Source organism: Carettochelys insculpta, chromosome 10 (assembly GCF_033958435.1).
Source record: "Carettochelys insculpta isolate YL-2023 chromosome 10, ASM3395843v1, whole genome shotgun sequence".
Taxonomy (NCBI): Eukaryota; Metazoa; Chordata; order Testudines; family Carettochelyidae; genus Carettochelys; species Carettochelys insculpta.
This window is the reverse complement of record NC_134146.1, coordinates 18846632-18918720: the sequence shown is the minus strand read 5'-3', so window position 1 is coordinate 18918720 and position 72089 is coordinate 18846632. Positions and strand designations below refer to the sequence as shown.

The window sequence follows — 72089 nt, the reverse complement described above, 5'->3', positions numbered from 1 at the left end:
AGCAAGGACTGTCACTCTCGTGTGGGCCTTCACAGTCACAGTTGATGCTGCAAATGATGATTCCAAATGGAACTACGAAGGGCGCGATCCATAGTCTACGTAGACTGAAGGATGCTCCTACTACTACTACTACTGACCCCACCCCTCTGCTCTCTGATTTGCTTACCTTGATAATTTTTTTCTGATTTGTAAACCTTGATTACTATTTTTGGTTCTCTGTGCCTTAAATATTGAGTCTGTTCTGGTCTGGCTATGGTCTGAAGAAGTGGGTCTGTCCCACGAAAGCTCATCACCTAATAAATTATTTTGCTAGTCTTTAAAGTGCTACTTTACTGCTTTTTTGTTTTGATAGTATATAGACTAGCACGGCTCCCTCTCTGTTACTTTTTACTTGTGTTTTTATGGGTGTTTGAGTTTGTGTGCGTGCTCCTTCTTTTGAGATGGTTTAGTAGGTTTTATATCCTTTTCGAGTTTTGTATTTTTATATCTTTTTATATGTTTATTTTTAAAAAAAAATTGTAAGCCACCTTGAATACTTTAAATAGAGAGGTGGGATAAAAATATTTTAAATAAATAAAACTATTCTTTTTATTGAATTGAAATCACTCACTCCAGGTTCCAAGGTATCTAGCATATTTCTCCAGCTCAAATGTAGCTTTTTGGGAAGATCTGGAGACAGATTTGTTGGTAGCTTTGGACTTGGTATGTTGTAGTGGCTAATTCAAGGGGCTTTGGATTGCGCTATATGATATACTACTAATTATTTATTTCACCAAGATGGGCTAGGCAAGTGGAGAGAGAGAATTATTTTGTGTACTGCTTATTATGGTCCCTGTGCTGCAACTGACAATGCTGAGTGCAGGTATCATCTGGGATTTGGGGATGTCCAACTTCCATGATTGTGTTGCTAGTTTGCTGTATTTACCTTCTGTTCCAAAGAAATCTTTCTCTTTTTCCCTCTTGAAAATAAGAACTTAATTAATGAATGCAGCACTAGCTCAAAAGACAATCAATACACATTTAAAAACATCCCTGATTCTTCTCAGTACGTAATTAGTCAGAAATGTTAGCCCAGGTGGAAATCCTGAGTGAATTTTTTACATTTTCCATTTCTTGATGGTTTCCTATTTATAATTGCAAGAAGTCTGGCTGACTAAACATGTTGGCTATTTTTGGTTAGTTTTCCTTCTCTCTGAACAAATGAAATGGGTGTAAACTTTAAAATAAGGGAAAATATTTAGCTGTTTCTCAATATTCTAAGTATGTTGTCCATGATCTTGCTCCTCAAAGGACTTCTCAGTTGCTCTTGTGGTACAGAGTAATCGGCAGTTAGTGGATTTGACCACAACAGGAGATTTTCTGCTGCCATTCCTACAGAACTCCATCTCGGCTGCTGCAGCTGAAGGTGTGGCTGAAATCTGCTTGTGTCTTGGCTATCTTTGGCATTCAGAATAGCTCCTTGAGTAAATTGGCAGCCTGCATAAATTAAAGCAATGCTCAGGCAAAAGGTAGTGAAATCCGTGGAAATCTAACCTTATAAAGACTGTGAGATTTGCCTAATACCAGCTAAAGCAGCGTAATGTGCAAAGTCAGCTGCTTATAAAGAATGTATTAATAGAGTACTTAGTTTTATGCTCCACTCAAATCAAACCTTGATTTCTGAGGATTTGGCTTGGGATCCTGTGTGGGCTTTTCCACCTCTACATTCTGTGATTTGTAACTTGATTCAGGAGCCAGAAGTTTCTTGGCACTGTTTCAGCTGAGATTGGGATCAGGATTTTCCTGGTCCCCCAGCAGCTCCACTAGCAAGGGGCAAGAAGTCACGCCTTCTCCCCATGACCATATGTGGAAACAGGCACACAAAGCCGTTCAATTGACTCCAAGTCCAAACAGTTGTTTGTCCTAGGTTTAATGTGCAGGAATATGCTTGCTCCTACCAGGGTTAGGCTCTGTTTCACTTTTTACTTAAATTGGTTTTACACTGATTTTTGCAGTGGTTCCCCTCATTTGCTCCTATGTAACTGACAGGAGTGTCAGGCTCTGAACTCTTAAACATGATGGAAAAAATGTTGCCAGTCCCAAAGTGTAAGCGTTTTGGTCCACTCTGATCAAGCGGGGAGAGCAAGAGAGATTTGAGGTCTACAGTATATTAAAATCTCTACCCTTTTCTCTTCTCCATGGGAAGTTAATGTAGTCTGTGTTTCATAGTGTAGTGTGAGCCCATTCAGGCATGGGTGGACAGGCTGAGCTGTATGAGAACAGGTCAGTTGGAGGGGAGAGAGCTGTTTCAGGACTTGCTGCATACAAAAAAATGTGGAAAATATTGTTAAAAAGAAGTTTGTGAAAGTGAAAAGCTCAAGAATGAATAGCCACGCTCCCCTTGGTATGACAAACCCAATCAACCTCTTCCCTTGCCAGGGACCAAACTGCCAACAGTCCTCTCATTGTGCTCTCAGCTGCTAACTTTTTTTGTGTCCCATTTTTTATGAAAACACATACATGACCAAAAAGCACTGGGGCGGATAGTGCAGACGCTACCTGCAGGTTAATCCCTAATCATATCTGCTGCAAACTTCAGTTCTGTTTTAAAACAGAACCATTCATTTAGGGACACAAAGGCCTTTCTGGGTTGATAAAATCAGCTGGCTAGCCAAGCAATATGGTGTTTCCTTGGAGAGCCAACAGAAAAGAAGGGTAATAATACAACACCTCGCAAAGAATGAGTTAACCCGCAAAGGAAACACAAAGCTGTTGACTATTGTGACTGTGCCAGAGAGGTCCACACAGAGATGCTCAGTAACAAAGATAATTTATGAGGCTACCTTAAAAAGCAAAGAGGAGATACATGTAAGTTCTGAAGTGGTTATCCATGCGTTTTATTTAAAAAGTACTTGCTTAGCGTTAGAGATGGACTGACACAACAGGTTTGGGATCCAGATGTGGATTCAGGTATGAAAGTTTGGAGGACTTTGTGCTGTCTACAGGATTGGTTCATCTCATTATAAAAATGGACACCATTTATTACATTTTTACCTGGATTCAGAAGATGTCAAGTTCCCTTAAGCCTTTTGTTTTTGGATGTGGAGGGAGATTTTTCAGAAGCACAAATTCTCATTGACTAGCAATGTGTGTTAGGTGCCTAATTGCCACTTGTACCTTGGAAATCTTATCCCTGAGAATTTTGGTTTTGGCCCATTTCTATAGAAAATATGAGAAGCTGTTGTTTCTGGGGGGAAACTTGGAATTATAGAGCTCATGTTACAGAAAAAAAACACTTAATAGGTAGCCCCCTTCTGCAACCCTGATTAACATGGACTCACCCACCTAGCCCCATGGTCTGTAGGGAAGCTGGTCCAACAAGAGTAAGAACTATTCAACATGAACAAATGTTGCAGCACCAGGCCCTAGTGTTGCACAAAGCCACACTCCTGAAAAACTCTTATTTCCATTTAATCATTATTTCCCCTTTTCTTTGGGAGCAGCCTCCTTGCTATGTGACTCGAAAAGGGCCCGTTTTGTAGAAATACGACTCTCAGCGCAGTACAATGAACATAATCCAAGCATGAGCTTAACCTGATATTATATTTCCTTATCCCGCCATGTCAGTAGGGTAGAGGGATTCTCTCTAATAAATTGCATTAGTTTAATGTGAGGTATCTTCAAATCGCTGGAGACTTTGCTGCAGAAAGTACTTTGCAAAGCTGCATTTCCAAAATGGCTCCCCTCTGAAATTTGGAATTCAAATCTCATGGAACGTAAATGTATGGCAGTTGGTAGATACATCTTTTAATATGTAAGGATAAGTGGGAATGTGAGAGGATTGATTCTGGAATATTCATATAATGCATGTTAATTTATTGAAATATGAGTTCATATGAAAATAATGTTTTTCATGAATAGTTAGCACTGGTTCGGCATGTTGGACTATAAGGTTGCATGTTTTAATGTTTCCTCAAATACGAGGTGTAATTGGGCATATTTTATTTTTCTGTCAGTTCAGCAAAGTCTTAGTTCACCTGGCATTTTCAGAGGAGCTCAGTGTTGCCCAAAGTCTCTTCCAATGAATGTTAATAAGAAATACCTTCATGGGAATAGACTTAGCCAATCCTGAGTGATTTTTGAAAATCCCACTTTTAGTAATCTTACAGGGCCAAGGTTTTCAAATTGTAGGAGCTTAAAGTTAGGCTACTGGATACATGATTGTCAAAAATCCTATGTTAACATCTCCCTTTGATCATTTTTCAGAACTAGGCAGGTTCCTAAATACGGGTTTCAGACCCTGAATGTAGTTTCCTGTTTTCAAAAAGTCTAGCTTATGAATATTATTTGAAGACTCTACTACATTTACTCATACTCATGGTGGTGAGTTTTACTGTCCTTAAATGACACACTAAAGTGTTACCCAATGTGAGCAGGATCTGTCTGAATGTTATATCAAGGCAATGACTGACAATTATATTTAGCAACAATTGAGATTCTATCTTGGTTTCATAGAATCATAGAATACTAGGACTGGAAGGGACCTTGAGAGGCCATCGAGTCCAGCCCCCTGCCCTCATGGCAGAACCAAGTACTGTCTAAACCATCCCTGATAGACATCTATCTGACCTGTTCTTAAATATCTCCAGTGATGGAGATTCCGCAACCTCCCTTGGCAATTTGTTCCACTGTTAGACCACCCTGACAGATAAGAACTTTTTCCTAATGTCCAACCTAAACCTCCCTTGCTGCAGTTTAAGTCCATTGCCTCTTGTTCTATCCTCAGAGGCCAAAAAGAACAAGTTTTCTCCCTCGTCCTTATGACACCCTTTTAGATACTTGAAAACTGCTATCATGTCCCCCACTCAATCTTCTCTTTTCCAAACTAAACAAGCCAAATTCTTTCAGCCTTTCTTCATAGGTCACATTCTCTAGACCTTTAATCACTCTTGTCGCTCTTTTCTGGACCCTCTCTAATTTCTCCACATCTTTCTTGAACTGTGGTACCCAGACTGGACACAATACTCCAGTTGAAGCCTAACCAGTGCAGAGTAGAGTGGAAGAATGACTTCTTGTGTCTTGTTCACAACACACCTGTTAATGCATCCCAGAATCAAGTTTGCTTTTTCTGCAACAGCATCACACTGTTGACTCATATTTAGCTTGTGGTCCACTATAATCCCTAGATCCCTTTCTGCTGTAGTCATTCCTAGACAGTCTCTTCCCATTCTGTATGTGTGACACTGATTGTTCCTTCCCAAGTGGATCACTTTGCATTTGTCCTTATTAAACTTCATCCTGTTTACCTCAGTCCTTTTCCACAATTTATCCAGATCATTTTGAATTAAGACCCTGTCTTGCAAAGCAGTTGCAACCCCTCCCAGCTTGGTATCATCTGCAAACTTAATAAGCGTACTTTCTATGCCAATATCTAAATCGTTGATGAAGATATTGAACACAACCAGTCCTAAAACAGACCCTGCGGAACCCCACTTGTTATACTTTTCCAGCAGGATTGAGAATCATTAACAACTACTCCCTGAGTACAGTTATCCAGCCAGTTATGCACTCGCCTTATAGTGGCCTCATCTATGTTGTATTTGCCTAGTTTATTGATAAGAATATCACACGAGACCGTAACAAATGCTTTACTAAAGTCTAGGTATACCATATCCACCGCTTCTCCCCTATCTACAAGGCTTGTTATCCTATCAAAGAAAGCTATCAGATTGGTTTGACATGATTTGTTCTTTACAAATCCATGCTGGCTGTTCCCTATCACCTTACCACCTTCCAAGTGCTTGCAGATGATTTCTTTAATTACCTGCTCCATTATCTTTCCTGGCACAGAAGTTAAGCTGACTGGCCTGTAGTTTCCTGAGTTATTCTTATTCCCCTTTTTATAGATGGGCACTATATTTGCCCTTTTCCAGTCTTCTGGAATCTCTCCTGTCTCCCATGATTTTCCAAAAATGGTAGGTTTGAGAGGTTATTGATTCATCTGTGTGAGTGTTTTCCAGCGTGTACATTATAGACATGCTTCTTCTCAACGCAAGTCAGTCAGAGCAGGAGCAGGCACTACAAGTTTCCTTCAGAGGAACAAATTTCAAATCTGGGGGTAAAGAAAACAACTGAAGCATATCACTGTGAATAATATTTCTAAACATAACTGTGGGATTGGAAGCAGGTCATGTCAGAGATGGAGTGGCCTTAGGAAACCTGGGTCCTATTCCTGGCTTCGTTAGTGACCAGAGCAAGTCACTTCATCTGCACCCCGTTTACTCTTCTACGCTTACTTTGTCTTGTCCAGTTAGAATCTGAGTTCTCTAGCACAGGGGTTGTGTCAGGCTGTATCTGTATGGTGCCAGCACAATGGGGCCCCATCTTGGTTCCAACACTAGGTGTTAACGTAGTACACATAGTAATAAGATTACCATGGTTATTCTAGTTCATTCTGGTGCAACTCCATTTACTTTGGTCACTTACAATGGTGTCAGTGAGATCAGAATCTGTCTCCGTGTATTCAGACAAGGGCATTGGTGTGCTATATATGTTAAAAAAAAAATCAATAATAACGAAGAATCTGTTTGAGTTTTTGATGCAATCCTGGCACCATTTGGCATGTAACAGCTCTTTCTTTCCTCAGATTAAAACTGTTTCTGTGTAGAAATTGTAATTCACTGAATGAAAGCCACAATCTCTGTGAGAGGTTCTGTCACTGGGGTCTAACACCTCTTTTTGCAATTGGTACACTTGTAGGTATTCTCCTAGAAGGAGGTCGGGGTGATGTGTACTTGGAGACTAAGTTGTCCAAGATTCCCTGAAAGTAGAGGAGACTTTCCATTCATAGGGCTGTGTATAGGTGGGAATTCTGGCTGTGTGACATCATTGGATTTTTAAATTGAATATGGAAGCCATTTATGTGACCATTGTATATAGTGGCACCAAATCTTGCACCTGGGGGCTAAGTGAGATGTCCACAGAAAGCTGCTAATGCACTAAATCTGCTTATGTTACTTGTTTGTCTCTGACAGGGTTGTATGTGTAGTTTTAGATTTTTGTCTCTATAGCTGCATTAGAAACATTTTAGTGATGAACTTCACAATAGGAGCTGTGATTGTCTCCCTCAGCCTGGGTGATGGACTAAACAAAGGAACAGATTCCCAGACATCCAATACACATCTCAGGAATTTGGGACTCTCATCCAATGGCAGAGTACCAGAGCAGTCTAGCTAGGTCAGATGACCCTGACCCACAAAGGCTTGTGAGAAGAAGAAGGGACTTCCCTCCCTCCTGCCACTGGAAAAACTACAGGATGACCCTGGCGGTGACCATCTTGAGTCCAGTTCCAGAATTCAAGGATCCAAGGTTCTAGTGATCCAGTTCTCCAGACTATGTAAACTGGAATCATATCCCTCAAGGTGTGTACTTTCAGAGACTGAAGTCAGGCATAAGGGACTGGTGACAGAGGGGGGTTTAGCCAGCAGAGGCATGTCCACATGGCCTCTGCATTGCTGGCACTGAACTCTCACATGGCTATGGTAATGAGTTTTGGGAGTACACAAATAAGCAGCCATTTGCAATCCTGAGAAGCTCACTTTGCACAGCTCTGCTGGCAGCAGTGCTGAGCAGAGCTTCGTGTAGATCCAGCCTTAGATTTTAGACCAAAAGGATTGGCACTGTTGTGGTGATTTGGGTAAGAGCCACGTATATATTGTCCTGGGACTGTGGCTGGACCCTTTGGGGCCTGGAAGAATCTGTGTGGAATTGGTGAAATAGGTTTTAAGAACCTCTCACCTGAATAGGGGTTGTTGGTCTGGGCTTTTGTAGCAGCTAGGAAATCTGTACATTTGATTGTGTGGCTTTTGGCTGGCCATTGGGGCGGGCAGAGGTACTTTTGTGGCTGATTTGATTTGCCTTAGTGAGAAGGAAATTTCAGCTTGGGCTGCAAGTGGCCCAGTTTTAAGCAAAAGTACCCTGGGTTGATTTCCTTAGCTGTGCCCAGAAACCCCGTCATATTACAGGCTCACTGTAGCTGAGACAGCAGTTTGGCAACATTTCAAAGTTCAGGCCCACTGGAGGCAACTTTCTACAGACAGCTGGAGGCTGTGAGAGATCCTGAAAAGCCCCCACTTCTGATGTTCCTCAATTGCCAATGAATACGTTCATCGTGTTTGTAACAGTTTGGAGGTTGTCTTGTGCAGTACAGCTCACAACACTCTGTGAAAGCACTGACAATGCTACTAATAACTCTTCCTCTCAGCCTAGGGATTGTCACTAGACTGCCTGTATACATGTGGGTGCCACAGTATTACTCACATGTCAAGTATGAGCATAAATCTGTGCACGATCAGGCCTAAAGAGATTAGTAGCATAAGAATGAGTTATATTTTCCAGTTTGGATCTATTTCTGTATTGCTGTGTCTTCTGTACTACTTCATGAGCTAGGCTGTGTCTTTGTAACTGTTCCCAGAGGGCTTGAGAACTAGCCCTCTGGGCACTACCGGAATATCAGAAATCAATACAATCACTAATAATAATGGCAGGCTGCAAAGAAACAGACAGTGGGCTATAGCAAGGACAAACTGGGATCATCAGCTGCGCATATCAGTTTTCTTGTCTTGAAAAAGTCTCTAGAAAATATACGTGGGGCAAAATTCCACCTGTGTTGAGTGAGTGTGCAAGGGGCAGAACGATACAGAACATCCACCAGGCAAAAGGGCAGCATGATCTCTTGTATGAGGAGGACCAGTTATCACATTTGAAAATCCCACACAGGGGATTGACCAAGTGCCAGGTGCTCCCAGCCCACTCACACAATTGGAAACAGGCATGCTGGGAAAAGTGCACACTGTTTGTTTTCTGGCACAAAGCTGCTTAAATATGTTGCCTCCAGATTCCCTGAGCAGTCAAGAACTAGAAGGTTAACTCTCTAATCTCCTCAGGAGTAAAGTTGATTTGCTTTGCTCCCCACACTTCCCCCAGCTTTGTGCCTTTAGAGAGTTAGTTACCTGCTGGTATCGCAAGGGAATTCCCATTTTGTTATTCTTTGACAGCAACAGGACATGTACAAAATACACTGGAAAGCTCTTTGTGTTTGTAGAGTGCCCAGAATAATGGGGTCCTGGTTCATCACTGGGGACCCTAGCCATAAATAAGAGTAACAAAAATGGGCAGAGCCTTGTAGTGTTACAAAATTTGTATCTGCATCTCCAAAAAGGACCTGTGAATATTGGCAGCCCCATCTGCAGAGGCAGACACCTGTGCACTCAAAGTGGATATCTGCACATTTGCAGGGTTCTGGAAACAAAATTTTTATCTGCATCCGTATCTGCAAAAATGAGCCATGGATATCCGCATTCACATCCGCATATGTGGATACCCAGAGACGTAAAGTGGGTATCCACAGATTTTCAGGGTTTTAAAAATGGTAAGAAATAATGTGTCACAAATTTAGAGGGGTCCCTGAATACAACAGTGCATTTGAATGGAATCTGTTCCCACATTTAATATTTTGGCTCTGCTAATTGTTTACAATATGACACAGTTTAGTTGGGGCTCAATTCTGCAAGGTGCTGAGTGCCTGCAGGGCCACCAGGAGTTGCTCAGGGTTGAGCCCTTATTGCCTAACATTTTCCTTTTAATGAAACTGTAGATCTTCAATTTTTTGTGGAAGCAGCTTGGAGTTCTCCAAACTGGCAAACACTTTGGAAGAGATGTTACTGTCGGCTTTCACAACAGTCAGCACTTTGGAAACATTCCCCTTGAATAATGTCAAAAACAATTCCAGTTTCTATAATGTAACTCATCCGTATCATGAGCACCAATAAACTAAACCACTAGAGATTCCACACCCATGTCTTGCCAAGAGCTGGCATTATCTTCTGAGCCAAGTAACTCATTATAAAAATGAGTATTTCAGCCCCACAAGTTTGCACATTCTTGCAGGGTATGTGTGTATGTATCTAAGCAGGAGTTTTAGATCCTGGCATTCTGCATTATATCACTCAAAATAGCTACTAAAGATGAGGTCTTACAGAAAAACATGTATTTACTTGGGGTACAGCTGGGCGTGAACTATCAGAATGCATATAACAAAAAAGAGTTGGAGACCCAAGTCCATGAAACATTTAGGTCATGTCTAGATGACCTGTTAGCACAGCGCTGCTGCCAGTAGTGCTATGTTAATGACAGGTCACGAAATTTCAAATTGAGGACCATTCAGGCATAAGGGACTGGTGACAGAAGAGGGTTTAGTCGGCAGAGGCACGGCCACATGGCCTCTGTGCTGCCAGCACCCCCCCACCCGCCACAGTAAAGTCTTGTACTACTGTGCTAATCTGTTGCTCAAGTTTGCAAATGGTCCTCTATTTGCAATTTCGTGACCTCTCATTAGCTTAGTGCTGCCAGTAGCCGCACTGTGTTAAACAGGCATCTAGACGTGGCCATACTGTTTAACTTACAGGGTGTAAAATAATTAGGGTATCAGCAGTTAATGTATGTTCGTAGCCTCCCTTATGCACAGTGTCTTTGCAACCCTACTGTGGACCCTTAGAAAAGTCACTCTGTGATTTAACATGTAATGTTGAAGCTGGTAGGGAGTAGTGCATGGAGAGAAACTGAGATGTAAAGGAGGGACATTGGGTGGGAGGAAATGAGAGAGAAGGAATTGTAATGGGAGTGGGAAAAAAGATGGAAACTGAAATACTGTGGGCCACCATTTATTTTTAAAATTCCATCCATTCTGCCATATGTTCACAGCAGCTTTATCGCAACATGGGCCAGTCAGCCTGATATGCTAATGTTCTCCTTGTACTGACTCTGTCTAGGCTTTCAGGAGGAGCACAAATATAAATCAAATGTACCCCTTTATTGTCTCAATAATCATCTCATTCTGAGGCCACAGTTAGATTGAAAGCATAGTATTCCACACTACGGTGTGGTTTGTCACCAGCCAGGCTATTGGGGCTAAACCAATGTATATAGAGTGTTGCACACACTATTACTACTAAATATGTCCCCTTCCTTCAAATAGGCAGGAGTCTGTGTTCTGCTGCAGAAGTGCCTAGCCACTTCTGGGTCTAGTGTTATGGTTGTTTTCTCAGATCTATGTCAGAGAGACCAAGTGGCCAAAACCACAGAATCAAAATATATGTATTTGTTTAAGTACAGTACTAGGTAAAGAGAGAGGGTAGGGATAGGGTCCACAATGACCTAGCCAAATTGGAGGATTGGGCCAAATGAAATCCGATGAGGTTCAACAAGGATAAGTGCAGAGTCCAGGACTTAGGATGGAAGAATCCCAAGCATTGTTACAGGCTGGGGATTGATTGGCTAAGTAGCAGTGGAGCAAAAAAGGAACTGGGGATTACAGTGGGTGAGAAGCTGGATATGAATCAAAAGTGTGCCCTTGTAGCCAAGAAGGCTAGTGGCATATTGAGATGCAGTAATATGGCCCCTTTTCATCTCAAGAGGCGATGGTTAGCAGCAGCGGTAAGGATCTATGGGCAGTGTTTGAGTCTGCAGCTTCTCTCCTGGCTTATCCATCCAGTATTGAATGTGCATGGTCGATTGCAATAACCACATGTCAGTCTACTTCCAGATTCTGGAATCTGAGAGCTTTTTCCTTCTAAGACGAAGTTCTTTTTTGTGGCTTGCACATATACTATTGAAGGATGATGTGCCTGGTTGTAGCAATTGTCACCAGGTATTTCGATCTGATGATGTAGATTCCCAGGATTTTGGATTGATGTTGAACTTTTTCATGGAGTTTTTGCTTGTATCCTTGATCTTTGGTCTTTCTCTTGTTATCATCTCACACGACAGTTTACCGAAGAAGATTTCTTTGGGAAGACGTTCATCATCCATTCGTCTCACATGACCAAGCCATCGTAGTCTTCTGCTGTTGAGGATCACTATGAGGCTGGGTATGCCAGATCTTGACAGGCCATCTGCATTTGAAACTTTATCTTGCCCGTTGATTTTCATAATTCTGCAGAGGCAGCGAAGAAGAAAGCTGTTCAATTTTTTCTCCTGGTTTGAGTAGGTGGTCCATGCCTCAGAACCATATAGCACGATACTCAATACACGTGCCATGAAGATTAGTATCTTTGTTTTCACTGTCAGCTTAGGATTGTTCCATGCTTGTTTCGTAAGTCTGCCAAAAATTGTCGCTGCCTTCCTGATTCTGATGTTCACTTCTTCGTCCATGGATAGGTTTATGGTGACAGTAGATCCAAGGTAACAGAATTTTTGAACCACACCTAATGGGCTGTTATCCAGAATGGCATTGGGTCGCTGAGGTATACCTTGAGTGAATACAACAGTTTTCTTCATGCTTATGTCAAGGAAAAACAACTTGCAGGCTTTGGATAGAGAATCCATCAGTGACTAGTGTGTCTCATTATGAACAATGAGAGGTGCATCATGTGCAAAGAGGGGTTCCCTGATGAGGACTTTCTTGACCTTAGTTTTTGCCGTGAGTCTTGCCAGGTTGTAGAGAGAGCCATCTAATCTTATGTGGAAAAATACGTGAATTTCGAAATGTGCAATTAATAGAACTAAGAAGAGTATGCCAAAGAGGGTAGGGGCAAGAACACACCCTTGTATGACTCTACTGTTCATTGCAAGTGATTTCAATGTAGATCCATCAGATTGCACTGTTGCTTTCATGTTTTCGTGAAAGGATGTTATGAGCTTGAGTAGGGTCGGTGGGCAGCCAATCTTGGTGAATACTCTAAGATGCAGTAGAAGGAGCATTTCCAGCAGATCTAGAGAAGTTATTACTGCACTTTATTTGGCACAGGTGAGGCCACATCCGGAATATTGCCCCCCTTTTCTTGTTCTTGCCAACTTCTCTGTAATAGGCTCAAGAAAAGACAGAAAGAAGGAAGAACCAGCCATGTGCATGAGTGATATCTGGGGGCAACGTTCCTCTGCACTCTGCCATAACTTTTGTTAGAAGGCATTCCTCCTGGGAAATTATGCCAGTGAGACAAGTCTCTTTAATGGGACTTAAGACTGAAGGCCAGCATATTTGCTGGTGCAAATCAGCACAGTCATATTGACTTTATGGAGCTATGCCCATTTACACCAGATGAAAATCTGGCCCTAGAAGAACTGCTTTCCCTTCTGAAATAGATTCACTTATAGCAACAAAAATATCAGTCTCTCCACTTCTGTGAAACTCCTCACAGTTTCTGATAGGTGCCACCACCTCTTGTTGTGGTAAGAAAGGGGAGACTATTGCTAAGGGCTACACAGGTTTGCAAGGTCACACCTCCCTTTGTCCTTTTTACCCCTTCCCAATGCAAATCATATGATCTTTATAAATCAAATGAAATGCTGCCAGTCAAGAACCCCAACAGAAAAAAAAGGCTCTAGATCAGAAGCTATAGTTGCACATTTATCTCTCTTTGGATTCTTCTTTCCCATGCAAAACCTAACTGTATATTTTTAGTCTTCTGTTCCTCTTCCTTCTGGATTTCTAAGAGCTCTTCTTAGAGAATTGAGTTTCCGTAGTCTTTACAACGGTGAAACACCAATGGAAGCTAATGGAACCTCACATTTTTCTGGAAGCCTTGTCTACATTATGGATTATCCCGTTCTGGGAATCTGTGGTGAGCAATCAGTGTAGCTGCATTGGTACCACTCACATTTAATACAAATTGTAGCTCTCTAGTTTGGCACTGCTGGGACCTGACTGGTGCTGAACAAGAGAATTTGCTGAAGTACGGGAGGTCAATACTGTCTAGCAGCATTACCAACATTTCCACTGCTTACTAGGCCCTCAGAAGACATCTAAGGGTAAATTATAGCTTGGAAGCAGCATGGAACACTGAGAACCAAGACTGGTTTCTATAAACAAACTATATGGGATCATGTCAAACTTGTCCACACCCATGATAAGTGGATATTTAGCTAAAATCATGTTGGATGATGAATGTTGCTGGATGAGAGAGTGCCAGACTAGAGAAGTTCAACTTGTATAAGAAAAGAAAACATTAGTTATTTTAGTTTGATTGTGCAGACTTCATGCAGCCACCGTTTGTGTTGGGGATCAGCAGGTACATTGGTAACTGGCCACCAATAGCTCAATTTTCACTGTTCCTGACTGAAGACAAGTCCTGAGTAAGGAATGAAGGATGCTTGCTGTGGGGGCAGGGGGAAGCACCACAGTTTACTGATAATCCACCTCTTTTTGCAGTCTGAAGTCATCCTGGCCTAGACATGGTACAGTGTTTAGGGGAAGAAGGAAAACAGAAATTTACCATTATCGTTTAAAGCTGATTCCTGTCTTAGTGTGGGGAGTCTGTTTCCAGGATTAGAGCCTAAATAAGTCAGTAAGCAAATATATAAAGCTGTAATTGTATCCTTTGTTTGTAAACAATATGATGATTTACATAATTTTCTCAAGTGGGATACTTTATATATCTTTCCAAAGTATCTTTGGCCCCAACAGTTGCTTTAATAACTGAAGCTGATCAAGAGGCTGCATTATGTTCTTTAACAGCAACAAAGGGTCCTGCGGCACCTTATAGACTAACAGAAAAGTTTTGAGCATGAGCTTTCGTGAGCAAAGACTCACTTCATCAGATGCTGGTCTTTAGTAACTTAGCCACAAGATGTGATCAACCATTCTGGTTCTGTCAAAGAAATTATTTTACATTTCACTGGCAAAATATTTGATCCTAGACTTGGTTCCTGTGCTCTGAACACACTTTTTGCTGATGAATTTCGCTTTTTAAAATGTTCCAGAGAAATCATTGTCTTTTCTTATTAGATTATCATGGAATCATAGAATTCTAGGGTTAGAAGGGATCTCAGGAGGTCATCCAGTCAGCCCCCTGCCTAAAGCAGGATCAACATTATCTAAATCATCCCCGCCATGACTATGTCAAGCTGGGACTTAAAAACCTCTAGGGATGGAGATTCCACCACCCTCCTGGTCAAATAGTTTTTCCTAGTATCCAACCTACACCTCTCCCTTTGAAACTTCAAATCATTGCTCCTTGTTCTGTCATCTGTCACCATTGAGAATAGTCTCTCTCCATTCCCTTTAAACCCCCCTTTCAGAAAGTGAAGACTGCTATCAAATCACCCCTAAGTCTTCTCTTCTACAAAATAAATAAACCCAAATCTGTCAGCCTCTACTCATAGGTCATGTGCTCCAGACCTCTAATCATTTTCATTGCCCTCCACTGAACCCTCTCCAATGCATCCACATTCTTTCTATAATGGCGGCCCCAGAACTTGATGCAGTACTCCAGATGAGGCCTCACCAGAGCCGAGTAGGGGGAATAATAACTTTTCTAGATCTGCGGGAAATGCTTCTCCTAAAGTACCCCAATATGCTATTAGACTTCTTGGCTACAAAGGCACACTGTTGACTCATATCCAGCCTCTCATCCAATGTCATCCCCAGGTCATTTTCTGCGGCAGATAGAAGAGGGTAGAAATGATGGTAGAAAGCAAATGTTTGGCCTCATTGGGAAATTAATTATGTGGAATGACTGATATGTTGCTCAAAGAATCAAATGATAAAATACAGCATTGCTTGTCTACATCTGACAATGTGGATTTCTTGTGAAAAATTGTGTGAAGTCCTGGACAGCACCCAAATGAGAAATCTTGTGCTGTGTGGAAACACCAAGAGATTCTTAAAATTGCTTCATCTGAAGTGTTACAAGTAGTATTCTTGGCTGTAGGCTTAATGGTTGAAAAAAAACAAACCACTATTAACCTAGGAAAAATTAGAGTGAATGTTGGTGAGGAGTTACATAATTGAATAACTGAGACAATTAGGGCTTGATTCTTCTTTAACATCAGTGTTACACTTTCACCTCACCACTGATTTACACTGAGGTAAGAACGTGATTCTCTTCCCTCTACTTCCACTGAAGTCAGATCTTAAGCACACTATAGACAGCACACCCTGAAAATACATGCAGTATACCATTTTTGCAGAGTGGAAAATAGTTTCTGAGAAGGGCTAGTTTCCCCTATAGATCTCCCACATACACGTTCAGTCTTGACTGGAATAAAAATTGTGTGATGTGTTAGCTAATTCTGTAACCCCAAGATGAAGCCTAGCCACAAGAAGCCCTTACAAGGAGTTTGTCTCAAAGACCTTGATACATAAGAACAGTTCAGATTTTTAACATAATTCAAAGCGAACAATTTTTTGAATTTTTTGAATAATTTGTTTGATGGGCCCCCAAATGGTACCTATTTAAAAAATTAACTCTCTGGGCATGCACAGACAGTCTGTAGTTACGGCTCAGCAAGAAGTTGTTTGCATAGGATTAGAGAAGTGTGGTACTGGGAGGGACTTGAGAGATCTTCTAGTTCCGTCTCCTGCATTCAATGCAGGAGGACTAAGGATTATCTAAAGGAACCATCTCTGACAGGTGTTTGTTTCTAACCTGCTTTTAAATGTCTTCAACAACACAAATTCCACAACCTCCCTAGGCAACTTATTCCAGTGCTTCTCCATCTTGACACACAAGAAGTTTTTCATAATCTTCAACCTACAGTTAAGCCTGTTGCTCCTTGTTTTATCTTCAGAGGTTAAAGACAACAATTTCTCTCCCTCCTCCTTGTAACACTGTTTATATACTTGAAAACTGTTATGTCCACCACTCAGTCTGCTCTTCTTCAGACTAAACAACCAATTTTTTTTCAATTTTCTTTATAAGTTGCTCTTTTCTGGACATTCTCCAATTTGTCCACATCTTTCCTGAAATGTGGCACCCAGAACTGGACACAATACTTCAGTTGAGGCCTACTCAGTGTGGAGAAGGGTGGAATAATTGTTTCTTCTGTCTGTCTTCCAACATTCCTGGTAACATATCCTAGAATGATGGTTTGCTCTCTCTTACAGCAGCATTACACTTTTGATACATTTAGCTTGGGATCTACTAAGATATCCAGATGCCTTTCTGCAATACTCTTTCCTAAGCAGCTCTTTCTCATATCGTATATATGCAACTGATTGTTCCTTCCTAGGTGAAGTACAGGTTGCACCTCCTTGGTCTCCCTGGTCCAGTATGGTTGGGACTTGGACATGTCCTGAATGACTGAATTTGCTGGACCAGGGGAGTGCAGGGCTTCTTCCCCAGGGACCCCTTGCCTCCTGCTCTCCTGGGACTGGCTTTCCAATCAGTTATGTACCCACCTTATGATAGCTCCATCTAGGTTGTATTTCCCTTGTTTGTTTATGAAAAGGTCCTCTGAGAAAGTATCAAAAGGTTTACTAAAGTGAACTTACTTTCCCCATCCACAAGTTTGTTACCCTGTTAAAGAAAACAATTAGGTTGGCTTGACATTATTTGTTACTGAATAAGGACTTCTTACAAAAGGAAGAGTGAGATCTGGTGTCCTTCTCCTTTCTCAGGGAAAAATTGTATTGAAATTAAGGTTAGCTAAAGTCATAAGACTGATTAAATCCACCCCTTTTACACTGTACTAGTGAAATATTACCTTGGTTATCAACGTCCAGAATGGAATTACTTCAAAGTTACGGAACTGAACAGAAACCCTGGGTATACATGTCACTGAACTTTAGTAGCTGTCAGAATCCAAATACAGAAGTGGATCCAGATTTTGCAAAGCCCTCTTGCATGTCATTGTTACTTGCTGAACAAACACATCTTTTCCAAACTAACCCAGAAATTGCAACTGCTTGCAGTCTAGACCTGAATTTTTCAGTTTGTATCCCTCTTTACTTAATCTAGTAATTAATTTGGAACCCAAGTATTTTTTCCTACTTCACATATGAAATATGTCACTTTTCTGAACTGCCCATGTAAAATGTTTCAACTTTTGATACCTCCATGCTATGTGGACTGTGGGGTGTTTCAGTATGCACATATGGCACATAGCTGATGAATTCTAGCCTTCAGCACTGACATTCTTCTGTATTGCCATGTTTTTGTCATGCTGTGGTGGGTTTATTCATTCTTCTTTCAGCTCCTCTGAAAGAAAAAACTCCGTAGTCATCCAACCAGTTTCCCTCTGTGTCTCACCCTCTCACTGAAGCCGCGTCTACACGTGCACGCTACTTCGAAGTAGCGGCGCCAACTTCGAAATAGCGCCCGTCATGGCTACACGTGTTGGGCGCTATTTCAAAGTTGAAATCGACGTTAGGCGGCGAGACATTGAAGTCGCTAACCCCATGAGGGGATGGGAATAGCGCCCTACTTTGACGTTCAACGTTGAAGTAGGGAACATGTAGTCGTTGCGCATCCCGCAACATCAAAATTGCGGGGTCCTCCATGGCGGCCATCAGCTGAGGGGTTGAGAGACACTCTCTCCAGCCCCTGAGCTCAATGGTGGCCGCGTGGAGCAGCCCCTTAAAGCTCCCTGCCCCCTGCCTTCCTATGCAGGAAGCTGAGAGAGCGTGCAGGCGGCAGCAGTAACACGCGGCTAGCCTGCACACTCCTCCGCAGCCACACACACCCCCACCCACCGTGATGGCCGCCCGCCAGCCCCTTCAGCGCCCCCAGGGGACCCCCCCCCCCAAGGGGAGCCAGGGCTCACAGTCCAGCAGCCAGGCAGGGAAGCAGCAGCGGGGCCCCTCCTGGACGGAGGCCGAGCTTCGGGACCTGCTGGGGCTCTGGAGCGAGGAGGAGGTGCTCCAGGTAATGGGGAGCAAGAGGCGGAATGCGGATGCGTTCGCTCAGCTGGCCAAGGGCCTGGCCGCCCGGGATTACCCTGCCCGCACTCCGGACCATGTCCGGAGTAAAGTGAAAGAGCTGCGGCAGGGTTACGCCCGGGCCCGGGATGCGGCCGGCCGATCTGGGGCCGCCCCCGTCACTTGCCCTTTTTACAGGGAGCTCAGGGCCATCCTGGGCCCCCAGCACACCTCCTCCCCTCCGGCCGCTCTTGATACCTTGACCAAGGAGCCCCAGCAGGCCCCGGAGGCAAGCCCCGCACCCCGGGGACCCCCCCAGGAGCCCACCCACAGGGCACCAGAGGAGGAGGAGGAGGAGGAGGAGAGGGACGACTCCTCCAGCGACACCGGCCTCCAGATAATGCTGCTGTCCTGGAGCTCCAGTTGGGCGTCCGCCCCCCGGGTGTCCCCCGACCGTGGGAGTGGATGGTCAGGTATGTACCCCCCCCCGGGGTTCAGGGGTGGGGGTAAGAGATATGACCAGGGCCCTCCACATGCCCAGGTGGCCATGGCCCCAAGGACAGCAGTGGCATGTCCCTCAGAAGAGTGCATCAGCCCCTGCCCCCCGCCCCATCACGACAGTGCCATGCCCCATCCCCGGTGCTGGGGGGAGCGGAACCTCTAGGGTCCCCCGGGGGGAGGGGGTGGGACACCCAGCAGCAGCAGCAGCATGTGATGGAGTCGGGGGAGTGCAAATGCGAGACTCAGGCTAGATATGAGAAGCAAGCTGAATAGCTCCCAGTGGCTAAGGATGATCCTGGGGCTACAACTGGCAGGTTACACCTCTGCCCTGAACAAAGAGGAGGGAGAAGCTGAGCTGGGTTTGAATCGGGGGTGGCAGTTAGAGGCTAGGGGAAGGGAGAGCTAGAAGGCAGCCAGCCTGAGGAGGGGGAAAGCTACACCCCAGAGGGGCACCCTTTGGGGTCTTCTCCCCAGGACGGGTTGGAAGGACCGTCTCTGACTGCTGTACTGTTGCTTCTGTGAGAAACTGGGCATCTGATGCCTAATAAACCTCCTGTCGTACCTGCTGAGTGAGAGTCACTCCTGCCAGCGGACAGGGTGCAGTGCAGGGGGACCCCTGAACCCCATCACAGCAGCATCTCCCGGGGATGGGGATGGGGAACCTGCAGCAGAGGGGTGGGGGGACAAGGGCCACGGCTCGGGGCCCACACTAACGGCTGTCTCCACTCTTCTTCCCCCACTCCTGTGTTCCGCAGCTGCACCATCAGAAGGACCGGAAAGTGCTGGCGAGGCGTCAGTGGTCCCGGAAAGCCCTCCGGGGCCATCACTCCAGGCCAGCCCCTCGGCGGAGGACTGACCGGCCCCACAGCAGGGAAGACGGCGGACCCAGCACCAGCAGCCAATGGCGACGGACCCCCATTTGCATGACCATTTTGAAGTTTTTGGCTAGTGTAGACACGGCCTGGGTGGAATCCATCAGTGTAGTGCAACAATGGACGGCCTCTAAGCCCACAGAGTTTCATTCTCAGATACCTGAAGGAAAAATTTGGTCATTGACAAACCAGAAGATTTGATTTTTACATGATTATTCCAGTGTCACTTTTTTAATGAAATAATAGCTCTGATTTGAAACTAATCCTTCTTTACTAAGGACACCTGGTTCCTGTTTTGTTTTTAAGGAGGCAAGAAGAAAGCTATATGTGTCCATGCACTAAAATTTTCTTCTTGCGAAGGTCAAAATGATAGGGGATGCAGAGTTTGCATCTTCAGCATCAGACAAAATAAGTTTAAGTGTAGATTTTAGGCACTTGCATTGCTACCCAAGTAAGCCACCTTTGAATGCTTTAAGCCAGACAGACACTTTGGTAGTATAGAGCAAGATCTTCCTTTTCCTTTTCTTTCTTGTTTTATTTTGAGGCTTCATTCACATCTTTGAGCCTTAAAGGTACCACCTGTATTTGTTTGTGCAAGAGTAGTTATTTGCAATGTTTAGAACAGAAATAGGTTGAATTAATCTTAAAGGCAGATACCTTCACTAGCCAAAGCGAGGAAAACAACATGTGAGATTTGCAAGCTATGTGTTTTAAAAAGTTAAGTCATATAATGTGCATCTCGCTATTTTAAATCATTCATAATTGCCTTGAAATTGTTATCTATTGCAGTTAACAGCCACTGGGAGCTACCCTTAACAATGGATTGTTATCTACTGGCAACAATCAACTTCTAAGCAATCATGGCACTCAGCTAATTTTTTGCTTTCTTTTTTCTTGTTTGTTGCTTTTGATAAGCGATAATTCCTGTTTCTTGGTAAAACAGGAGGACATGTTCCCCAAGAACAATGATTATATGTTTATTTTAGTCAAGCTTCTGAAAGTCAAACAGAAACATGTTTCCTGGAAGTTATTTAAATTAAAAATTACATAAATACAAAAAGCGCCTTTTTCACCTTTGTAATAATACCAGTACATGACTACCATTAATAAAATTTGAAATGGAATGGAAACCATCTGTTCATTTTTCTGAAAAGGCTTCTCTGTATTGTGACTGCATTCAGTACCGAAGTTGCATGGCAGATATTAGCACGGCCTTTGACTTATTCTTGGAACTATATTTTTTCCATTTAATATATATGTTCTCCGAATCCTGAATTACACATATTGTAGCCCTGTTTGCTCAGTAGGGGCCTGTTCTATATCCCTCTTTTATGCCTGAGTTTTCACACTGATTTTCATAATGTCATTATTGTAAATTAACCTGTTAATGTCTGAATCACTGCCCCTCCCAGGGAGAAGGAAGTACAAGAGAACAGGTATCCAATTCAAATCAAAAGTCTTTCATACCCTCACTCTACTGCTGACGACTGTGGATCACCTCCTTCTGAAAGGGGTAAAAGTGGGCCAGATCACAAGCCAATTTGCCCTGGCTTCTCCCCAGGCCATGTGATTGGATGTTCAGTGGACCTATGGAGGAAACAGGTAGTGACAGATTCTGTCATAGCATCTTTGACTTTAAGCAGCTGTGATGGTTAATTTTATCCTTCTGTGTCCTCGGCTCCAGTACACATGTCAACGCCAGGGAAGCAGTGACCTCAGTGCTACATACAGTATAGAACCACTTTCAGGCTCAAGCTCCAGGTTAGCACAGCTCTTTCTCAACTGGAACAATTTGGGCTGGGTTTCCAAAAGATAAACTAGTGTTTAGTAATGGGAACTAGCCTTCGGAACTCATTGACCCCTAGGAAAATCCCAGCCTTAGTGTTTGGTGAGATTGGGTAAGTAATAGCTTTTGTTGGACCAGCTGGTGAAAGAGACAAGCTTTCACTGAGCTCCTCTTCAGGTCAGTTTTTAATGGTAGATACTGTCTCAAACAGCATGGTATAGCTGCAGAACTTGTGTGGCCCTACCCTATGCAAAATTATCAAAGGGAAAAATCAATGAGTCTTTGGCATGAGCTGTAGATATGTCAGAAATTGGCTCCAAATTCAGCCCTGGTGTGCAAGAGGCAAGTGGATTGAAGGAACACTCATGCATCCACTTACACTTGGACTGACTTTACTCCATTGACCACATTTGAATTATATGAGGTAAAGACTAAACAGGCATTTTGAAAAAGGTTGTGTATTAATAATAACTTACATCCTGTCATTGCTTCTACATGAACTCCAACTCAGGCTACATCCTACTTAACAAATCAGAGAGATTTGTTACTGACTTCAGTGGGGTGTTATATTCTAATATAAACTTATCAGTTAGCAAACCACCAGCTGTTTACAGGACCTTAACTGGACATCATGATGTACCCACTATAGTGCTATTTCAAGGTAGGCTCTAAGGGTCAGACATAACTTCAACAGCAAACTTCAGCAACAAGCAACAGTCGACTGAACAGCTCATACCCAGAAGGCAACTCTTGCATATTAAAAAGCAAGTAAAAAATCTTTTAAATTGTCAGGGAGAAAGAAAAATATGAGCATATTCCCTTCATTGTGAATCTATTTCCAGCAAAAAAGCAGTCATTTATTACTTTAAAGACTCCCAAAATAATTTATTAGGTGATGAGCTTTCATGGGACAGACCCACTTCTTCAGATCATAGCCTTACCAGAACAGACTCAACTATGATCGGAAGAGGTGGGTCTTTCCCATGGGAGCTCATCACCTAATAAATTATTTTGTTAGTCTTTAAAGTTATAAATGACTGCTTTTTTGTTTTGGTAGAATACAGACTAAAACAGCTACCTCTGTCACTATTTCCAGCAGATCCTCAGAAACCAAGAAATCTACTCTCTGAAGGGTACAGATAAATTACAAAAGGCCATATCAAGATCATCAATGATTGCTTTCCACTGACCTTCTGATTTACAGGAATTATTGTCAAATCAGAATTAAAGTCTGACTGGACCAAGAACAAGATTGTGATTTTAGACCCAGACCTGAGGATGTGATGGCCTTTAAATACAACAGTTTAGGAGTGCTCTGTGTGTGTGTGTGTTGAGGTTTGGGGGGGAAGTTGTGTCTCTCTCTCACACACAACTAAGGACTTGTCTACATGGGGACACGGGAAAATTAATCCAAGTTAACAAAAGATATGAATTTAAAGTGGGTGAAGCCCTCCTGTGCACATTCTTATTGAAAATTAAAGTGGCCTCAGTTCATTTCCAAAGTGAATTAGGCTAAACTGAATTAAGACCATTTTGATTCTGAACAAGAGCAACATCACAAGGATTTAAAGCAGTTTAACCAAGCCCCTTAAAACTCACACCTGTAGTTAACTCAGATTCAGTTGTCTGAGGTTCTCATGTAAACAAGGTCTTAGTTATGAGTCTTTTGCTTCTTCTTTGCTCCTTCATCAACTGAAAATTGCTGCTGTTTCTGTGTTAGCTTAGCTTCTGTGGCCAGTGAGCAAGGAGCCAGGTGTATTGTATAGCTTTTGCTTATTCATCACCTGTCCTGAACCCAGGTGTGCTCCAGGAAGCAAGTAAGAAGCAAGTACCGCCACTTGATCCTACAGCCCTAACCCAAAAGCTGGGTAACACATGTAGGGGCTTAAGGGATTCGCTTATATTCTGACATCAGGTGTGCTCCAGTATGATTCAAGGAGATGTGTTATTTGAGGATATTACATACACACTAGATCTGCTCAAAAGTTTTTGAACAGAACCAGTTTTTCACCTAAGAATGCTGACTTATTGAAAGCAAAATGTCACACAAAATATTTTGTTTTGACTGTTTTTTTAATATATATAAAACAACATTTCAATAAGGCAAATTCAATATTTCTGAAACAAGTTTTTATTTTTTTTCATGGGCAATTTAGACATGTTAACAAAAAAGAAATTTTAACATGTTGGAATTACTATGAAACAGTAATTCCGAGTATTGACTAATACTAATATTCATTAGCTCTGCTACAGACAAGGACAGTATAAGGCAAAACCTAATATTTTATGCCATGTATATGATTATGACATTCAGTATCAAAACACAGGATGCAAAGAGCAATGTGAGGGCAAAACCTGCAATGATCATAATGCAAGAGTTAATGAGTACAAGTCAGCTGTAGTTACTGAGAAACTGGTTTAGCAATGAGCCATCTATTGAATGTGAATAAATATTTCCATTGAAAAAGTGGCAGGGTCAGAACAGCACAAAGAAAGAGAAAAAAACAGAATAATGTTCTTAAAATTGGACTTTTATATAGAACTATTCATCTGAATACTAAGTGTACCAAGATCTGTTTGGCTGTTGCAGGGAACAAGCCCTGCGCTGCATAAAGATATGTGCAGACGAGCAACAGAATTGCTGGGCCCTTGGGCAAGGTGAGAGGGGGGCCTGGCTCAACACTCCTGGAAGGGCTGGGGCCTCAGACAGAAGGGGCAGAGCGGGGGAAACCAGCCCTCAGTGCCACCTGCACTGCGGTGCCTTCACCCCTGCCAGTCCTTAGCATGGCCCGGAGTGTTCTGACTGAGACTCTGGTCGTGATTTAAATTATCTGGGGCTCCAGACACTTCTGCAATCAGGAGACCTGGGCCCTTGTGAATCACTGGGCCCTGGAGCAGTTGCCCGCCCTTTGCCTCCGCTGTATGTGTGGTTTTAAGGCTATTTCAATTCAATCAGTATTTTAGGCAGTGAGAATTATCTCATTCCACATTAAAAGGCCTTACGAAATTGAAGAAAAGTGCTGGACGTATCCATTTAACTTGTCTGTAAGTATCATCTGTCTAGCTCATGTATGCAATAGCGACATCTCTGGAATGTACAGATTTACTCACGTGCATAATTGTTCAGAGGATTAGGACCTGGAATTGCAGAGTTTAAATGATCATAGATATGTTTTTTTTCATATTGTGCTTATACACTTGAAAAATAATTATTTTTAAATTGATATTTTAGATTTCAGAATGCTAATGGATTGCTATGGGGATAATCTGAAAAATATGCCCTAGTTGCCCATTTACCCCACTTTAGATTAGTATCTTTGTTGCTGGCAAGAAAAGTATATAATCTAGGCTTTTAATAGAATCATAGGGCTGGAAGAGAACTCAGGAGGTCATCAAGTCCAGGCCCCTGCCCAAAGCAGGATCAACCCTAACTAAGTCATCCCAGCCAGGACTTTGTCAAGATGGGACTTAAAAGCCTCTAGGGATGGAGATTCCACCACCTCACTAGGTAACGCAGTCCAGGGCTTCAGTACCCTCTTAGTGAAATACATGTTCCTCATATCCAACTTAGATCTCCCCCACAGTAATTTGAGACCATTGCTCATTGTTCTGCCAGCATTACTGAGAACAGCCTCTTTCTACCCTCTTTAGAACCCCCCGATGAAGGCTGCTATCAAATTACCCCTCACTTTTCTCTTCCTCAAAGTAAATAAGCTCGAATACCTCAGCCTTTCTTGTGCTCCATCCCCTAATCATTCTGGTTGCCCTCTGCTGGGCCCCCTTCAGTGCATCCACATCCTTTCTATGGTAACAGAGAGGAAGCCGTGCTAGTCTATACACTATCAAAACAAAAAGCAGTCAAGTAGCACTTTAAAGACTAGCAAAATGGTTTATTAGGTGAGCTTTCATGGGACAGACCCACTTCTTCAGACCATGGTCTGAAGAAGTGGGTCTGTCCCACGAAAGCTCACCTAATAAACCATTTTGCTAGTCTTTAAAGTGCTACTTGACTGCTTTTTGTTTTGATCCTTTCTATGGGGGTGGGGAACAGTATTCCAGATGTGGCCTCACCAATGCCAAATAAAGGGAAACAATCATCTCTCTGAATCTGCTGGGAATGCTCCTCCTAATGCACCCCAATATGCCACTAGCCTTCTTGGCTAAAAAGGCCCACTGTTGACTCATATCCATCTTCTCATCCACTGTAATCCCCAGGTCCGTTTTTACTGCACTGCTACTTAGCCAGTCGGTCCCCAGCATGTAACAATTTTTTGGATTCTTCCTTCCCAAGTGCAGGATTCTGCACTTGTCCTTGTTGAACCTTATCAGATTTCTATTCATATGCTAAGGATCAGTTTAGAGTATCTTAAGCTTTCAGGAGTAAGAGCTGCAACTACAGGGCCCTGTCTATACTAAAAAATAACTTCCAAGTTGCTTACTTCAAAGTACAACTTCAAAGTAACAGACTTTGAAGTAGAGCGTCTACACACACCCAACTTCAAAGTAGGGCACTACTCCATTCCCAGGAATGGAGTAAGGACTTTGAAGTTGGGCTCCCTTACTTCTAAGTTAACTTTGAAGCGAGGGAAAACGTCTGTAGACTCTCTGCAGGCTACTTTGAAGTAGCCCCTAATTGTTCTGGTTGCCCTCTGCTGGGCCCTCTCCTATGCATCCACATCTTTTCTATTTGCGGCGGGGAGGTGGGGGGGAAGGAGCAGGGAAGTATTCCAGATGTGGCCTCACCAATGCCAAATAAAGGGAAACAATCACCTCTCTGAATCTGCTGGAAATGCTCCTCCTGATACGCCCCGATATGCCACTAGCCTAGTTAACATCGAAGTTAGTGCTCAGTGTAGACATGCCCGAGAAATAGTAATCGCTACTGTATAGACTGAATGAACGTGTAAGTAAAAAAATACCCATTGTTCCAACTTGAAGATGAAATTGAGGAAATTTAGGTGGGAAAAAAAGAAAACAGGCAAAACAATCATTTTCCCAACAAAAAGAAAAGTATGGAATTTAGGATAATCCAGTTAGAAACTGTTCTTTGTCAAAGAAAACTTGAGTGTACTGCAGTAAAATAAATTATTAAGAATGAATGTGGAAACAGGAGGAACTTCCATCGGACTTTAACTGCCTTCAACATTTTAGATAATGAAAGTGACACAGACTGAGGAGCTATTTTAAAAAATTCCAGGAACTTAAAAATTTTAGGTTGTTGTCCAGGATAGGGTTTGTGCAGTCATAGATTTTGAGTCAGAAGGGCTCATTTTGATAATCACCTCTCAACCTCTACATAGTACAAATCATATAATATCACAAGGTGGTTCATGCATCAAGCCCCAAACATCTCGCTGAGCTAATAAATAGCTTCTAGACAGACCTTCAATATGGAAAGCACAGAAAGCTGCATTACTGTAATCCTAGTTGATCTCAGAATATGAGACAACAAGAATGCCTGAACAAGCAAATTACAATGCCAAATAGAGGTGAAAACACCTTGTAAGACTGGATTCAATCCTCTTCAAAATCAGTGATTTCAGTGGGCTTTGGTTCAGGCCCATAAATCATGTACACAGAGTATAGTTAAATAAATATGCAGAGAATACAATCATCCACCCACTTGTAAACTGTCTGTATAATATTACTTCAGGTATTTTTGTTTTAAAATGTACTCATTTTCTATATTTAAGATCAAAGACTGGCTGGGAATTAACTACAGTCATTGCAGCCTGAGCTTGAAGTTATTTATAGACAAAATTGAGGCTTGAGCTCAACTGCTTTGTTTGCCTCAGAAGTTCAAGAATGGATTTATCTAACTTTAATAAACATGTTGTTAAGGAAACCTAAATAGTCCAGAGCTCATAGGAAACCTCAACAAAGGTTTACAAACTTGTTCCATGGAGCTGGGAGCTCCCTTGGCATTGTGCAGATGTGGGAATTTGTCCATGAAATGGCTAATATGGCAGTATGGGGGAAGGGAGTGTCATACCCTTTGAACAGACTCTCCAATTATTAAAGCTTCCTCCTTCTTTTGATGGTGTTTATCTTGTCTATTTCATTTCTTTCCCCATAAAGTTTAATTAGGTTACTAGGCGGCTTTATGAGATTTAATTGAGTCTCTGGCTGTTAGTACAGCATTTCACAGGACAAGTGTATGTGCAAGTAGTATCTCACTACTCTAGCCTTCTGAGGAATAGGAATGGATTTTCTCAGCATGGCAAAATACAGTTGCATTTCCTTCTCCACTTCAAGCTTCTGTGCCACATTTAAAAGTGAAATCTCTATCTCAGTCTTTCTCTCATTTCTAGTGCCTACTCAAGCATGGAAGTCAGTTGGAAATAGGTGTTAGGAAACAGGAATATTAAATACTCCAGCAAAGCATGGCAGATTTAAAAGTGAAAAAGCCCTGCTTTCAATTACACTAACAATTCATTAGCTGTAATAGGGCTGTAGAAGCTGGGCACCATTTGAATTTAATTCCTGTTTGTATCCAATCCACTACATTTCTGTTTAAGCAAATGTAACTTAATTCCAACACTGTGCCACATTAAAAATTTCTGGGCATTGTGAATATTAATTTGAGGACAAAAGGACTTAAGCTCAGCACTGCAATGCCTAACTACAGGTGCTTTGCTGCCCAATGAGTTCTGGCCAGAAGGAAATGAAGAAGGAAAGGGTGTGGCCTAAGCCAGGTTCCTGTCAGGGAGTTAGGCACCTAACTCTGGTTCGGAAGCAGGTTCTTTCTGCTATTCATGATTCACAGCTGTGAACAATCACCTGGAATTAGGCATCTCAGCCTTTTCTTACCAAAAAAAAAATTATAAAGGGGCTGTTTTGCTCAATAATCAGAATACTCATTGGAACCCAGGTTTCCTGTCTCCAGGAAAATGTTACAAATCCCAGGCTAGAGAGTCATTCCTTTGCTCTCTGGCATAATGAACATTTAGTTATTTGTACAAAATGGTACAGCTCCAGCACGAGAGATGTAACCCCAGAATGCTTTCTTTTCCTTCTATGTGAGGACCAAGGTTCTAGTCCCTGCTCCATCTCAAGCTGAGAAGAGGATACGGCATCCCCCAGCTGAGAGCTCTGACAGCTGGGCTGGTGGGAACCAGCTCTGGCTGTGCCATGCAGGGCCTTATCTGGTAGGTTTGTTGTCTGAGGTGGCCTCTGCGAATATCCTCTAGTCCCTGGCTACTAGACTAGTTCCCACAGGTAAGACTGGTGAGGGACACACCTACTTTATGAATTCTGTTGGGATTTATGTGTGAGTTAGGTGCAGAACAGTTTGACTGAGTGCAGTTTGCATGTATCCAGCTGCAGATTTTTGTGGGACTTTATCAGCAGAAATTCAGGCCCCTTGTGAATTTAGGTGTCCACAGGTTTGGGGAGCAGCTATTTTGAAAATCTAAATTTTGGGTTTAATCACCTAAAGTGGTGGCCTAAATATTCTTGTGACTTTCGGTGTTTGCATTTGAAAAGGATAGAACCCTGGTCCTTTTATTATCATTTTCACATTCCAGACATCCTAATACAAGCCATGCCTTCACAATACCTGAAATCTCTCTCAGGAATTCATCTGCTCGCTGTACAGTATGGCTGTTGTCACTAAGTTGGAAAAATGTCGTGGCACGATGACAAAAAGCTATTGTAGGCTGGGAAAAATCATTTTTGTAAGTAACTGAAATTTTTTAAAGTTGCTACACTAAGACTGAATCATGAATCAGTTGGTGGGTCTGGTTCCCCTTCTACTTCTGCCAGGTATATACCTGTGTAACTCCATTGGATGTACTGAACTTACTTGTACTTTGCATCAAAGTAAGGGAGTGGGAACTTGAGCCTAGAATGTTATTGTTAAGAATATTCCAAGTCTTTTAAAAAGACTTTGCTCAAAGTTCCACCAGTTGGATTAACTGAAGTCCAGAATTTCTTAGTGAACAACCAGAAAGTCAGAAGCATTCATGTGTAAATATTAAAATGTTCAATAATCTAAACTGAATTCAAACGGCTCCTTTTAAAGCAGCCATCAGACCTGTGCTTCTGGACAACTGAAAGTTAATTGCATAAGGCATGGGTCTCAAACTCATCTATGGCCCAAGCAGTTCTACAATCTAGCCCATGTGCAGCTGCTGGCATGTGAATCCCTGAATGTATCCTTTTCCCATATGGGGGACCATCCTGTCCATAGGACAGTTGGGGCAGCTGCTGTGGGGCCACCAAAGTAGGGTCCTGCAATGGCTGCCCCAAATTGTCTTGTGATGGGATGGGATGGCTCTGCACACAGTTTCCTGGGCCACAAAGACATGCTGGCAGTGGCTCAGAACTGGAAGCTTGACTAGCCCTGCTACACTACTGCTGGTGGTGTCTGAGAGCTCTTAGTGGGGGTGGGGAGATAAATTGCCCAAGGACAGCAGATGGGATCACAGATATGGGCAGGGGCGGGAGAGGACACATACGAAGACCCCTGTCCTGGAGCCCTGCCAAAGGGGTTTCCTGCTTGCCTGGCCCTAAGGCAAATTGACTTATAAGATTCCCTGGCATAAAGTATCAGAGGGGTAGCCGTGTTAGTCTGGATCTGCAAAAGCAACGAGGGGTCCTGTGGCACCCTATAGACTAACAGAAAGGTATGAGCATAAGCTTTCGTGGGCAAAGAGTCACTTCGTCAGATGCAGGCATAAAGCAAATCCAAAAGACTGGAGAGGGGCAACCTTTTCCTGAAGTTTCCAAGCATCTTGTATTACATTTTTTTCGGTGTTTGTGGCTTTCTTGCAGGAAAGACTGATGAACAGGTTTGTGTGGTTTGCAAAGCATAGTTAGTGTATGAATATCATGGAACTGCATTTTACTTTTTGTGGGCTGCAGTAAGTTTTTGTTAATGCTACTGGTGGTTAGATGCTTCTTGGTAACATACAAAGATCTACGAAGTGTGGGGTTGGTGTGTTTGGTCCCATATTTTCAATTAAAAATTCAGGCCTTCTTTATCTGTGAAGTGACCTGAAAACTAGGTGAGTGAACTCTAGCTTTATGTATCCCAGCCTTATATATAATTTTGCATTTCAGGATCTTAATTTTTCTACATAAGCATGACCCTGCATCTCTTGTTCACATGATTCATTGGACTAACTGTAATGAAGTCAAGTTGAATTTAGCCCTATCCCAAAATTCAGGATTTTCTCATGACTAAAGCTTGAAGGATTAAGTCCAATATTTGTTACAAAGTTTTGCCCTCGATTTCAGATCCAATCAGTAGATGAAATTTATGGATAAAATGCCATATTAATATCTAACCATATAACTGATTACATATTCTATGACATTTGCATACATTACCATTTTGGTCATTTAACCAAAGAGTGATTCTCCTACCTGGCAAAGAGTGATAAACCTCTGCAAAGGTCATATACCTTTTCTCTACACTTAACAATAGCATCATTTAGATCCCAGTGTAATATTTGTTCTTTTAAAACTATATGTGCCAAGCATTTGGACCTGTTATTTAACACACACAAAAACAAATGATCTCACACAGAATCACAGGGCTGGAAGGGATCTCAGGAGGTCATCAAGTCCAGCCCCCTGCTTCAAGCAGGATCAACCCCCACTAAGTCATCCCAGCCAGGACCTTGTCAAGCCGGGACTTAAAAACCTCAAAGGATGGAGACTCCACCACCTCTCTAGGCAACGCATTCCAATGCTTCACCTCCCTGCTGGTGCAGTAGTTTTTCCTAATATCTAACCTATACCTCTCCCTCTTCAACTTCAGACCATTACTCCTTGTTCTGCCATCTGACACCACTGAGAACAGTTTCTCTCCCTCCTCTTTAGAGCTCCCCTTCAGTAAGTTGAAGGCTGCTATTAAATCACGCCTAAGTCTTCTCTTCTGTAAACGAAACGAGCCCAAATCCCTCAGCCTATCCTTATAGGTCTGTGCTCCAGCCCCTTAATCATTTTTGTTGCCCTCTGCTGAACCTGCTCCAGCAGCTCCACATCCTTTTTATACTGGGAGGCCCAAAACTGGACACAATATTCAAAGACAATGGCCAAAGGTTCAGCAACGACCTCTGCCAATTCCCTCAGTACCCTCAAGTGCCTTAAATCCAAACCCATGGATTTGTGTACATCTAGTTTTTCTAGATAGCTCAGAACTTGTTCCTTCCCTACAGAGGGCTGCCCTCTACCTTCCCATACTGCATTGTCTAGGATCGTCCTATGGAAGTTGACTTTGTCCGCAAAGACTGAGGCAAAAGAAGCATTGAGTACTTCAGCTTTTCCTACGTTGTCTATCACTAGGTTACCTCCCTCGTCCAGTAACGGCCCCACACCTTCTCTGATAACCTGTTTATTGTTAACATGCCTGTAGAAACCCTTCTTGTTACTCTTCACATCCCTTGCCAGCTGAAGTTCCAATTGTGCTTTTGCTTTCCTGATAACTGCCCGGCATTCTCCAGCCATATGTTTATACTCCTGCTTAGTCAACTGTCCACGTTTCCATTTCTTGTATGCATCCTTTTTGAGTTTAAGCTGACTAAGGATTTCCCTGTTAAGCCAAGCTGGTTGCCTACCACGTTTACATGTTTTACTATGCAGCGGGATGGTTTGTTCCTGTGCCTTCAGTAAGACTTCTTTAAAATACTGGCAGTTCTCTTGAACTCTTTTCCCCTTCATGTTTGTGTCCCAATGGATCCTGCTCATCCATTCTCTCAAGGAGTCAAAGTCTGCTGTTCTGAAATCAAGGGTCTGTATGTTACTGCTCACTTTTCTTCCCTTTTGTCTGGATCCTGAAATGTACCATCTCATGGTCGCTGCAGCCTAGGTTTCCTCCCACTTCTATTTCTCCTACTAGTTCTTCCCTGTTTGTGACCAGCAAGTCAAGTTGCGCACAGCCCCCGGTCGGTTTCTTCAGCACTTGTACCAAGAAGTTATCCCCAACATTCCCCAAAAACTTCCTAGATTGTCTGTGTGCTGATGTATTGGCCTCCCAACAAATTTCCAGATGATTAAAGTCTCCCATGAGAACCAGGGCCTGTGATTTGGAAGCTTCACTTAGCCTCATCTATCTCATCTCACCATGTATTGCATCATTATGAGTGACTTTCTCAGTGAATAAAACAAGATAGCATCAAATACTGATGATTCTGAAAGATAGCAAACAGCTTCTGTGATAGGGCCTGCTGGTTCAATGGATAACATTTAACCTGTGGGAGAATTAATATAGACACAGTATGATCTGTTGTCTCAGATTCTTTGACCATGACCAGAGCATAATGTTATCCTTTGTCAACCATGTATAATAGATTAGGCTTTTGTAATATTTTTATTCTGCACACGAGGTTCCCTCCTCAGGAGTCTCCCTCTCCAAAATGTACATGCATCATTAATTACAAAAATCAATGGCAGAGATGGTCTGGAGCATATGTAATTGGTAGCTTCCTTTTCAAATTAGCATAATCTGCCAATTCATTAGGAGGAGTGAATATATGTTTGTTGCTAGTTTGAATGGGGTCAGGTCACTCACTGTAAACTCTTTGACTGAGTGTGTTTTCATTGAAATGGGGTTTATTGGATTCGGTGTACAGGAATGAGAGGTCTCCTTTTTTCATGCCCCTGTTTGTTTCCTACCTTTTGGTGAAATGGTGACCATAAATTCAGAAGAATTAGCATTTTAATATTGAAATATTGGAAGGTTTCTATTTGCGTCTGCAGTGATTAAATTGTGACCATCATAGAGCTGTGATTACAACTTTGAGAAGGTTACTAAAAAACATGTAATGGGCCAAATATGTGGATCCCCCATGTGACTAATCTCATTAAAACACAGAAGACTAGTCACATGATCAAGGTGATCAGGGTCTGGCCCAACTAGTGCATCCCTTAATGCAGTACTGCTGAGAGCCACTGTGGGCCCCAGGGCAAGGTGGGAGAGGGGACTGGTTCCACAGCCCGGAAGGGGCAGAACCAATGGCAGAAGGGGTGAGGCCTAAGGCATTCAGCCCTCAGTGCCTCCAGTCCCCCTCCCGCATTTCCTCCCAGCTGCACACACTCAGAGCTGCGCTGCTGCGGCAATCAAAGGGACCTGGAGATCCAGCTGCTACTACTGCTACTTTGGCAGTGGCGGTACCTGGAGCTCCAGTATCTCTTGAAAGGCCATTCCTGGGGGCAACTGTCTTCTTTGCCGGCCCTCCCCTGTTGGTGGCCTTGCCTTAATACATTCAGATCCTTCTTTGTGAAGGCTCTTTAGAAACAGATAAAACAATGCAACCTGTAAATACTTTTTACTTTACATACCATATCAGGAGTGGATTCCTCTACTTCTCTTTTTTTCACTAGATACAATCTTTCATCCAAACTTTCCACAACAGCCTCTACAATTGCTAACCAGTTACGTACTTTGCGCACGTGTACAATTTGCACAAGCAAATACAGCATCAGTGCACACATACTAACAGTTGACTGACAAAGATGGCGTGAAAAGTTTTATGCACCAAGTACACTTTTTGAAAATCCGAGCCATTCCACCTTTTTGCTGAATATCTCAAGACATCTTTACAAATAGACATTGTCTCATGATATATCTGGGAGGCAGGCAAGTGTTATTCTACCCATTTCATACTTAGGCTGACATTCACCCTTGTATAGAAAGCCAGAACCAGGCCTATGTAGCTATGTCTAGACGGCGCCCTAACCTTGAAATAAACTATGCAATTTGCTCTATGCAAATTATGTACCTTATTTTGAGTAGACTTCAAAATAGGCTATTTTGGCATGTGGCGCTGTCTAAATGGTCCCACATGCCGAAATAAAGCCCTTTTTTGAGGCATCCCTGTACTTCTCCTGCAAGGAGCATGCCAGAATAGAGATGCCTGTTAACTCAAAAACTGTTTCAAGACGACAGGAATGTTGTATAGATGTGGGCAGCTCTTTCGGGATACTGACGTATCTTGAAATAGCACCCACCATCTAGATATAGCCTATCAGATTAAATCTTCAAATCTGAAATTGGATTTAAGAATGTGTTTTGAACTTGGAAATGAATTCCAACTAGGTAGTTTACCATACAGTCAGTGCAAATTATTATTTTAAAGAGATACAATATACCAATAAACAGTTGACAGGTTGAAATCCAAGCAGGCTTGAAACTCCCTTTGTGATGATCCCCATGGACCAGATTTCAATACTACTGCTAATGTTCTCACATTCCATGGGTAGTTCCATTGAAGCCAATTGACTCCTTCCTAGAGTAAAAATCAGAGATTCTGCCCGTTAATGAAACAGAAATATTTTCATTGAATATAACATGGAAACAAAACCAAAAAAATCAAAATATGTATGTTTCATTTTCTTTCAAAACATCTCTTATCTTATAATTAAATATAAAATACTATAATGATGTATCACATATGCAAATAAAAGGAGCGTACACTCACAACTCTCATAAACATAGAAGGAAGTGCCTTAATTCAATGGAAAAATGTCTATTGGCTTCTATGGCAGTTAAAAGGGGTCTTAAGTGATTTCTATTGCTTCAATGGGTTTTGAATTACAGCCTACGAGAATATACCTCGTAACATTTAAATTACAAATCAGAGCTCTATGTGTTTGATGCTATAAAGTGAACTGAAAATACAGTAGCATTATTAGAAACTCTTAATTTAAAAGGGAAATAAATTAGGGGAAATGTCTGATGCAGGGCTAATACTAATATTTACAATAAAAGCCAAGAAAGGCTATTAAAAAGAATGATGGGACTTAATTTTGTACATGTCAGTAAATTGTACTACAGTGTATCTTTGTGTTGGAGGTGAACAGCATAGAGAGAGAGCTATAAATAGGCTAAAAGTCCTAATGATTTTATCTAGTTTGGTATAAAAACAAATTAACTTGCTGATGTTATTAGTCTTTTAGAACTGCCCTGTAACTTAATTTTGTGATATTTGCAGTAAAACTGCCATTCATGGTATTTTATTTAGGACCAGATCATGCAAACACTTAAATATGTCCTTAAGTTTAAGCACATGAGCTGACCTGTTTGAGGTGGCAATTGGACAGTAATCAGCATGATTAGATTACACACATGATTAAAGTTAACCATGCGCATAAATCTTTATAGGATCAATGGTTTTGATTTTTATTTTAATAGTGTTCTGATATGCTGGAGGACAGGAACTTGGCATGGGTCCTGTTTTTTCCTGTTACATATATTCTATGTCACATTTTCCCTGTGTCAGTTCTTAAAGCCAAACACCCTACGTTTCTGTGTGCCTTACTACATAGAAATTCAATTCACAAAGGTAATTTTTACCATCAAATCCCCTGATTCATGCATGAATTCTCCCCCTGTGCAAAGAGTCAGCACATGGCCTATTCACCCTTTCAATCCCACTGACTCCTCAGAAGAAGACATAAATAGTATATAAGCCTGGGTGCTACCCCTTTGCGTGGGGTGAATTGCATAATATGTGCTTTCCTTTAAAAAGGAGAAGCACATTTTTCATGGAATTTCCACAAAACTCAACATGTGTTTATAATTTATCAAGAAAGGAGGTTTTGCAAAACTCATAATCATTGTGCATAACCCAAAACATTTGTAAAGTGGGGCCAACGTTGCCACTGACTTCCCTAGACCCAGCATTGGATCCTAGTTTGTGCAGCTGCGAAAACGTCACATGCCCCTGAGTTTTTTGCATCTCTAATTTATAATTCTGAAGTACATTTTAATTAGGTAAGGTCTTGCTTCTTCATTCTTAGCACATCCAAATGTCTCACTGTAGTGAATGTGAGTTTGAGGTTTACAAAGAATGCAGGGTGAGATCCTGAATGATCAAATCCCTCCATCACTTTTATTCCTCTTCAAACCATGACCACAATGAGTATATGACTAATCACTGCTGGATTCCAGAAGCCAAGCAGCATGTGACCAGTTATTTCTGTGGTATAAAAACAGTCAGACCTTGTTAATTCAAATTTTTTTTGGAAACACTGTTCCTTGTTCGCACAAACAGAAAATTGAACACATCAGTTGCGCATAGGTAATCATAGAATTATTACTTTTGGCTCTCTCAAAACAGGTGCGCATAGGTGGATCTTGAAGCCAAGATGAGCGGTACAAGCTTCAGTTGGTCTTCACATGGCCATCAGGTGTTAGATCTGTTACACCTGCATTCAGAAACTTGCCAGTTAAGACACACAGAGAGATAAATAAACTTCTTATGTCTTCAACTGCTGCCCTGCTTATTTCTCTAGCTCACTTTACTGCTCTGCTACCAAGGATCTTAGTACCACAAATGCTCTCAAGTTGATAGACATGGAACATGTACAATGACATCTCATACATTACAGTCCTCTCCACTGACTGAGTTATCACCTCAGATGTATTTAACCTAACATTATTAATTGCAGATGTAACTAAGCAGATGAAATGAGAGCATTATTATGCCTCTCTACCACTTGTCAGCTGGAACTATCAACTATTTCAACTATAGATTGCTCAGGTGCTTTTCTTTGGCACATAGATTAGCATCTCTCAGGTTATGGACTAGATGCTTGAACAGATGCTTCAGTTCAGGCTTTGGTTGTTCTGTGCCAGGAATCTATGGAACTCCAATGGCCTGAACATCAGAATGTTGGATCAGTCAAATCACATACAGATGGTGTCACAACACTTTCTTTTGAGGCTAAATCCCAAATCTTCTTAATGTTGTGAAGCCACATCACATCAGGGTTATTGCAATGGCATAAGAATAAGGGTCCTTCTGAGCCTGGATAGCGCCAGGAACCCCCTTGTGGTCACTGCTGTAATCTTAAGCAAGAACATGTTTTCTGGAACTCTCTAATTCCTTGGTCCCTTGCTTGAGTGGTCTGCTCAGGTCATTACCTCCCTTTGCTTGTAACAAATCAAGAGGCAGTCAGTGACAGCGTCCTAAAAACAAACTTTGCCATCATGTGCAAGGGATCAATGATTACCGTAAAGTCATCACAAACCCTTTTGCACCATTTTCCTTCATGATAGGAGCAATGGGAGTTACCCATTCACTCCAGTCAACTTTGATTATCGTGATCATACCTTCTAAACATTTCAGCTTCTTGTCAGTTGCATGTCTGATGGCAAGTGGTACTTGCTGAGCCTGAAGAGCTGAGGGTTTTCCCCTCCTGTTGGGATGATGTTGGCTTTGATGACCTTCAGGTGCTCAATGCCCATCTGGAATACTGACATAGCTGTAGATGAGGTAGCACATTGGGGGACTTGAAGAGCCTTGAAGGATTGTCAGTCCGAGCGAATGTTCTTCAGATAACCTCATCCAAACAATACTGGTTCTCCCATGTTTACTATCTGGCGAGTCAGCCGTGACCTTGGCCATTTTACGTTGCATACTGCTAATGGTGGTTTTCTATCCTATGTGCATCTTCAAGAGAAGTCTCATTTACCACAGGTGTCACCCAGATGATGTCTTAGCCTTTATCCTGAACACAAGCTTTTCCTAGGCATTCAGTGCTAAACTTGGCTAAGCTGTCCTCACAGTTGTTTACTTCAGCTTGCAAAACATGCATCTTATGGTATGTTTCTGGTCTCTTCTTGTTATTTGGTGTTTTGGTCTTTATGGACATGTCCATTTTTGCCATTGTGCTGGCGGTCCTCATGCTGGAAATGACAATCAGTTGAATTGTGTACACCTCCCACAATGTTAGAAATTTCCCCTTGATTCCCTTGTCTTTTCTCCTTAGAATGCAATGTAATTTACCCACTGATTGAAGATCATGTGACTCTCAGATGGCAGCCTCCATGGAGTGAACTAACCTTACAGTTCTCTTGAATATGAGGCGGGTTGTTGTCAGGAGATGTATCAGGTAAAGAAATCCAGAAGCCACATCCAAGTTGATCCCTTGGGACAAATTGCAAGTTATCTCTAAAATGGCACTGTTCCGCTAATCTTTGTAGTGCGTCACCGTATATCACAATGGTTTCACCTTCCTGCTAATTACGTTTACAGAATCTAAAGTGGTCAGCTATCTCCAAAGGTGCAAAACACATGTCTAATATTGTCACCAACTCATCAAAAGTCTTGATGTATGTCTTGTTTGGAGATGCCAGCCTGTGAAGTAAGCAGTGTGTCTTGCCACCCATATAGCTCAGCAATGCAGTCACTTTCTTCACATCGCAGAATGGAAAACATTGTTCCACTGTATGTAGGATAGTTCTGTGTTATGCTGTGCTGTCAGATAGGTCCATGCGTTCTTTCTGGAACCCCATGATGTCACAGGCTGCAGAACTATGTTTTCAGCATCATTTGTGAAACACATGCTGCCTCTTTAAATCTTCATGAGGCTGTTGAGGCAGCATGTGCTTCAGAACTGACGCACATGCCTTTTCTAGCTGTAGGGATATTGAGTGCTCCCTTCTTCTCTTAGTAAAGCCTGCTGCTGGGGAAACAAATACCACACCGGGCCTATGTTGTCTCCCTTCAACCTATCTGCATGGCCATGCTCGTTTATGGGCTCCTGGTGCTGGGGGGACAATTAAAACAGCAGCTACCTCTTCATTACCAATGTTAGATCTGTTATATCTGCACCCAGGAACTTGCCAGTTAAGACACATAGAGCTAAATAACCAGCTTGTTTATTCAGCTGCTTCATTGCTTCTTCCTCTGCCACATTCCACTGCCCCCTGCTAGGGATCTTGTTATATACAAATGCCCTCTACGGGTAAGGCATGGAACATTCAAACACAAGGACCCTCTGGTGAGGATCCTGTTATGGTATAAAAGGCTTGTTTTTTTTAGGAAACATTATTTTTGAAGACTGAAAAGATGTACTGGGTCATCTAGGCCACGCCCCTACCAGTGAGGGTAATTTCTTGCAAATTAACATTTTCTGATATGGAGCTGAACGTAATTTTCAATGTGCCAGATGATGGGTTTTCCAACACTTCTCCAGGGAGATTATTCTACAATCTAACAGATCCCAGTGTCAACTGGATTTCCTTGTTATTAATTTTCAATATTATTAATTCATCATCTGACTATGACTGTAGCTAGAACTCTTTTGTTTCTAAATAATTTATCTCCAGGCTTACAGTGTGCTCTTCAAATTTAAGAAGTCATCTATCATATCTCCTCACTCTGAGCCAAGCTATATATATTTAGCTCTTTCATTACCACAACAAATGGAAAAAAAGAAAGACAGATGAAACAGATCTGATTATATTTCTGCATGAATAAGGTCTTCTTAGCTAAACAGAGGGTCTTTTCATGTGAAAAGCTGCAGATTATTGGCCCATGTAACTACATTTATGAAGTTTTTAAAAAGTCTGTTATTGACTCATAAGACCGCAATGCAGAGTTTGCACTTTATTGTATAAATATATATGTAGGAGTCTTTATAAAATGCAGATTATTGACCCAATCCTGGAAATGTTTAGCTGTAGAGTTTTAAAACCCAAATTATTTGACATGATTGTTTAACTATTAATAAATTTAAAAAAAAATCACTGCAGCAAATATATCCTCAGAGATTTTAAAAGATCTTCTGTGTAAGCAGATAAACTTTGTGATAATTTCAAGTGCTAGATGTTGTGAGTCTGCGTAATAGGTGAAGGGCTTGCAAAACAATTAGTTTTTTTAAATATAAACCTGTGTTTGAGTTATAGGAGGAACATATTATATCTTTTCCAGCACTATAACTTGTATGCCAAGTTTCAGCCCAGAGCAAAAATTTTTATGGCTGAGTTACAAACCTCTGAAAACAGGGATTTATAATGGAAACACTGACACAACTTTAACTATAGTGGCACAAACAGTGCAGCTATAATATACACTAGAAATAGACAACAAGATTAGAGATGACATTTAGGACATGAGGCCTTCTTCAGGCAGTGGGAAAAATAACTGTGTTCTATTTTTTTTCCCACAGCCTGAAAAAGGCCTCCTGGCCGAAGTGTCACCTCTAATCTTGTTTTCCATTTTTATCCTGTATTTAATTAACCCTTTTGTTTGTTATTGACTGCAGGCTTTATAATTTTAGGTACAGACTTAGGGCCAAATTATGGTTTCCCAAGCTACGGTTCATCTGAGTTGGTGGGAGAACATCCAAGAAGAACCCTCGTCATCATAGCAGTTCTGTGCATTAACAAGCCACAATGGTGCAGAACCAGCAGTCCCTGAGTACTGACACCACCGGCACAGATGCTGCCTTGGGCAGGCCTGTGGCGTGCCCTGAGGGTGAAGCTAGAGGGTTGTGTGCAGCAAGGCCAACAGTCTCACTGGGTCCCTGGACAAGGTGAGAAGCTGCTCTGGCCCCTGTTAGTGGAAGGGATGGGGCTGGGGGAAGCCAGCCCTCAACGCCACCCAGATCATGGTGCTCCCCCACCCCAGCCATCAGCTGTGATTGGTGATTGAAAAAGCTGAACATTCATTGAAAGACACAGCTTAAAGCCTGAGTCCTACGGCTACTGTAGATCAAAACTGTATTGTGATATGGATCAGCCCTGTCTAAAGTTAAAAGAGATCTTTGTCACTGATGTAATATGCAGTGAATATTCAGGGAAGAAGTTCATCCTCAAGATTTCCTCAGAAGCTTAGTTTGTTGAGAGTTCAGTGAGTTGAGAATTCCTCCCTGAACTCATAACTCCTCATAACCTCTCTCCAACTCATACTGCCTATCCAATGGCTTATCTGTTGGACCACCCTCTTGCTAGTAAAGGGCAAGCCAATAGGCTGGCCAATAAAAGGAACATGAACTGGTGCATGTGAAGCAACTTTTCTAGAACATCTATTACATTATTTGTATTTATTGAGCACTTACAGTACACACAGAGACTGGAAGCCACAGTCTAAGCCCTAAGATTTAGAAACGGCCAAATTCATTGCTGGTTTGTTTCTGTGACTGTTGCAAACATAAATAACAAGGAGTCCTGTGGCACCAGAGAGACTAACAAATTTATTAGGTCATAAACTTTCTGAACTGGGAATTTGGTCTAGTCAGTGCAGTTCCAGCCCTTTGAAAATCAGTGTAGCTGTTACAGCAGGGATACATTTGGCCTACTCTGTTCCATTTACACAGGTAGATGTAGAGGGATGTTTCATTTGAAGAACAGGTAGTTTTGAGAGCTTGCTGAGCAGAAAGACTGCAAAATCAGCCCCCTGCCATGCCAGCGTGTAGTGACCTTGGCCCCTGGCAGCACCCCCCGTAGGTGGCGTGGGCCAACACAGATCACCCCTCTGTGCCTGGCCGACCCTGGGGCCTTGTCCCCTTTATGGGATGGCTGGAGGCAAGCGAACGGTTTGGGAGCCCAGCCCTCAGTTCAGGTCAGGGCAGCAGACAAACAAACAGGTTTGGGAGCCCAGCCCTCAGTCCAGGGCGGGGCAGCAGGTACGCCGCTATCCACCAAATGGGGTGGCTTTGGAGAGGCGAGGGGTTGCCCTTCTAGGGAGGTAAGGTAGGGGGACGCAGGCCCTCCCACTCCACTGCATCCCACCCGGGGCCCTACTAATCGCTCACGCCCTGAGCTTGGTAGTGGAGATCCAGAGTGCAACACACCCCTATAGGCTCTGGGGGAGCATTCCCCGGGCCACTTCCTACCTCGACCTCCATTGGTGCTGAGTCCCAGCTGGCTGGGTCCGCTGGTTCAGGCTGGTGGTTCTCCTCCAGGTAGATCACCCTAAATAGCTCCGGCCAGTCGGGTGTCTCCACGTCGTTTGGGTAGTCCACCGGTGGCAGGACTGTGGGCTCCAGACAGTTGGAGGCCTCAGCGTTGCGGGCGTCAGGCAGGACTCCAGGACCATGCTCTTCTGGAACCCCAGTGTAACTAGCCACGGGCAGACTCTCCGGTCCTGGTGGTGCCTCAGGGGAAGGGGCCTGCCACCAGAGCGGGGGCCCCAGTAGATCCAGGAAATCAGGGTAGTAGCCCCCCAGCAGGCTTGGCTGTGGCTGCCCAGGCTGGTCTGGGCTGCTTGGAGATCCAGCCTTTAATGGGCCTCGAGCCCCACCCCGGCCCTTCTGGCTGTAGGCGCCTCCTTCTGAGGGGCAGGGCACAGGTCTTCTGGCTCTGGGCCAGCCCACCAGGGTCTCTGAGTGGCCTTCTCTGCCTCTGAGTCGGGGGAGGCCACAGCACCTCACTACACAGCCCCAATGAGATGAGTGAAATGGAGTTGGTTGGAAAGAACCTGCCTTAATTAGGGAATGAGATACAGTTGCCAGACCAATTAGCCGAGGACTATGTAAGACACAGGGAAGAAGGAAGCCAATGGTAGTGGGATGTAGGAGTGTGAGGGAGTGCAGGCAGGGAGTAAGCCCTCTTTTTCTGTGTTCAGAATCAAGGAACCCAGAGCTGTGTACACTCTATGATGAGAAGGCAGTGGGAGCACAAACTTCTAAATAAAAGCATGAGTAATTAGTGAGTCCCAGGGTCTTCAAGTGATTTTGTCTGAGCCTAGCAGAGGCAGGAACCAGGAGGGTCAGGTGTGCTGTGTTACAGTAGTCTATAGCCAAAAACTGCCATCTATTTAATGTTCCTGGGAACATAGTTTGCATTTTTTTTCAGCTTGCAAGCGAATGGCCCAAAGACCACTAAGCTGACTCTAACCAGGATGCTTCTGTTGACAGTCATTCAAAGAAAAAAAAAGTGTTCATCTTATATGCAAAGATAGTCTGTGGCCTTTTGTTTCAGGAGATTAGGTGGTTAATGGTGACTTTAATTTACTTGCTAACAAATCAAGAGAGTATAAGTTACAAAGAGAAAAATAGGAAATGAAATCTCATGGAAAATCTGTAATCGGAATGATCTTATATTTGCAAGTGTTCAGAGATGTTGATATGTCTACTGGCAGGAAATCTAAAGCAGCTTACTTTTGCACAAAAGAAAAATGTGTAGTAGATTTTTCACTATTTGCAAAGTGTGAACGTTCTGTGTTCAGCATGTCTCTTGCTCGTGTTATGAAAATTTAGGGCACTCATCTGAAAAACTGCAGCTATTGACCACTGTTGCTGTAGCAAGTTGGTAACCACAACAATATTTGTTAATATGAAATTGCTGGGAAACAAAATGTTCTCTCATTTGCATTCTTGTTCAAATAGTACTGTGAGTGTGGAATGTGCATGGGTATACACAAATCCATGCTGGACGGGCAATATTCTCCAGTTTAGTACTTAATTGCTTGTATCACTGCACAAGCATGATAAGTAATAAATTATGCCAGGGGACACGCTGACCATGTCTGACACTCATGTCAGAACATTTTGGTTACATTAACTGGCATGTTTTATCTGCGACAGTTGCTGATAACATTGCTTGCTTACTTAAAGTGGATTCTAGGTTTGCCCTGAAAACAAGAAAGTTGTTTTGAGTAAAGGAGGGGAATGGAACTCATGTCTAGCTACACCCACATACTGCAATGGCTTGACAACCAGATTAGTTAAACAGGTACATCTTTAGACCTGGCTTATATTGATTTAGTTTATTCCTGTTAATGTGTACGAATATCAGTGGGATTTAAACCAGTATAAGAGTGTTCACCCACAAAGCTGGACTGGTCTGAGGAAAATGGAATAATTTCCATACTTTAATTATCTTGGTACAGCTCTGAAAGTAAGGCCAGGTAGGCTTTGAGGGAACTATCTTTTCCACTGCTTACAACAGCTCTGATTTTTTAATTAACCTGTCTTGAAAAGTACTGGGGCAGAACCTCCACTGGTGCAAATGGGCATAATGTCATTAAAGGCAATGGAGAGTATTTGATTTATACCTTGAGCACCTTGCCCACTGCTTTTAGTCCACATGGACACTATTTCTTTCTTAGATGAGGCATTCAGAAGCCTTCTTTGGGACTTACTTAATCATTTCCTTCTCAAAGCTTCTTCTGCCATTCTCGTGGAGTCACTAATCTGGTTCCATGTTCATGATCTGTAGGCAAAAATTGGAGGGAATTGCTCCCATATTTACTGGCAGGAAGGACAAATATTCTGCTATTACAAACAACTTCTATATGTGCTGGGCGGCAGTCTAGACACAGCCCTGGATTGTGCATGCTGCTTATCTAAGGTGGACAGCACTGATTTATTGAGCTGTGAGGGAAGACTGAAAGAACTGGGCTTGTTTAGCTTAGAAAGGAGAAGACTGAGAGGGAACATGATAGCAGCTTTCAAGTACTTAAAAGAGGGTTACAATAAGGATGGAGAAAAATTGTTCTCCTTGGCCTCTGAGGCTAGGATAAGAAGCAATGGGCTTAAAGTGCAGCAAGGGAAGTTTAGGTTGAACATTAGGAAAAACTTCCTAACTGTCTGGGTGGTTAAACACTGGAGTAAGTTGCCTAGGGAGGTTGTGGAAGGTCCATCACTGGAGATATTTAAGATCAGGTCAGATAGACATCTATCAGAGATGGTCTAAATGGTGCTTGGTCCTGCCATGATGGCAGGGGACTGGGCTCAATGACCTCTGTAGGTCCCTTCCAGTTCTAGTGTTCTATGATTCTATGAAAAGTTGCAGGGCAGTACTAGCCTTAGCCTCTCATGATAGGACAAGAAGCAATAGGCTTAAATTGCACCAAGGGAGGCTTAGGTTGCATATTAGGAAACTTTTCCCAACTGTCAAGGTAGTTAAGTATGGAGTAATTTGCCTAGGGTGGTTGTAGAATCCCCATCATTGGAGATATTTAAAAACAGGTTGGATAAGTATCTGACAGAGATGACATAGATGGGTGGTTGGTCCTACCATGACGGCAGAGGACTGCACTTGATGAACTCTTGAGGTCCCTTCAGTTCTAGTATTCTGTGATTCTATATTCCTCTGTCAGTGTCACAGCCACAATATTACTGAGCATCGTACTGTTGCACTAGTGTAAGTGGGAGGAGGATTAAGCCCACAGCTCAGAAGAGTAATTAGAGAGTTTGCCACTGATCGAGGGTGCAGAATGAAAGGCAAGGCAAGAGAGCAGTCTGATCCTTTCGAAGGGACCATCAGAACAGAAATGGGTTTCTGAAAAAGCAACTGAAAAATGGACTATTGGATCAAATTTATTTGTTCTTAAATCCCAATCAGGGTAAAAAGTGCAGCACAGAATACTGAAAAATGCAAGGGATAAATATAATTTGGAATCCAGGAGGGTCCAATTGGGCATACTTTCTAATTACAACTGCAGAAAGATCATTGCCTTAGTATGCATCTTTCTTTATTAATAGAGTTAATAGAAACAGGGCCACATTTTCAGAAACACTGACCATTTAGAATTGCAGTGGAAGCCAGGTGGAAGTGTGGGTGCCATATAAATAGAGAGTAAGGGGAAAATCCCTATCCCATCAGAGTCCATGACACAGAGCTCTATGACATAGCTGGGTCCTGCTGCCAAAGCATGCTTGTACACATCTTGAGGGAGAAATCTCGCCTCAGGGCTGGAAATGCTCAGACAGATCCTGTTGCCTGATCTTCGCCTGCTACTCAGCCTTGGGCTCTGAATGCACATGCAGAGTGCTCTCAGCCTGTCCACCTCAGAGTTCGTGTAGCTTAATGACAACTAGACTTGCAGAATTTTGTGCTCCCCAAATGGAACAATCACCTGCTGGGCTAGGGGGGAGGGAGAAAAATGGAAGAACGTAAGTCCAGCCAACTCTCCATACTTTGTGACCTATATACATACACATACTTTGTGACCGATCTTGACCCCCATTTTGCCCCAGGGATTACTACAGCCTTTGTGTTGTGAAAGAGCCTCCAAGTATTCATGGAGCAAAGCTGAGAGCCTGTGGGCCAGCAAAAACTGGGCATGCTCCCCTTGTCTCTCAGGGCAGGTGAGCCACCTCCAAAGTCCTCCAGTGACCTCCACAGAGTCCATGTGCTTTCTGTTGGCACACGGTGTGGCCCAAGATGATTCTGAACGTGCTGCACAGTAATACAGGACATCCAGGCACTGCCTCCTGCACGACTGAAGAGAATATCAGGAAATTAAATGTGTGCAAAGAATGAGGGAATTAAGCAAACATTGCCAGTTCTGTGTGTGCTCTGATTTCAAATTCCCATGACGCTGACGGTCATTGGTGGGAAATGCCTGCTGCCTCTCTTGTGAAACAGAGGCAACCCAAAACTGGAAGCTTCTGCAAATTCTCTAGGTCAGACTTATCTGAGTAGAGCAAAACTTCGTGGCTGTCTCTCTCCCGCAGAAAGCCAATGTTGTTATTTCCTGAATATAGGGTGACCATCTGTCCCATATCAAGCAGGACGGTCCCATATTTGGGATGCCAAAAAGGCATCCCTACTTATTTCAAAAGGGATTAATTGTCCCATATTTGGGCCCTCCCCACACTGACCTTTTCCTCCAGCAGCTGCACAGGCACAGCTGCTGGCTGGAGAGCAGTAGGTCACTTCCCCAAGCCTCAAGGAAGCAGGGGGAGTGTGGATGGCTGCTGCATCCCTACTGCTTCCCCAGGATCCTGGAGAGGGCCAGCATCTGCCACTTCCTCAGGGCTCAGGAAGTGCTGGGGGCTGCCGCTTCTCCAGGCCTCCCAGGGAGTGCTGGGGGTTGCTGCTTCCCCTTGCTCCAGAGGAGGGCTGCTGGCTGTTGCCTTGTTCCTGGCTCCCTGGGGCTTGGTGGAGCTGGGATGAGCCGTCTCTCCCTGCATATCTCCCTGTCACATATTTGGGGCAGGGAGATATGGTCGTCCTACTGAATGGGCTCGTTCCTTCTGGAGAAGAGCAATAACTGGGCCTCCAGCCTTATAACTCACCATGCATATCCACATACAGTTATTGCACTAAAGCTACAGGCCCTTCTGTTGATTATTTCTTTTATGTAATATACTGGGAAGAGTGTTTATTGTGTCACAAAGTACGGAGATTTATCACCATAGGTTTCAGTGGAGGTTCTTGGCAGCCTAGCCTTTGTTTTATTTTTCAAAATTTTTGGCTGTGGTGATTGTGAAGGGGCAGATTGTGACAGATTGTGCTAGCTTTAGCAGACAGACACCTTCTGTTGTAAGGTCAGTAATTGTGAGTAGTCAGCAGTATGACAGGACTGGATTCACAGTATCACCTCTGTGGATTGCTGTTAGTCTTTCTTATCTCGGCTGCTGCACTTAGGGATATGGATTTCAGTTAGTGGAAAAAAAAATCATTTTCCACAGTAAGCAATTTTTAAAAATTGTCACCTAAAAACTCCAGATCATGATTTTGAAATAACTGTGATCAGAGCTATGAGTGTTGAGTAGCTCAGTGGTTAGAGTTGCGGTCTTGTAAACCTGGGGTTTTGAGCCCAGCCCTTGAGGGCAAGTATCAGAGGGGTAGTTGTGTTAGTCTGTATCTGTAAAAACAATGAGAAGCCCCATGGCACCTTATAGACTAGCAGACTTCTTTGTCTATATTATTTCTTAAGCCTTGAGGGGCCCTGTCAAGGTTCTGGGGCAGATTAGATTTTAAAAAAATGCATCGGGGTAGTGATGGGTCCTGCTGCGAGTGCAGGGGACTGAATTTGATGACCTCTGGAGGTCCCTTCCAGTTCTATGAGATACGTTTATATATATCTTTGCCTAGTGAAATTGATTTATTGTTGTTATATAAATAATAGGCTATATTACCTAAATAAAGTTATGTTTATATATGGAAGTGTCAAATACTGCAGTCCAGTCTCAGGCAAAACTCCCATTAGACTTTTATATGGGTCACTACAAATCAATGATATCAGCTACAGTTCAGTTTAATTGAGACTATTTTTCATAATATTTTACTCTATAGAGACAGCTTAGCAGTTTGTTAATAAGGAAAGAAGTATTTCTACAATAAGAATGGACCCTATGTTAGAGAAATCTTTGAGGCTACAGGGCTGCATCTCATCATGTGTTTTAAAACAAAAGGCAGATAGTTAGAATTATCTTCAGACTACGGGTCAAACTTGTGGAGTTGGATGAATGGCCTGGACTGGCATATCTGTGCTGTAACAAGTTGTCATGCAGTAAGACAGTTTCAGTGTTAACATGCCAGCAGGAATTTGCACAAGGGATGCTGTGGTCCTGGTGATGGAGAGCGGTGGATGAAATCAAAGTATTGGGGAAACTGCTATCAAATATTTCTCCTAAACAGGCAGAGGATTTGCATGTTTTTTAGCTATAGCTGGCATTATCTGTTGGTGTTGCATTCTCCCTTACTGAAGAATAACCATATCAAGGAATAAAATATAAGCGACACAACTGATTATTCTCAGGACTTGATCGTCTAAACCCTTATCACAGAGAATTACTGAATTGACTTAAAAGGGGATATGCCTATGAATAAAGGTTTTCAGAGGACTAAAGGTTGCAGCAAAATACTGATTCTGTTGTTACTGAAATATTCTATAAAAATACAGCTTTGTTGCCTTTTTGAAGAATTCATATGTACTGTCTTTAAAATGAAATAGCCTGCACTAAGTGTACAGCCAGACATGCTATTGATAATTGTTGGGATCGATTCTGTTGACGGAGGATTTAAAATGAATAGGATATAAATATTGTTCAAATAGCTTTCAGAATGAAAAAGGCCTGATTCTGATCTCATTGACATGTAGAACCTGTCCTGAGACCCACAAGTGCATAGACCCCTGCACCTGTCTGAATTCCCTTCTATTCTAAGCTCATAATCAGGTTTACCATTTTCCTTTCATCTACTCCAGATTAGTTTGTCTGTTACAGGGAAAAATCTCTCATAACTTCCTGAATTGTCAGGCACACGGACAGGGGAAGGTGAGGGCAGCAAATGCAGAAGATCCTGGTATTTCAAAGTAGCAGTGGCAGCAGGGAGCTCCAGGCTCCTTTGAAATGCCATGGGAGCTCCAGGCAGCACTAAAGGTTGAGTGTCCTTGGCCCCACCCCTTCTGTGCAAGGCTCCGCCTCTGCTAGGGCCATGGAGCTGGACCATACCTTGCCCCAGGGCCTGTGGTAGCTGTCGGCCACACTGTGAACTGTTCAATGTTTTTTATGTAAATCAGTGTCCTGGATGGTGTTTCTGTGGCAGGTAAGCCTGTCTTTTCTGTTTGAGAGCAAAAGATCATATAGTTAATCCAATTTCCCTAACCAAACATGTTTCCCTTATGAAATATTCTTTTTAGCCTTCACTAACACACAAATGAGAGCACCAACAGAGTTCTCTTCAGATAGAAATCTCACACCCAGTAGAGTCAATTTCTGGTATATAATTTCATTATGCGTTAAATGAAGCCAGACCCTAGATAATTAAATTATAAAATATCACTTCCTTTTGCTGTTTTAATGTTAGTTCAGCATTGTAAATGGACACCTGGAAGATATTTTACCTTATCATATATTTCAATAGTTATTGGGTAAAATGTAGTTTTGCAATTAAAATTATCATTATTTTATCTCTTTGCATCAGGTCTCTCTGGTAGTTCCCCATGGCTTTGTTTAGCAGTAATTAATGCTTCTCATCCCACCACACTTTCTTTACTAATTCCAAGATGACTAGATCCCTGATGGGAATTATTATCAGATCCTTCCCACCACTGGTGAATTCAGTAGCTCAAAACTCCTTGATCTCATTCTTTCACCTCCCATTGAACCTTCCTTCAAATCTTTAGCTACATGTTCAACATTCCATCTCTCAATTAAAGTGGCACTCCTCATTGCTATCACATCAGCCAGAAGGGTCAGCAAGGTGGGTTCACTCATTGTAAACTCATCACATATGATTTTTCATAAAATGAAAGGTCTTTCTTCACTCTTACCTAAAATTCATCCCTAAAATGTTTTCAGGATTTCACATAAATCAAACCGTTCCCTTACCAACATTTTTTTCAAAAATTGCACACCTCTGTTGAGGAAAGAAAGCTTCATTTATTAGATGGCTAAAGAGCAGTAGCCTTTATCGATTAAAAAACAAAAACAATTACAAATACACCTAAATGTTTTGCTGCCGTAGCAGAGAAATCAAGACATAAAGCTCTCTCTCAGCAGAGACTTTCTAAATTGGACCTTTGGCTTCGTTACCAATTAGCTCACATCTCTCCTGTGGAAAGGGTAAGGTCCATTCCACTAGAGCACAAGTAACCCCTGTGGCATCTCTGTACGATATATCTTTACTAGGTGTAAGTATGGCTTCTCTCTGGAGCTTCTTACACATCTACACAAGACTTTGCACTTTGATCCAGTCTTCTGCTACAGACAGAGCTCCAAGAACAGAAGTATGACAGGCAGCCATCACTTCTGCATCACCGCTACCCCCTTCTGTTTGACTACTGCTTGTTTTATCTTCCATGTGTGGAATACACATAGGGATCGTGGCTTGAAGGAGAAATACAGGTTACCTACCAGTTATTTGAGACAAGTGTTTATCCATATTCCAATACTTATTTCCTTTCCCTTCTGTGGATCATATCGGGATTTGTGGTAGGAGTAGGAACTTGATGAGATGCTCATCCATATCACCCCCTCTGCACTAGAAGAACAACTGCCCATTTGCAGACCAATGGCCATGGCTTTACTAAAACTCTTCAGACTTATACACATGCACATCCATGTGTGGAATGTGGACAGGGATAATATATCTTGAAGCACCTCCTGCTACAGATAAGTAAATTCCAGGTCTGAGTGTTGGCTTTTTTAACAGAAAACATTCTACCTGCAATGATTCTATCCCCTCTTTGAAGCAGAAAGCAGCAATGCGATGACTTGAATTTTGCTCCCTTTGCTGCTATTTAAGCATCTCTCCAGCTATTTTCTTTAGCAGTGGGAAAATATTTCTGCATTAAATAGTTTCTGTGGGTATTGTACTGATTCTGCAGGCACAAGTAAGAGTGCTACAGAGAAAAATAAACCGATTTCATAAATAACAGACCAAGCCCAGGCTTCACTTGAGAAGCAACATCAAGAGATAGTCCACAGTTAACAGTCTATTTGTTTTATATTTTCTCACAAGCAGTTTTGCCTTCAGTATAATGGAGAATGTAGCACTTAACCTTGCCTCAAAAAGCCAGTCCATGTCAGTTGTTTGGTGTCAATTTTCTCAAACTCTGGATGAGTCTTCCTATGAGTTTGTGGAGAACTTTATGCATTTATTCACTCTTTCTATTTGTAGAGCCACTTATGGACTGTACAAAGTCTGAAAACCAACAAAAACGCCCAACACAGTACATATCTATACAATAATGATGCTTAAACATCTCACGCAGGAATATCTAACTCTCATACTTATCTCTGAAGCTGCAGTTACCTTTCTCACTAACTAATGCCTTACTCTAGACCAGGGGTCAGCAACCTCCACACGGGTGCCAACAATGGCACACAAGCCAATTTTCATCAGCATGCAAGGCAGAAGCTTAGCCCGTCTTTCGTCTCCTATGCAGCCGGGAGCTTGCTCAAAGCCATGTTGCCTGTGGATTAACAAGAGACCAGCTCGTGCTACCAACCACCAGCTCACAATCTTGCTTCTCTCTCACTTCTTGCACATCTTTGCCTTCCTTGATGTGTGTGCCATGTGGCTCTCGTGTTTACTCTCCCTTGATATCACTAAACTCTGTGATCACCCTTGCCATCTCCGATTTCAGTGTTTTACAGTTCTTCCTGCTTTCATTGCATTCATCCTGTGTACTGTGTACATCCATGAGTGTGCAGATTTAGAGCAGTGCTCAGCACCCTTCATCACCTCGTGGCACACGTCAGCATTTGTTATGATTTCATGGCTTGTCCAATATGTATAACCCAATTCACCTCCCCTGCCCCAGAGTCAGGTACCTCCATCCCCCTCACAACCCTTCTGCTCTAACTTGATGCCGGTGACTCACCAGAGCCGCTGCCCCAGAGCCGCTGCTGCTGCCCCAGAGCCGCTACCACCACTGCCGCTGCTACCACCACATGCTTCTCCCATCAAGCAGTGGGGCACATGCGCAGAGTGGCAGATGGCTCTTCCGGTATGCAGCTCTGAGGAGGAGCCACATTTAATGGCCCAAAGAGCCACATGCACAGGTTGGCCACCTCTGATTTATTCAATTCATTTAAAATATTTTTCTCAACATTTTACAGCACGCTAAATGCTCCTTTGTGGCACACCAATTCAGGAGCACTGGTTTAGAGAAGCTCACCATAGTATTTGCTCTTCTGACCTTGTCTCCAATGAGTACTTCCTTTCTGACCTCTCCGTCTCCTCCATCATCACCTGATTTTGCTGTAACACTGTTCACCCTCCCTCCAACAGCCATTGTATCAGACAATCCTTTCAGTGACTTCTCATCTCCCAAATTTCTCTGTGGCTGTCTACTCCCACCTAACTCTCTCCACACAAACCTTCACTGACTCCATGATTTCCCCCTATGCAGCTACCTTCTCCAACACCATGGACTCTCTTGTTCTATTGCTTACTCTGTGTAGGCCAGCAACCCACATTGTGTGGCTAAAAGGAATGCAGTGAAAACAAGGCTGCTAAATGACGTATGTGTGTACATTGATTTCCAACCCCCATACTGTGGGCATATGAGATTCATCCTATCAGTGCATGGAAAGTAGCAGATCCAAAGGAATATTGCAATGATCTTGCCTGTCGGGTGCCATAGAATTTGAAGATAGGCTTTTTCTAACCACAAACTACCTCCTTCTTATTAGACAACACAGTAGTCCTATGTGAAAGACTTGGGACTTAAGCACAGAATTGTGGAAAAAAATTGTTTTACACATTTTAATAGCACAGTCTGTATTCCTTATTTAGGCAAAATTAACATTGAAGTCAATAGGGGTTTTGAGCCATGAGGGCATTATATTTGCTAATTGAATACATATGCAAATTAAATTGTTTGATGAATGTCTTTGTTTAAATTTTGATTTAAATCTCAAAAACCTCATATTAAATATCACTAAAGAGCACGCTTGAAAACATTTAATAGTGTAATCATAATATTAATAATTTGGACCAAACTAAAGACAAGTGTTACTTGAATAATCCTTAAAACATCATGAAATCTGTAGGGATGTCAAGTCCAAATCTGGAAAGCATTTATGAAAATGACAGAAAATATTTTGGAAAAATTATCAGTATCTTCCCTTCCTTTTTGGATTCTGATGGCCTATATTTTTAATCAAATAACTAGAGCCAACAAAAACATGAAGAGAAATAAAGGAGCAAAGTTTATTTTAAAGTTATCCCCCTGGAAGTGTCAAAAGCTTTGTACTCAGTTTTACTCACACAGAAAACTACATTCAATTCGCCAAGAGACTGAGTTTTAAAAAAATGTGGGTCTGGCTTAAATCCACAAAAGAAGGAAACTTCAAAGGATCAAGCCTCCAATATTTGGCCACAATCTGACACAGTTGGGTAGAATTTAGGATGGCATCCCGTTGTGGCTAGACACTGGGAAAGAGGCTTGATCTTTGACCCTGAATTTTCTTCTTTTGAAGACTGAACCTTAACAAACTTTGAATGCCGTAAGAGGAATTAACCTTGGTATTACAATCGTTGATCTGGTTTTCCATTTTTTAAAGGTCTATTTTTATGATCAAGGTAACAAAAATAATTTGCTGTTTACTTGTGGCTTATGCAATAAGACAAGAAGACTCATTATTCTTTTCTAAGGACTTGCTCTGTGATGCTCACCTCAGCAAAATCTTTATAAGCTGTTCTTTTCCACTGGCTGACCTGAAAATGTGATCATAAAGCCCAGTGACATATACTGACTTCAATGGTGATGGATAAAGACATTCTGGACAAGAAGTTAAAACACACTTATAGCAACTCTTTGCAGAACTGGTTAAAATGTTTCCATCAAAACTGTTCTTCAGAGGCAAAATTGGGTTTTCAGCTAATAAAATAAAAAAGCACCTGCTTTTCATCAAAAAATTGAATATCTGAACAGTTTGATTTGGATAGGCCACTGCAGCATCTCATGGCACTTGTAATGTGGGGGTCTGAAATCCCCATTTTTTTCTCTGTGATCTGGACTCACTATGGTATTATACCTCTGAAGACATACCCTGGCCATAGTGGCTGTGTCTACACTTGCATTCCTCTTTCAAAAGAGGCATGCCAATGAGGGGAACTGAAAATGCAGATGAGGTGCAGCTTTACATATATGGCACCTCATTTGCATATTCTTCTTTTGAAAGAGCTTCCCATAAAAAAGAGAAGAAGGGTTCTTTCGAAGATGGAGTTTACTTTCAAAAGAGCTGCGTCTACACTGCTTTTCTTCTTTCAAAGGAGAATATGCAAATAAGACACCAGATATGTAAATATACACATCATTTGCATTTTTGATTTCCCTCATTTGCATGCCTCTTTCGAAAGAGGAATGCAAGTGTAGACACAGCCAGTTACTCTAATGCTGCACCACTGAATCTCAGCAGGTAGGGAGACCATGGCATTCATGCGATATATAGTGTAGCCAGACAGCCTAGCCTATGCAGTAGAATGTGGGGCATGAGGCACCTGAACTCCAACTCCTTTGAAGTGCTGCAGGGACGTTTCTCAGTAGAAATTTTCACCTGAAATGACGTGAGGTTTTCCGTTTCTCATTGTAAAGCTGAAATTTTCCCTAGAAAAACATTCTGACCTGCCCTAGCATCATTCTAGACATAATGGACCTGCCCCTGCTCCATTTGGATTCAAAGATAGGGGTTTGGGCTCTAGGGCCCAGATCCTTAAAGCTGTGTAAGGTTTGATTTCAATGAGGGTCACGAGTCTGAACACTTTGAGGGGCCTAGGCCTAAATTACTTTAAAAGCAGTTTTAAATAATGGAAAGAGTGCTTTATGAAGAATTAACCCAGTCCAACTAAATATGTTTCATTAATAATGCTATTATTGAAAAGGATGAAAACTTGAATACCAAAAATGAATAGGGAATACACTTTGAGATTCTCATAGCACAAGAAAACTTGGTGAATTGTTGTGGATTTAAAATTATAAAATTTCAAATACAACATGATCTTTTTATTGATGATCCTTAATGGGCTACAAAGGAACATATTAGAGGTAAAAGTGGGAGATGTATCATGAAAAATGCTAATTTGAAGCATGCAATAAAACTATAAAGCTACTAACGTATTGGTGCAAGTGATGTTAAGACAATTAAAATTTTCCTCTGGATCCAAGAATGGTACATTTGGGTATCCCTTGAAGGAGGATTCTAATTCTTCTCGCAAATAAAAATTTCATCATATTCTTTTTTTCTTATGCAACGTTGTGTATCAGATGGTACTAGAAATCAGAGAAAGTCCCAGTGGTAGATGGATGAATTTCAGAAGTTTCATGATGTACTAGTGAAGAAATGGTTCATAGACTGAGAAATAATGAGTCTTTTACACAACTGTGAATTCTTGGCAAGATGCAAAAGCATAAGAGAGTCTATTCATTTCATTCAATCCCCGGTGTTCGTTGAATCAAAATCCTGTTGGACATAATAGGAAGCTTCATGATTCTCCTTGTATACCCAGGAGTTTCAATAAAAGGATTCAAAAAAGTCTTTTGCATCAAGGGTCTAATTCTGTTGCCTTAGTCAGGTGGCCCATTAGACTTATTATACTAAATACAAATGGGACTCACGTGACCAAGAAGTGTAGGGTCAGACTGTAAGTACAGATTATTTTCAACTGATCCGGAGTCATTTTCCTGGCTCTTGATTAGAGTTTCATTTATGTCGTAGCATGAAAATGTATTCCCTGAAATTATTTAGTGCAGCAAATTGGAATTGCTGATTACATTGCTCCTCCCACAACCTCTCAGGCTTCATCTGGGCCAGCAGAGGAAGAAACCCTTGGTTCCTGTAAGTGTTAAACCTTCCTTACTTCATGGTAGGCACTCATCCTCCTTCTGGGCTGGAGAAGGTTGGAGCTGTGTGGCTGATGGTTGACTAGAAGTGTGTGGTATGAGCTTGTGGCTCCCGTACACCCAAGTGAGTAGCAATCTGTACCAGGAAGAGAAGTGCCACCCTCTCTTTTCTTGCAAAAGAAACCAGCAGTCATGTAGCACTTTAAAGACTAACAAAAATAATTTATTAGGTGATGAGCTTTCGTGGGACAGACCCACTTTTTCAAATCTATAGCATATCCAATACAGGCTCAGTTATATAGCACAGAGTTCCAAACATTGCAATTTTTTGATTGATTGCTTTTTTTTTTTTTAACCTCTGTGTTATCTAACTGAGTCTGTACTGGATATGCTATAGATTTGAAAAAGTGGCTCCGTTCCACGAAAGCTCATCACCTGATAAATTATTTTTGTTAGTCTTTAAAGTGCTACATGACTGCTGTTTTGTTTTGTTAGAATATAGAGTAACATGGCTACCTCTCTGTTACTCTCTTTTCTTGGTTTAGAACAGAATTGGGTTCTAGGGACTTGCTGTGAGCAGCATGCTAGTTACAGTAAACTTTCATATCCAGCATTCTATTATCCAGAACTCTCAAATAACTGGCATTTGAACCATAAGTATATTCATAGAATCATAGAACAATAGAGCTGGTAAAGACCTAAAGAAGCCATCGAGTCTAGCCCCCTGCTCTGAGCAGGATGAAACCCATCAGATCAGCCCAGCCAGGGCTTTGTCGAGGCAAGACTTAAACACCTCCAGGGATGGAGACTCCACTACTTCCCTGGGTAGACCATTCCAATGCTTCACCACCCTCCTAGTGAAAGAGTTTTTCCTAATGTTCAACCTGGACCTTTCCAACCACAACTTGAGACCATTGTTCCGTGTTCTGCCATCCGTGACCACTGTGAACAGCCTCTCTCCAGCCTCTTTGCAACCTCCCTTTAATAAGTTGAAGGCTGTTATCAAGTACCCCCTCAGTCTTCTCTTCTCCAGACTAAACAGTCCCAATTCCCTCAACCTTTCTTCATAAGTCATATGCTCCAGCCCCCTAATTATTTTGGTCACCCTCCGCTGGACCCTCTCCAATGTATCCACATCCTTCCTATAATTGGGGGCCTAGAACTGGACATAGTACTCCAGATGCGGCCTCACCAAAGCCGAATAAAGAGGAACAATCACTTCTTTGGCTCTACTGGCAACGCTCCTCTTGATGCAACCTAATATGCCATTAGCTTTCTTGGCTACAACGGCACACTGTTGACTCATGTCCAGCTTCTCATCCACTACAACTCCCAGGTCCTTTTCTGCAGAACTACTACCGAACCAGTCAGACCCCAGCCTGTAACAATGCTTAGGATTCTTCTGGCCCAAGTGCAGGACTCTGCACTTGTCCTTATTGAACCTCATCAGATTTCTTGCAGCCCAGTCTTCCAATTTGTCTAAGTCACTCTGGACCCTATCCCTACCCTCCATCGTATCTACCTCTCCCCCTAGCTTAGCGTCATACACAAACTTGCTGAGAGTGCAATCCAACCCCTCATCCAGGTCATTGATAAATATGTTGAACAGAACAGGACCCAGAACTGAACCTTGGGGCACTCCACTAGAAACTGACCACCATCCCGACATCGAGCTGTTGATCACTACCCGCTGGGCCCGACCTTCTAGCCAGCTTTCTATCCATCTTACCGTCCATTTATCCAATCCACATTCCTCTAACTTGCTGACAAGAATATTGTGGGAGACCATATGAAAAGCTTTGCTAAAGTCAAGATAAATCACATCCATTGATTTTCCCCTATCCACAGAGCCAGTTATCTCATTGTAGAAACTAATCAGATTGGTCAGGCATGACTTGCCCTTCATGAATCCATGCTGAGTGTTGCTGATCATTCTCCCTTCCTTCAAGTGCCTCAAAATGACTTCCTTGAGGAGCCCCTCCATGATTTTTCCAGTTTTGCTTTCCATAAGTATGGTATAGTGAAAGTAAATTCAAATACCTACAGCAAATACAGTATAAGTTTACAGTGTACAATACTACTGTTGTTGGTAAATAAAGCACTCTGCATACTTCTTTCTTTGTTTCTTAATAGCTAATCTTGTTTTTCTTTCATGTTATACATTTCTAGGTATCGCGCTCTCTTATCCAGAAAATTTGAATATCCGGCAACCTCCCAGTCCCGGGGCTGTTGGATATGTAAGAGTTTACTGTAATTTTTTGGGTACTGGGAAGGTGTTTTTCCTTGCTGTCAGATTAACCTGGATAAGCATGAGTTTTTTAATCTGTTGCTCAGCAGCCCATGGCTGCGGTGTTTTGGTTAGTTTATAAAAGTCATTTTTGTTGCTACTTGGCAGATGCCTCTGGTTCCTTGATAAACCAGAATCGGCTTCAGATTTGGAAAAGGCCACTCCTAAAGGTGATGGAAAATGAAGCTGGGGCTTCTAAGGTCTGGTATAACCCCCTCCTTTCCACCTGCCTAATCCTAGTACCCAATAAGTTCTGTGGGATCCCAGAAATGGTACTGGGACCAAATTCCTAGGGTCAGGCCTCAGAGCAGCCATCCCCCAGGTGGAATGGATTACAAAGAGATGACTTACACTGGAGGAGTTTTTGTCAAATAGTTCCCAGATGTTTTACACAAAAAAGTTGCATCCTAGTGAAGCTATAGGTCTGGTGCCTTGCTTTTCTTACTGCAAGGGTGTGGGACAAGAGAGATCTGCCAAAATATTACCCGGCGGTAAATGCAGCCATTGTGCAAACTGCCAGAGTTTACTAGCTACAAAATATACAGTTGGGTGTACTATTTGTTTTTGTTTGTTACTGAACCAAAACTTATAGATCCCTGCAATCTCCTGTTGGTTGTGGGACTGAGAGGCTTAACTTTTTTCTTATCTGAGGTGTTCTTTTCAGGGCAGTTTTTGACTGGTTCTTATCTGGGTCACAGGAGGGGTGTGAATGATAGAAACATTCTAGAAAGTAGAGGGAATGTTATATGGTATTACCTCTACTCCCAAACAGCCTGAGAAAGGACAGGACAGTCGCACCCACCATTTCCTGCACTGGCTGATCGAGCAGAACCATGGCAGAGCACATTGCATGCCAAGAAGGACTGAAGTAAGGGGTGCAGTCCCCATTCACCCTGTGCTACACGAGGAGACACCCTTGGACGCTACATTCCAGGAAAGTCAACCTTTTTTTCTTGTCAACCTTGATTACTATCTTTGGTTCTCTGTGCCTTAAATATTGAGCCTGTTCTGGTGTGGCTATGGTCTGAAGAAGTGGGTCTGTCCCACGAAAGCTCATCACCTAATAAATTATTTTGTTAGTCTTTAAAGTGCTACTTTGCTGCTTTTTTGTTTTGATATATTCCAGGAAAGTCACTTGATGTTTGGGAGCTCATGATTCACTTTCAGGGGTTGAGCCTCATGCAAAGATTGGGACTATGGGTTGTAAGATATTTTCAGAAGCACTGTTTTGTTGAGATGTATAGTCAGTTGAGCTGCTTTCACTAAAAATCACCCAACTATACATTGTAGTGAACACAAACCAGAAATAAAGCAGCATACATGTGAGTGTACATCAGGGAGAGAGCTGGGCCACCTATTTTCACATGCCTGTTGTGTGCATTTTCCATAAATATTCAGGTTAATGAATTCACTGTCAGGAAAGTTCATGGGAAGAGCAAATAAGGGAATATTACACAATATTCACGGGAAGTGAATACATGCTTATGTGCTGGGGAAAAGTGATTTTAAGAGCCACTGTGACAGGGTTTTAAACAATCCTGCTTTTTCCTTGTTGGGCTTGTTCAAAGCTTTGCTGACTCTTGAGTGTCGAATAACACCCCTTGTTGGAGCCTGGGGTATTAAAACAACACCATTGTCCAAATGTCAGCTTAAATCTTTTCCCCACTGCACAGTTTTTTCAGCCCCTTGCTGGGTTCAACTGATTCTTCCCTAAATCCCAGATCCTGTTGCCTGGCATTTCCTCAAGCTTCTGACTTTATAGACTTTTAAAAAGCTTCTTCCATTCACTGAAGGTAGCTTCAGCCAGGCCTTTCAGTATGGCTGAAGTGAAGAGCCATTTCCCAAGTCATCTGATACCATGTCCTCACAGCAAAACCATCCTGAAGGTCTCTTTCCTTTTGTGTTTTCTCTTACCCTGGTATCCAGGCTTCAGGCCCCTGCACTCTCTCAGCTCCTTTTGCTCTGAACAAGGGGAGCTCTGTTAGGCCTATGCCCGATTTCTCCAAAATACTCTTGCTTAGATGTTCCCTAGCTCCTGCCACCATCCTCCTCAGTGACCAGGCTTATTGGAAGCCTCACCTCTGGCCTATCATTATATGAAGCCTGGTCACCTGACCTAACCACAGGCCCAAATCCATCACCTGGGACCAGATGAAAAAGGTGGGATTGAGCACAAATCTCTTAAAAAGTTAGGCTATGTCCACACTAGACACAGAAGTCAACTGCCGATATGCCATTTTAGCTATGCCAATTGTGTAGCTAAAATGGATGTATCTATGGTTGACTTCCTTGTCTGTCCACATGGCAGAACATTGACCTTCCTTCAACCTTCCTTACTCCTCGCCTCTCGCAAGGAGTACAGTTGTTGACATTGACCCCTGGGAACGTCATTTCATGCAGATGTGAAATTAAACCTTGGAAGATCGACCCTGAGTGAGTCTATCTTCCACTGTAGTGTGGCTCTATCCTTAGTCTGCCCTGTAACAGGTATACTCAGCAAACAGAAACAATACCTATTGGTCTATGTGTTTATTCAAAACTGGCACCAAAGCTTTAATTTTGGGTATTAATGACTCACTATAACAAGGCAGTCCTTGGGATTTATGGGGCCCTAAGCGGTACTGTTAAACTTGTGCCCCTATGCCCAGTGACAGCATGGGAGAAGGGGCAGGGAATGATGGTTTTTAGAGATGTAATTTTATAATCTTCAGCAACACAACAATGACATAGTTTTTAAACAAATTTTAACTTAAGGTCCTGTAGACCAGGGATGAGGAACCTTCTTTAGGTCAGGGGCCACATACCCATGGACAAATCAGTTGTGAATGACACAAGTGAGAAGCAAAACTCCCCACCTCTTTGATGTGGTCTCTGACTATGGGCTATAAGGTCTGGATGGGAGGGAGGGTGCAGGAGTGGGCTGGGGGTGGGTGATCTGGGCTAGAGGGGGTGCAGGAACAGGCTTGATGTATGGGTTTAGGTGGAAGGAAGGGTACAGGAGGGTTTGGGGTATGGGATCTGGACGGGAGGGGTCAGGTGAGGGTGTGTGGTCTGGAAGGGAGGGGTTAGCATGGGGTGAGGAGTCTGGAAAGGAGGGAGCAGGGTGTGGGTGGGGAGTTTGGGTGGAAAGGGTGTAGAAGTGGGTTGTCAAGTCTGGGCAGGTGGGGGTGGAGGGTTTAGAGTGCGGGGTCTGGGACAGAGGGGTCAGTGTGGGGGAGTGAGGGGTCTGGAAGGGAGGAAGCACAGCAGGATGCAGGTGGTGAGTCGCAGTGGAAGGGGGTGAGATGAGATCTGAATGGGAAGGGGTGCAGGAGCTGTCTGGGAGTGAGGGATCTGGGCAATGGGGTGCACCTTAGCTGTGTAGCACCCCTGGATGCACATGGCTCTGTGCCTCCTCCCCCATGCTGCTACCAGGCACCACCCTTCATTGCTCTGATTGACTGGAATTCTGGCCAATCAGACCAGAGGTATGAGGTCTCTGGGCAGGCTACCAAGATCACTGCTGCTCTCCCTTCCCTTCCCTTCCCTTCCCCCAGCTGGGGGAACAGCAGCAAGTGGCAGCAGAGTCCAGAGGGCCCCCTAGTGCCCCCACCCTCAGCAGAGCCTGTTGTCTGGATCTAGACCACGGCTTGCCTGATCTGGACCACAAGGCTCAGGGATCCCAACCTTCCACTCCACCACCGGCCGGCTGCAATGGAAGGAAGCCCTGGGCCTCTGGGTCTGATCCAGACCACAGGCTGGGTTCTCCCCATCCCCAGCTGTAAACTAAGACAGTAAATTCAGAAGCTGACAGTATATACCTGAGTTGGGAAATGCCTGTTAAATGGCTTCATTGCCACTGGAATGGCTCTTTCACAGGTTCAGTGTGCCACTAATAGCTCTGGCAGGCCTTTACACTGTTAGGGTAACTAGAGTCTCACTAGAGGAAGCAGAGCCACATACTGGGGATGGGAGCAGGTGGGTGGGTGGTAATTAAGCCCCAGCGGAGTCCTGTGCAAGTGAATGTCCTGCATATGGGCAAGGATGGTTCTCCACTATAAACAATTCTGCATATGCTTATGCTGTAATAACATATCTGTGATGGGTCGAATCACAATAATCCCCTTGGGGTTTCCCTTTATAAGCTGGCCTAGCCACTGATGTCCACCTTCCTGCTCTCTGGAGCTCCCTATCAGCCTGTCTTGCTGGGCCAGAAGTTCTGATTCCTCCCCATCAAAGGCACAGAGTTAGGGTAAGTGCCCCCCTGCAGAGCAACACAGACACGAAACCAGTCCAGCTGTAGGAGCACTCAACTATGAGGGCTCAGCAGAAGTGGTACACAGAGAAAGAGCTCCTCTTTTGTCAGTGAAAGGGCTATATGCACAGTCGTTGCCCCCTCCTCCAAGTAACAATTATATATGTCAGGCTTGATAATAAACAAAAATGTTTTTATTAAGTATAAAAAGTGAGATTTACGTGGCTGCAAGTGAAAACAAATTAAAGTAAGTTACTAAGTTAAAATAAACAGAAGAATGTCAACTAGTTTTAATGTATTAAAAATTGTTACATGTAAATTTTTACCCTAAATAGTTGACCTAAAAATCTCTTTCACAAGCTAAGCAACCTACTAGTCTGGGGCCAATCCCTCCCCATGTTCAGTCTTAGATGTTTCCAGCAGGCATCTTAGGAATTACATGGCGGATCTCCTGGTATCCGGTGACCACCCCTATTGCTTGGTTCCCCTCAGCCCTGCTTATATCTATATCTATATTGTTTATGCCCAAGGTGGGAAATATTTGTGCTTGGTTCAAACTTTTCTCAGTTTGAGTGGAAAAGTACCAGATCCAAAATGGATTTCAGTATCAGGTGGCCTGCCCATATGTCTTTCTAGGACCCACCACAGGACAAGCAAAACTATTCACAGGTCATTGACTTGATCACCAAGCTATTCAGTTTCTGGAGCATCAATAATGACACTCATTAGCATGTTTACAATTATAAACAAATACACACTTCATATTTTTAACTTCACATACCAGAATGACACATGGACAATAACAGAATATAACAATTTAGTTGGTTGTAATTTTAAGATATGTTACATGAGTCATTTTTCATAAAGTATCTTCAGGTTACACATTCATATTCATAAGCCAATTCTCACAGAGCATGGGGGGGGAGCTGTGACATTATCACCCAATTTATTTTAGTATCAGCCCTTCCCTGGAAACTTCTAGAGATGGCAGCCAAAGGCCAAATATGGGGAAAGCAAAGAGGTGCAAATCAATAGAACAATCATTATTCATAAAAATCTTTCTCAAATCATCATGAATAACAAATGTGAGAAAACTGCACACTGATCATAGAAAAACCAGGATCAAGAGAGATGTCACATCAATCTAATCATTTCTTTGACAGGAACTATTTGCTTAGTTCTAATCAAGGAGCATCAGCATGGATATCAATAACAATGGATTTGATCCTTAGAGGTGCTGAACACTTCCAATTCAAATTGGACATAACTCAGAAAACTCTTGTCAGTTTTTATGTAGTCCTTATTCAGGCAAAATTTCCAGGATTATTCTGTTTTGCCTATTGTCTTTTCTGGGAACTGGAGGTCTTCAATCTCTCCAGTTCAGGTCTGAAATAAGAATGAGGCAATCAGAGAGGCACTGAGGTAAAGAGGAAAAATAAAAAAACTGAAAAGAGGGATAAATAGGAGCAAGGTGTGTGTACCTTTTAGTTGGAGTGTGACAGAGGAATAACTACCTAAATGAAGATTAAAATGCAACACTCAGTAAAGGCAACAGAGGTTCCTCATGAAATTATTATACCATATCATTGCTTTCCCATTTTAATCATTAGAGCTGAGCTAATAATGGCAAATGTTTTCCTAAAACAAATATTTTAATTCATAAACAAATATTCAGTAGCTTGTGTTCATTATGACCCTTTATGTTTGCTGCCTGTGAACACCCAAACAGTTAAGCTGTACTCATACAAATATTTGTGAGTAATGAAGTTCCTGCTTGAATTGTTTTAATATTTTCCAATTTCAAGTGTACAAGTTGAACCTCTCTACACCAGCACTCTTGGGACCTGATTGTTGCCAAATGAGAGAATTTGCCAAACCATGAAAGATCTATATTGTCTAGAACATTACCAGCATTTCCACTGCTTACTGGGCTCTTAGAAGACATTTGGGGTAAATTAGAGCTAAATAACAGCACAGAACACTGAGAGCCAGGACCCGTGGCTGTAAGCAAACTTTATGGAACCACGGGAAACTTGGCCACATGCATGATAAGTTAGATATCCAGCTGACTAAAATCATTCCAAAGTATGGATGTTGCATTGCTGGCACATGATGGCCTATATCACATTAGATATTAGCTGCCCAACCTCAAGAAAATTCTCGCTAGCAACCACATGCCACACTACAGAAATACTAATCTTGGAACTTTTCCTTGGAACAAACCCCATTGCCAAATCTGTCAACATATTTACACTGGCGACACTATCACTGGACCTAACCATGTCAGTTACATGATTAGGGGCTCATATTCCTGCACTTCCACTAATGTGATAAATGCCATCAAGTGCCAGTAATGACCCTCTGCCATGTATATTGGACAAACTGGACACAATCACGTCACCAAAGACTGAATGGACACACATCAGACATTAGGAATCCGAATACATATAAACCTGTAAGTGAACAGTTCAGTTTAACAGGTCGTAACATCCAAGGCTTAATGGTGCGCATTCTAAAACGAAGAGACTTTAACCTCATATTACGAAGGGAGGGAGGTATATGAACTGGAATTTATTCTCAAGTTTGATACTTATCACCTTGGGCTCAAGAAAGATATCAGTTACTTTATGTATTACAAGGACAATTTCCCCACTTTTGATATTAGCAGTGACTCCAGGCAGACCACTTCTCTTAACAGACACTTCCAGGCTGCTTCTACACATGCCCCTTTTCCTGGAAGGGGCATGGTTATAAGCAGCCCAGAAGATGCTAATGAGGCACGGATGTAAATTTCCTGTGCTTATTAGCATATGGCTATGTGATTCAGAGTCTGGAGGAAGGTCTTCTGGACTCCAAAATAGATGTGTTGACCTGCGGTCTGCAGAGATCTTCCGGAAGGAAACCCTCCTTCCAGAAGCCCCCTCTTTCTCAAAAGGGGGCTTCCGGAAGGAGGGTTTCCTTCCAGAAGATCCCCACTGGCTGCGTGTCTATATGTCTATTTTGGAGAAATCACATGGTTGTACTCTAATGAGGTGTGGGAAATTTACATCCGCACCTCATTAGCATTCTGGGCTGCTCATTGGGGCATGCGTAGAAGCAGCCCCAGAAACCATTTTTCTCCCCCTTTCCTCCCCACCAGTTTCTTTTATCTAGTGCTACGTCTACACTGGGATGGTACATCGAAATAGCTTATGTAAGCGATGTAGCGAAATCGAAATAAGCTATTTCGATGAGTAGCGTCTACACATCCTCCAGGGCTGGTGCCGTCGACGTTCAGTATTGACGTAGGACAGCACTACATCGAAATAGGCGCTGCAGGGGAGCATCTACACACAAAAGTGGCCCAAATCGAAATAAGGTTGCCAGGAAAAGCTGCAAACAGGGTCACAGGGTGAACTAGCACTTCTGGGGCAACAGCAAGCCACTCCCTTAAAGGGCCCCTCCCAGACACACGCAGCCTGCACAGCACGCGGTCTGCAGAGCCACAAGCACGCACACCCTGTGTAAGCATCATGGACCCCCAGCAGCAGCAGCAGCAGCAACAGCAGCCAGAGGCCCACACACCTGCCCCTGGAGCAGTGGCCGCCCTGCTCAGTGCCATGGAGGAGGCAGCTCAGCATCTTTTATTTGAGGAAGATGAGCTGTCCTCAGGGGATGAAGAAGCAGCCCCAGACCTTGCTGCCCTCCCAGCCTTCCCCCTGCCACACACGCTGCCGGCTATGGAGGTACCCCGCTAGCATGGACTGGAGGGAGCGGCTGGTGCTTGGCGAGTGGGACAACGACCGCTGGCTCCGGAATTTCCAGATGAGCCGGCAGACGTTCCTTGAGCTCTGCCAGTGGCTCACCCCTGCCTTACGGCTTCAGGATGCCCCCAGGAGACGTGCCCTCACCATTGAGAAATGGGTCGGCATCGCTGTCTGCAAGCTGGCCACTCCAGACAGCTACCGATCCATAGGGCAGCAGTTCGGCGTGGGCAAGGCCACCGTTGGGGCTGTCGTCATGGAGGTAAGAGGACCCAGGGGGAGGGGGGAGCCCGGGGGGGAGTGGGTGCCCAGGGAGGAGAGGGAGCTTGGGGAAGATGGGGAGCCTGAGGGAGGGAGCCCTGGGGGGAGGGGAGCCCGGGGAGAGGGCCAGACACACCCTGTAGACCCCTCACGGGTGCTCTCTCATGTCCTTCCCCTGCAGGTGGTCTGCGCAATCAATGCCCTGCTCCTGCACAGGCTCGTGCGCCTTGGGGACCCGGATGCCGCCATCGCAGGGTTTGCCAGCCTGGGCTTCCGTAATTGCTTTGGGGGCTCTAGATGGGACCCATATCCCCATCTGTTCCCCAGAGCACAGCGGAGGACGCTTCCTGAATAGGAAGGGCTACCATTCCGTGGTCCTCCTGGCCTTGGTGGACAGCCAGGGCCGCTTCTTGGACGTTTATGTTGACTGGCCTGGAAGCACCCATGACGCCCGGGTGTTTAGAAATTCGGGCCTGTGCCGCCGGCTGGAGGCAGGGACCTACATCCCCCAGTGGGAGAGCCCGTTGGGGGACACCACCATGCCCCTATTCCTCGTCGCAGATGTGGTGTACCCTCTCTGGCCCTGGCTCATGCGCCCCTACACGGGCCATGTCAGTGCCACCCAGGAGCGGTTCAACACCCACTTGAACCATGCGCGCCAGGTGGTCGAGCGGACTTTTGGCCGCCTCAGAGGGCGCTGGGCATGTCTCCTCACCCGCCTGGATGCAGGGCTCGCCAACATCTCCCAGGTTGTGGGCGCATGCAGCACACTCCACAACCTGGTGGAGAGCGAGAGAGAGGCATTCTTCCAGGGCTGGGCTGTGGAGGCTGGCAGGGCCGACGCCCAGCCACCCGCTGCCCCTAGTCGCCAGGTCGACCCTGAGGGGATCTGGGTCCGGGAGGCTCTGCGGGCCCATTTTGAGCAGGCTGCAGGATGAATGCTGGCAGGGCCAGCTGCTGGTGAGCCACCCACCGCCCCCCCACATCCCCGACAGCACTATGTGCCCCCACCACTGAGCACCAGAGAGCACACACCACCCACACACTTCTTTTGTAAATAAACCAACACCTTTTTTTTTAAACAAAACAATGAACTCAACATTAAAGAAGGGGGGAACTATGTACGGGGGGGGCAGCTACTAAACGGGGGTGGAACAAATAAACTATTTACAAAGATGGGGAGAATATGTACAAAGAAGGGGGGGCAACTTCCTTGGCCCTTCACCCCTATTGTCCAGCGCCTGGCATGGGGGGGGGGCGCAACCCATGTCTGGGCTGGAGGCCCCGTCGAGGCTGGGTGGGGGCCGGGAGAACCGGCAGATACGGCCGGCTCGGGTCCCGAGGCCCGCAGTCCCCCTCAGCGGCAGGCTCCAGGACAGCTGCTGGTGGAGGGCGGCTTGGAGGGACGGCAGGCAGAACGACGGGGTGGGGGGGTGGCAAATGCTCTGCGAGCTGCTCAAAGGTCTGCATGAAAGCCCCCCAAGCCTGCTGGTGTCAGGCCAGCGCTCACTCCTGCAGGTGGAGCCGCCGCTCCCCGACCTGCAGGCGGTGCTCAGACACCTCCAGTTGATGCCAGAGGGTGACGAGGAGCTGGGGGTCAGCGGACACCCGGGGATGGCTCTGGCACTGTCGGGCTCATCCTTGGGCCGGTCTGGGCTCCGCTGCTGGGCTGGCCTGCTGTGATGGCACCGGTGGGCTGTCCGGCACAACAGACACAGCGCCTGTGCTCTCGGGGCCCTCAGATGGTGCAGCTGCGGAACAGAGGGGGGAAGAATGGAGACAGCCGTTAGTCTGGGCCCTGACCCATGGCCCATGTCCCCCAACCCCTCTGCTGCTGGTTCCCCATCCCCGTCCCCCAGAGATGCTGCTGCTGTTGCTGCTGCTGATGGGTGTGCTTCCCCCCCTTCCCCCCGGGGGGACCTCTAGGTTCTGTTCCCCCCATCCCCAGGGATGGGGCATGGTGCTGTCCTGCTGGGGGGCAGGGGCTGATGGACTCTTCTGAGGGATACGCCACTGCTGTCCTCGGGGCCATGGTCATCTGGGTGTGTGTGCAGGGCCCTGGTCACATCCCTTGTCCCCGTCCCTTAACCCCGGGGGTGTGCACTGGGGTACATACCTGACACTCCGCTCCCACGGTCAGGGGACACCCATTGGGTGGACGCCCTGCTGGGGCTGTGGGAGGGGAGGTCTATGAGCAGCCCCCCATCGCTGGAGGCCTCCTCCTCCTCCTCCTCCTCCTGCTGTGCTGCCCCAGGGGTCGGCTCCTGTGGGGGTCCCTGGGGTACAGGGCTGGCCTCCAGGCTGGCCTCCGTCTCCGGGGCCTGCTGGGGCTCGTCGGCCGAGGTGTCAAGAGTGGCCAGGGGGGAGGAGGTATACCGGGAGCCCAGGATTTCCCTGAGCTCCCTGTAAAAGGGGCAAGTGGCCCCAGATCGGCTGGCCATGTCCCGGACCCGGGCGTAACCCTGCTGCAGCTCCTTCACCTTACTCCTGACGCATTCAGGAGTGCGGACAGGGTGACCCCAGGCAGCCAGGCCCTTGGCCAGCCGAGCGAACGCATCTGCGTTCCGCTGCTTGCTCCCCATTACCTGGAACACCTCCTCCTCACCCCAGAGCCCCAGCAGGTCCTGGATCTTGGCCTTCGACCAGAAGGGGCCCCCCTGCCTCTTCCCCCGCTGGCTGGCTGGGAGCCCTGGGTCCCCTTGGGGGGGTGCCCTGTGGGCGCTTGTGGGGCTGGCTGGATGCCATGGGTGCTGGGTGGTGGGTTGGGGCTCATGAGAACGTGCAGGCTGGGCATGTGTGTGTGCTGCTGCCTGCAAATGCTGTCAGCTTCCTGCACAGGAAGGCAGGGGGTGGGGAGCTGTAAGGGGCTGCTGCACGCGGCGACCATAGAGCTCAGGGGCTGGACAGAGCAGCTCTCAACCCCCTCAGCTGATGGCTGCCATGGACGACCCCGCTATTTCGATGTTGCGGGACGTGGATCATCTCCATGTGCCCTACTTCAACGTTCAACATCGAAGTAGGGCGCTATTCCCATCTCCTGATGAGGATAGTGACTTCGATGTCTCGCCGCCTTACGTCGATTTCAACTTCGAAATAGCGCTCGGCACGTACAAACGCAGCGGGCGCTATTTCGAAGTTGGCACGGCTACTTCGAAATAGCCGGCTAGTGTAGACGCGGCTTAGCTGATTTGTCAGCTTTTATTTCATTTTTTTCTAGCTTTCTTTTAAATTCTCTTTGTCTCAGTTATTAGGATTCTCCAGATCTGAAGAAGTGGGGCTGTCCCATGAAAGCTTATCACATAATAAATTATACTGTCAGTTGTTAAGGTGCTACAGAACGGCTTTTTTTGTTTGTGAATTGTTCATATAAAGGGGAAAATAATGAAAAACTGTGAATGATGAATCACAGTGAGGCTTTTTACAATCTGCTAGTAAACATACCAAAAAAGAAAAATGTGAGTGGTTAATTATGAACTATTCACTGTCTTGTCTACGCTTGCCCCCAACTTTGAAGGGGGCACGGTAATCAGAGCCACGGGAGATTACTAATGAAGTGCTGCAGTGAATACAGGCACTTTGAAGTCCCTTTTGTCCTCAAAGTTTTGAGGAGTAAAGGAACTTGGAAGTAGCACGGGCACTTCGAAGTGCCCACAGCTACACACATGCCAGTACTTTGAAGTTTGATGCTTCGAAGTTGCTGTGGGGGAAATTAGCCTAATGAACTGCTGTGTATTCACCGGAGCACTGCATGAGTAATCTCCCATGGCCTTGATTACCATGTTCCCTTCGAAGCTGGGGGCAAGTGTTGACACAGCCACGCTGTTTTATTTGTAACATGGACTACTTTGTGAAATAAAGGATATTTTACATTTAGGAACAGAAACTGAATATTTAGCTATTTCCTTCCATCACCGGCAAGTTAGACTTTTGTGCAAATGCACATTGCATTTTTCTTTGTGATTTATTATACCTGAAGTGATTTTACTTTTTTTTTCACTTGCAAATAATGAAAGCTTAGTTTAATGGGCAAAAGTTCTTAAAATATTTTTCAAAAGCCAGTCACCTGCATTGGGATTAAATAGCTGGCATACAAATGTTTTTGTCTTTTCAGGCTGCTCAACTTTACTAGGGCTTTTCACAGCTTGCACTTTAGTAAGGTCACTGGTATCACTTTTACACATTTCCTGTATTACATGAGGATCAAGTTCCAGTAGTTAACAAGTTAAAAAACATTCAGAGGACCGAGGAAGAAACTTGGTGGCTAAGTACATTACATATCTGCTTTATTTCTAAAATCGCTGCCCTCATCCATGTGATGTATAATTTTGATACAAAATAATTGTGAATGGCAGTGCCCCAAATCACTTAGCACTTTTTTAACAGCTTGCAATATGTGCTTACTGATTTATTGAGGCAGAAGTATGATGGGACCCACACCTGCTTCCCACTATTAATTGCTATAACTTCTTGCTGAACAGTTACAGGGCCAAAATTTGCTCAGTTACACCATGACAAATTGAGAGCAACTCCAGTGAAATCAGATACTCCATATATAAACCACTGCTACTCAAAAAAGAATTTGGCCACTACAAGCATTGATTGCATATGAAAAATAAGGGCCATCTTCCTTTCTCTGTTACACTGGAGTAAATGAGGATTGTTTATTGACACTAGGTGGGGTTGATTCTCATCTCTCTTCTACTGGCATAACTCTTTTGACGGTATTGAAATTACTCTTAATTTATATCACTGTAACCCAGATCAGACTCTAGCCTTCAGTGTATTGCTTACGTTATGTTGCATGGGTTCCCTTCCATGATGGAAACTAGTTGCAAACTATAATAATCTCTTGCTCAGTACAGAAGGTGGCCCCTGCTGAAATTACATACTTAGGGAAAAGTATAAATCCATCTGTGTACCCAGTGATCCCTAATCTGTGAATAATTAGCTGTCTTAGTGCTATGTCCTAATTTAAAGAATATAGTTGGAATGTGGCCAGCAAAGTTTTTAATCAGAAGGGAGGGGAAAAAAAAAAGCTTTAGAAACTTCCAAATGATAACATATGAAGATTTCACTTGTC

The 72089-nt window shown here is 43.6% G+C and overlaps 1 long non-coding RNA gene across 1 annotated transcript; it reads left to right on the top strand.

The window, feature by feature from the left end:
- The first annotated feature begins 29376 nt into the window (after positions 1-29376).
- On the top strand, positions 29377-59760 carry LOC142018391 (uncharacterized). The gene is made up of 3 exons (XR_012646812.1): positions 29377-29448; positions 58654-58721; positions 59544-59760. It is a non-coding gene; the product is annotated as an uncharacterized LOC142018391 (long non-coding RNA).
- Positions 59761-72089: the final 12329 nt, after the last annotated feature.